Below are 72,089 nucleotides of genomic sequence, written 5' to 3'. Positions count from 1 at the left end.
ATCAGTACATGTTTTGATAAGGACGCCTAATCGGGCTCTAAGTTATGTGACACAGTGGGGAAAAATCCTCACGTTTGTCATCTCTTGTTGTTATTGAACATAACATGTCCAATGATGGGGCACCAAGTACTGAGGCTGCAGGAAGGATTCATTCCAGAACAGCCCATGCAATCCATGGAGTCTTTTCAGGAAACAGAGATTCATTTGGACCTGAAAGGGAGTGTTAAAGCACAATGATATGATAAAAATTATAGTCAACTGCTGTGAGCCTTGAGAAAATGTAAACTAGCATCTTTTCTATAAAACTTTGGTACGATCATGATTAGATCATTTCTGAAAATCAATAAAGATAGGTAGTTCCCTGTCAAATCTAACAAAATTAAAGTCATTTTAGAATCCACAATTTTCCAAATAGCTTTTATTTCCATACCTAAAGGGCATTTCGGACAACCCTCATGAGGAATTTGGCATGCTCTAGTGAGTAGCTGTTTATATGCAATTCTCCCCTACAGCACAGACAGGACTCTGAAGGCGAGGACCGTATTTGTTCTCTTTTGTAACCCCAACACCTTGCAGAGGACTAATTGCTTACTTATCAATTGTTAATAAGCAATTGATTTTTAATTATCTGATAAATGGATAATACATGGAACACAGTACTGGGTCTATGACTAAAATATATGAAGATAACCATGGGAAGAACAGGATGGGGATAAAACCTCGTTTATGGCTTTTTACTTGTGGATGGTATAAAGAGTAGGAGTTGTTCTAGAGATAGCCCAGTGTATAGTAATAAAAACTACATCAAAGATCACAAACCCAAATGGTTTGAGATGAACTATAAGTTTATTGAGAAGGTGTCATACTGCTTATTTTGCTATAAAGAATATTACTTTCTTAAGTCTATTATTTTTCAAAAATATTATATGTGCCAGTGTTTGAGCTCTCATCTGTATACTATTCAAAAAGGCGAATCATTTGAAAATAAGGGTCCACAGTGTCAGGCCCAAGATACAGCAAAAGCATTTCTGAATGGGAAAATTCATAAGCAGCAATTACAGACTCAGAACACTGCGCAAGGACATAACATAGAAAGAATAATCAAGCCCAAAACAGGAAGTTAGCTGAAGACAGAAAGAAGGAACACAATCAAATTGTGTGGTCTTTTCTTCCCATAGAAATGAAGGAAACGATGTTGGATGAGGTCATTGAGGGGAAGTGACAACCGCTGACCTGACAGCCGGACCCAAACACTCAGAGGCTCCCCACCCCTCCTCCGTCCTTCCGCTTGCCTTCCCTGCTCCCAGAGGCTGCTCCAAGGACATAGCCTTGAGACAGTGATGTGGTTCTGAGGCCATCTGGACAATGTAAGTGACTGAAGCCAGTTAAAACCTCTATTAAGGTTTGGTGGCTGGGCAGGTACGGGGATCCATTCGTCCTGCTGCCACCTAAGACAAGACTCATATGTAAGCTTACCTGCTTATTCAACCCACCACCTACAAACCCCGTCTGCCTCTTTCTCCTGCTCTCCCCCTGACCTCCATGTATGAGGGCCAGTTTCAGATGACACCTGCGAAGCTCCCAAAGAGCTTACGAACCAACACACCACGTGATGCACTACGACAGTGATGTCCTAACTTGTGACTCACAAACCTCTTGGGAAATTGTTATATGATCCGTAATGAAGAAATAATTTCAGGTAAAAAAAAAAATTCTTCTATATCAGATAATTGTGACTTACCCTATAAAAAAAATTCTTCTATATCAGGTAATTATGACTTACCCTATACTGGATACAATCTGCTTCAATTATTTCAACTATATGTGAAACTCATCAAACAACACAGTTCAAAAATGACAGCAAATAATGTTTAAGAACCAAATGATCAAAATTAAAAGATGGGATGGATGTATTCATGAGATCAAAAACAAAAAAAAAAAAAGAGCTTATTCTTAAAATCCTATCACTTGTAATTTTTATATTTACTAATTTTCTAAAAAAATCAGGTGGTTTTCATTACAGTAGACTTTCAAAGGGCAGCTGTGGTCTTTGCCATTCACTCCCTCCATCCACAGGTCTTGCAGCTCTATGGCTTTGCATTGCAGGAGGGCATTTAAGGCCAAGGCTGGGGCTCGGACGTGCAAGTAGCCTGGGGATGCCTCAACTCCATCAGCTCCATCTTCTGTCAGATTCCCTTCAACCTCCCGGTCATCTCTCACTTCCTCAGACGTTCTCACCCATTCCTTTTGTGGGTCTTTTAATGTATTTCTTTTATGATATGCAGCTAGACACCACATCCCCTGCCTGTGTTTAGATTTCATGTGTTACCTCCTCAAGGAAACCATTCCTGACCCCCAGGGCTTCTCCCTGGGATTTATAGGCCTATATAACCTTCAGGGCAGTCATCACAGTTTGTAATGATACACTTCTTTGTGTGATTGTCTTCTTAGGTATGTGTCCTCCCCTAGACAGGACACACCTGTTTTTTATCTCCTTACTAGTACCCAGTTGGAACTTAGCAGTTTCTGAAGCATTGTAGGCATTCCTTAAATATTTACTGGTAAATGAATGAGTGAATCAACTGTTAGAATTTGCATGTATACTGAGATCAGGGGTTTGTTTTGTTTAATAGTTACTAAAGAAGATAGTTTTGTGATTGGGGGGGGGAAGGTAAAATAAACAAAACACCAAATCAATTGAATGAAGTGGAATTAAGAATTGGGAGGACTAACCTTGTTAACCACAGTTAACAATTGTAAGGTTTCTTTTTGGAAACCTGTTCTGCAGAGAATGGCAGAGAAAGCATAGGAAGTGAAGTAACATGCAAAATGCAGGGTAGGAAAAAGGTGGGGAAAACATACGAGACTAAGGGATGAAATAAAAGTTGTGGAATGGGTCATGGGTGGATTTTTTTTTTTTTTCATCTTTTTAAGACCTCACCTCTATTTGCTGTACTGGATAAAATATTTGGGTACACTGGGAGAGCTTCACTGCAAGTGATAGACATACAGGAACCTTCCTTTGAGGAGAATGCCCACTCACTTTGTATTATTTCATTCTTTCCCTCTTTTTTCTAAGCATTTTATAGGTAACCTACTTAGAGCTGTTAATTTTGCTTTCAAGGTAGTCCCATTATATTGTGGTACAAAAGAAACTCGCTAATTAAGAGAATTGCCCTCCTCGCCCCTATTTTCATAGACTTGTTAATGGAATAAGGTGGTTTACAACAGCGCACCTGATAAAATCATGTCAAGAGTATAAGGACTCTCGTTAAGGGAAGTAGCAATGGTGTGAAGATAAAATACAGCATTGGAAATAAAAGTACGATCTGAGTGGGAGTTTTAAGATATGAAACTATTACACCTCTGAGGTAAAAAAAAAAGTTAGCCCTATACTATAGAAGTTAAAAAAAAAAAAGTGAGTTTCTAGATGAAATGTTCTTGATTACCTAACTACATCTAGTTAATATATAAAAAACATTCTACTTTGAAAAAATAAGAAAAATACATTTCTTAAAAAAATACTCTACTTGGAGTTATCTTTAAAAGGTTATACTTTAAAAGCATTGGTAATCCATGCAATTTTTTAATTTTCCTGGAATCCTGGGTGAAGGATACAAGGCCAGGCCTGCATTTAACATTTCTTAGAAAAATTCTAGTCAAGATATAATCAAGATAAAAGTTTTATATTCATTTTGTTTCATGTAGATGAATGCCTCACATTTCACCCATTCCCACACAGTGGAAAAGGCTGTTATACCACATGCAGAAAAATGGAGACAAAAAAAAAAAAAAATCCTACAAAAGATTAAAAAAATATATCAACTTCTGAGAAAATAAGTTAAAGATTTTATTTATTTGACAGAGATAGAGACAGCCAGCGAGAGAGGGAACACAAGCAGGGGGAGTGGGAGAGGAAGAAGCAGGCTCATAGCAGAGGAGCCTGATGTGGGGCTCGATCCCATAACACCAGGATCACGCCCTAAGCCGAAGGCAGACGCTTAACCGCTGTGCCACCCAGGCACCCCTCTCACAAGTTGATATTTAGCATGTATATAATGTAGACTTCTTGGGGGCAATCCTTTCTTAAAAGCTCACAGCAGGCAATTCTTTTGCAAAGAAGGTAATGCTTTTGTCGTATTCAAGGGTCTACTCATAATTCTTGAGTTTAAAATGTGAGACTATGTGTAGTTTTGTTGACAGGTCCTTTGTAACTGTTTGCTCTTGATACACACGGAGGTTCTGATTCAATCTGCTCTGATGGGGAGGATCCTGGTGATCCTACTGGGGTCACACATTCTACTTCAGCTCACCTTTATGGCACCTGCTTGGCTAGCAAATTATTTGCTCTTCCCTGTACACATACTGCATAATCCAGTAAGATGTGACTTTTCTTCTACAACTCATGATTAGGGTTAGGCTTAAATGAACTTACACACATGAAGTAGTTGGTACAGAACCTGGTTACATAAGAATTCAGTGTATGTTGGCTGATATCTTTTACCCTGCGGTAAGAATGTTTGAATACTCTGAAGTGTAAGAAATCTAAAATTTCTGCCAAAATACCATCTTTTTCAGTCCATCTCCAACTTTCTGCTTATACCTCACTTAGAAGTATAGTCAATTCTCATTAGTGGATGTGGTATTTTGTAAATGCACCAACTTGTAGAAATTTATTTGAAACCCCAAAATCAGTACTTGTGGTGCTTTAACAGTCATTCAGAGACGTGCAGAGTGGTAAAACATTTGTGTTGCTAGACACATTCATTCCTAGCTGTTGGGGGAGGTCATGGAGAGAACATGGCCACCAGTTGACCCATGAGCTGGACCCTGACAATCAGAGACTGTTCATCCCCTCTGCTGTCCTTGGAATATGGGTTCCACTAGCCTTTCCCCACTCCCAGAGGCTGCCCCAAAGACCCAGCCTTGCAATAGCGATGTGGTATTAAGACTGAAGACTTAATGGGGGTGAGGGGGGATCAACATGTCATGCTACCACCCAAAACAAGCATCATATGTTAAGTTCCCTTTCTTATTAAACCCACCTAACAACCTGCAGTGTCCTCTTTCTCCTGTCCCCCGCTGCCCTCTGAGTTGGGAGGACAGTTTCAAATTACACCTGGGAAGCTCCTGAGCTTTCAAACCAACACCAGTGGAGGTCAAACAAGGTGACACTCTGCCTTCTTGTTTCAGTTTTCATATTGTTCACAAGTGGCCTTTTTCTAGTGACATTTGTAGTGTGCGTTTCTCACTTTTGTGATTTTTGTTGGTGATTTTCCCCATTTAAAATTACTCCCAAACACAGTGCTAAAGGGCTGTCTGGTCTTTCTAAGCACAACAAGACTGATTGTGTTACAGAAAGAATACATTATTAGATAAACTTTGCTCAGGCATGTGTTTTGGTGTTGTTGCTTCTGAATTCAATGTTAATGAATCAACCACATATTACATAAGATGTCTTCAAACAGAAACATGTAAAACAAGGTACATATTAATCAGTTAAAAATAGTGTGACCACGGGCTTGCAGGAGCCCAACCCTGTACTTCCCCTAGGAACAAATGGTACAGTATTTGCTAAGTCAGTACTCACATCAACTTACAGAAAATTACCATAATGAGAATTGACTGCACTAAATAGGGAAGGGTATATTTGAAAATGGTTAAATTATTTCATGTTTCTGAAGAAAAGCAAACAAATTTAGAATGATGGACTGGGGCATGAATGGGAAAGATTTTGTATATTGTACAAAACGCTGGATCTGATTTTTCTTGAGGCAACTGGAAAAGCAATTAAGTCTTCTTGTTTAAAATCATTATCTAGAAACTACCCAAAAAACAAACCAGAATGAAAATGATCTTTCCAGGAATTCATGCAAGGAAAAGATCCTAGGGTTGGCAGAAGTCAGAATTGAGAAGTTGAAAGGCAAACAGATCAGAGACTGAGAAGTGCTGAATTCACCAAGCTACAGAGCTGAATGAGAATCTACAGTGATGGGACACAAATTCTATCAGTTGTAGAGGCAACAAAAATGAAATAAAGGCCATCATGCTGAGGTTCAAATGCCCTGGATCTGAGTTTCCAAATACAAAAGATCTTTATTTTATGAAGAATCATGAATAGCTGCTATGGTGAATGAGCTCCTTCAAGAAAGAAAACTGGGCTGCAAAGTATCATGTTAACTGTATTGTATTTATATCAGAAGATTCCTGAATCCTTGTCCATGAGGTCATAAGATACAGTTCTTTAGCTTGCCATCCAGTTGAAAAGGTTCTTGAGAGCAAAACTCAGTAGTACAACCATTATTTTTGTGGCATATACCCCCAAATTCATGAACTCATGGTTCAGTAACAGTAAGGAAACAGGTTCCTGTTGAATAAATCAATGAGCTTCTTACTAATAGAATCCTCAGAATCAAGTCCCTGTCTCCTCAGTCTCTCCTACTCCCATCTGTTTGTCTCTAACCACCACCACCATTTCTAGCATTTGCATGGGGTTGACATAGTTATACTTCTGTGTTCAGAGGCTCCAGGGAAATAATGAAATCTGTATTATTACTTACATGGGGTCCCTGCACTCACATCACACAGGGAAGAACAAACATTTATGCCTATACGCAAACCAAGTTTTGTACACTGGACATATTAATAACAAAAGTGTTTGGGAGATATTATTCACATAATGATCACAAAACAGGAGCTTTGAGGTCATGGAAAAAGCTACCTATTTTAGTCACACAGTGCAGGTTTCCGATTTATAAAAAAAATATGCTGCAATCAAATAATAAGCCTCATCTTTTCTGCAGAATAAAAACAGACTGTGACCAAGAAACATGGGAAATGTGGTTACTCAACAAATAATGAAAAATATTTATGATAATAATGTCTCTTAAGAAGGCAGCCTAATTCAATCATGAAGGGCTCCTGCAAAAAAACTCTAGATTACACGTTTCAAGAAAATCCTCTATTATCATCAGTTTTTTTTTTATAGCTTGGTCTCCAAATTTCTAATAAAACCTAATCATTGTTATAATTCCATGTGACATTGAAATCACAAAGGAAAATTATAAGCTAAGGTAAATAATATTTAGAAATAGAAATGAAAATATTACTCCAGCTGAAACTAGATCTTTTACAGAAAGTCCCAAAAAGAAAATATTCTATCATTTAATCATTTCAAATTTTTCACTTGTCATTCAGTTCTACCCATACTTATCAATACTTATTTAATTTTGAAATGTACACACGAAGAATTATGACCCAAATCCACTAAAGAAAAGGAAACAGTATTTCTATTAAATCTGATATACCTCTTACAAAGAGGAAAGATGTTCTTAAATGTGTATCAAGATTATTTCTCTAGAGTAGTGTGATCACAAGCGTATTAGCTCCTTCATTACTTTATTCAACGGTTACATACTGGGTTTCTATAAGGCATAGTCAGTTTCCTCAAGGGTCTGTACGTCTAACAGTATCTACACAAAAAATTACAACATCCATCTGGTTATCTGAGAAGGCTGGAGGGGAGTTTACCTGGTGAAAACCAGCACATTCCTAGCAAGAGGAAGTGCATGTACAGAAAGTTTTTATAAAAACACATGTGCCTGGAAATTTGCAGTTTTGAGAGCCTGAGAGCTAAAATGGAAGGCAGATATTGGCAGTAATCTTACAACACAGGGTCAAATTGTGAACACAAGGGTTGAACTTAGATCAAATCATGCTAAGTTTCGAGTTTTTTCTGTAGTCAGTGAGTAACCATCAGAAATTACTGATGGTAGACATCTGTCTTGGTTCTTTCAGGCTGCTGTAAGAAAATACCAGAAACTGGGTAGCTTGTAAGCAACAAATTTATTTCTCCCAGTCCTGGCACCAGGAAGCCGAAGATCGAGATGCTGTTAGATTTGGTATCTGGTGAAAACTAACTTCCTTGTTCAGAAACTGTATCATTCTTCTGTGACCTCACATAATGAAAGAGACAACAAGGGAGCTTTCTCTGACCATTTTTTAGAAGCGCAATGATCTCATTCATGAGGCAGAGCTAATCATCTCACAAAGGTCCCACCTCCTAATACCATCATGCCAGGTTCCTGTGGGGTCAGCATTATTTGGTGAAGCGAGCCCTCCAACCTGTCTAAATTTTCCTCTGTGACCTCTGCTAAGACTTTACTACAACAACTTTTTCCTGGTAACAGGTCATCTGGTTTTCATCTATCACTGATTTAAAACATTTTCAGTGGTTTTCCAACTCTGGTTGTGGCACTTAACACCCAACTTTCCCTATTATAATATGCTAGTCCCTCTTGTCCTAGACAGAGGTTATGTTATTACAACTTACCCCAAATTGTTAATAAGCTTCACAAAAATATTTGAATTATAAGGAGGAATGGAAGAAGAAATCCACCACTCTTTGTTAAAAGAAATACCAAATAATTAGCACAGAAACGTTAAGTGTGAAAGATTCTTGGCTAGAGGCAATCTCAAAACAGCTGAAAACAGAGGACATACTAGTGGACTCCTATGCAGGAAAAGTTACACTCCTTTCGCTATCGAGGTCTTTGCAATTTGATGGCTAGTTCTAGAGCCCTGAGGACTGTCCAAATATAATCCTCTTAGTCTATCTTGAGTTTTAAAAGCCTGTGCACATCAATTCAAGATTTAATAAATTTCAGTTCCTGGTTTGCCAGCTCTCACATGCCCAGGATAAAGAGAATCACCCACAAGTCCCTCTTTGCCAACATAAACAACAGGGGTATTTACACAAATATCCATTTCCATTCTGTAGTAGAAGAACCTCCAAGAATAAAGAGAAAACCTTTTTAATGAAAAATAAATGTAAGTCCTTTAGAACCATTAAGGGATTCAACAAACAGACTATGGAGGCAAGATAGAATGTTCCAGGATCAAAGAAATTTGTAGCAAAAATATATATGTAGTTTAGATTGCTTTCAGGTCAGAAGAGGTCTAGTTTAACTGGAAGAAAAGAGTAGAAGCATATATGGCACCACCGAATTCTCCGAATACGTCTACTGCCGCGGATTGCAACATTATTTGTGGCAAAGCCTAGGACTTGGGCATGAAAACTGATTAGATAATTTTGTTATTACCTGCACTTCACAGTAAGACCTGTTAATGGTATAAGCAGTTTTTAACAATTGTATCCTGTGATATTTTCCTAATGTGTGTATTTATGCGTACGGCTGTGTGAACAGTTACGCTTTAAGCATTTTTAAGGACTCTAACCTGTGATATTTTACTAATGTGTGTATTTATGCATATCACAGGGAGCTGTTAATGTTATAAGCATTTTTAAGGACTTTAAGGATATTTTAAACCAATGTTTATAATTACTCAAAAATCCAAATGTGTCTTTTTAGAAAAATATGGCTTGAAGTCACTTTGTTCACACAAGGCACATGACAGTCTTGTGTGCCTTTCTTGGAGTTAGACCTCCCTGCCCCCCAGAAGTATGTATCTGACTGAGGATCGTCTAAAATAAAGGAGTGAAATATTCAGGGGAAATAAAATTGATAAATCCTTTAACTCTAGATAACCAAAATTTAGAAGAGCTTATTAGACAGCTGTTTTATACAAGATAGTAAGTTAGATAATATACAAAATTTTAAAAATGTCCTTACTCATAAGGAATTCATAATTTAGTAAGAAAGTAGATATACACAAAATTAACTCTAGATGGAAAGAGCCATGCTAGAGATGTAGATCACAATGGGAAAGTAGAGGAGAGAATAATTCTGAAATAATTCATCTCTAAAACACCATACTCTTTGCTGTAATGGTCTTAAAGTTTGTTGTTTCTTCTTCTTGGAATCCACCTCCCTCTTAGTTCACTTATTAAGCTACTACATCCTTCAGTGTTTTCCTTCTAAGCTACTACTCATCCTTCAGTGTTTTCCTTCAACAGTACACAATCTAGAGACACAATGGAAATTTCCCATTCCTTAAACCACTTTAAGATATGACTGACATACTTAGTGTGTATAAACTGATGAATCCGGAGTCCATATACATATACCTGTGAAACCATCCCTACCATGAAGGCCACGAACATCTCCATCACCTCCCCAAATTTCTCCCACCCCCTTCAATATGGGCTGTGTAAGAACACGTAATATTCTTTTCCATGAACATTTGCAAAGTTATGCTACAGCAACAATCCCAAAGTTTTAACAGTTTAATGCACAAACCCTACAAACAAAACCTGCAAATACATTCCAACAAGGATTTTTGCTTTAGGTATTTGGAAACCAGATAGATCATGGCCCCACCAGGTTGCAACCACAACACCTGGCCCTGGTCATCACCACATACAACGTAAAGCTAGAATCATAGAGTTTTCTGTGAGTTGTACCTGGACGGACACCTTTTGCTTTCACTCACAGCAGATAACATTGCTTACTAGCTAGTGGCAGGAAATGGGAATATCTAGAAGCATTCAAATTGTTGGAACTTGAAAATTTGCAAATATCGCAAAGTAGGTTCTTAATTGATGGAATCTAACAACCTTATAGCTGGAAGTCAGGTCACATGGAGAGATGCCAGTTTTAAAGTTATTATACCACAGAACTGATATCAAAGGTGCTAATACTTGGGAAGTTGATTCACGGATGGCATTTAGACCATGGCAACATGACCAATTCAAGGAATTAGACTCTAAGGTGAGCATTCAGAATAGAAATATTTAATGTTGAAATATCTGAACCAAGAAAATCAGGTTCCTTAAAAAAAAAAAAAAAAGTAACCTAAAGTCAAAATTGGCTCCATGAAAAGGGAGGTGAGCAGTAAGGTGTGGAAAAGCTACATGAGAGCCAGGGGCAGGTCAACATGTCTTTACGGTGGGGTCAGGAAAAACACAGGATCTAGGAGTCTAGCCAGCCATTGAACTTTGAACCCAACTTGCTTGCAGGGAGATGCAGTGGAGGCACAGAATTCTGAAAATGACTCACGTCAGCACACTAAATAAAGGCAAAAATGGATCAAGCTAATTTCAAATTGTACTCTTTTTTGGAGTAGTTGGAACTTCTAAATATTCATAGAACATTTTATATAAAGTAGATATACAGTTGACAGAAAATAAAGTTATATAGATAATATATATTTTAGCTCAACTAGTTCTGAGGACATTCCAAAATGTAGATTATTAGATGTAAGATAAACATCAAATGGTATCTGGCTACCAATGTCTCCCTGGATGGAGAGAATAACTTAAGGATCTCCACACAGGCTTCACAAGTCATTCTGTGGATGCTTTATACCCATCACTGATTGATGTGGGTCACCACCAAACTGTGGACATGCATATTGTTTCCTCCATTGGTCCTGCCAGAAAAAGAATGGTAACCATAATACCAACACTTTTACTCAATTTAGTATTATTATATACAGATTATAGATTAATAATTCAGACTGGACTACAATAGTTTTGCTGTTTTTCTATAGTAACATAGTACATTCAAACACCTTTGTGGTATTTTTCCCAAATTAGTAATTATTTTCCATTTCTTTCCCTTCACCTAACCAGAGGCATAGCACTTTTTCAACAATATATTCAATTTTGGTATCTCCTCTTTTGTGTCAACTACCCTCATCTCAAAATAGAGTTATTTAAAGACTGCTAATTTACATAATGAGCCCAGCATTTATGGTCTTCTCCACAACTCCTTTAACAGTTCAGGTTCTCCTCGGTCACAAGGCACTGAGGAAGGTTCTGTGGTCAATTCTTCCATCTGTAAATTCACAATGTGCATGTTTCTACACTGACACCAGAGGTCTTGACACAGTGACAGATGGTTTCCACATCACTAAAGATTCCACACAGCATACTACACTGGTTTACACTCCCTGCAAGAAATGTCGTGTCCTTTCTATTAGTGAAACGGGCAACCCTTGTTGACATTTCAGCAAACACCCAAGACACTTAGAAATAGAGCTAATCATGGTCTCTTAACTAAAAATAGGAATTCCATCTTCTCTCTAATCTATGAACCTGAATGAGCATCTTGAAACTCATGAGATCAAAGGACAGTATTTCTGATCTACACTGTTAGATTAATTGCAAAAACTAATATTGACATTTTCGGGAAAATGGTGTTTAATCTATGGCCATTTTTAACTGTTCTATGGGTACTCAAAATTAACTGAATATACAAATATAAACATTTTCTATGTATTTACATGTATATTATGTCTCTACGTATGGGTATGTATAGAATCACATCCATCCAGGTCACTTATCCCTCACCTGTGGTAGCTTCTTAACTGACTTCTGTTCACGCAGCTTATCCTGTCTCATCCTCATGTCTCCTCTGTATTCTCCTCACAACAGCACCCCTTTTAAAAGTACAAATCAGATTATGTCAATCCTGGGCTTAAAACCCTTTGATGGCTTCCCTGTGCTATCAGGACAAATCCTTACCCGTTCCCTTCTCCAGCGGCTCTGCCACTCCCACTCTATCTCCTGGGACCTCTCACTCCCCTTCTGCTCCATAGCACCGGCCAGGTTTTGACAGTACCCAGTTATGTTTTTTCCTCAGGCAGTAAACACATACTAGTCCCCATTCTTAGGCCATTTCCATCCTCACTGAAAAGACCCTTTGCCCAAAAAACGCCCTGTCAGCCCCACTTTCCTTAGGGAGTGCTTCACTGAAACCATAGAAACCATAGGCTATGTAAGAACCCTCTGTTACACCCCTTGTATTTCTCCGACGAAACACCCATTATACCATACTGTAGTTTTTTTAAGATCAGGAACCATGCACACGGCATTTCCCCCTCACTTAGCACCATGTCTGAATACAGTAGGTACTTGGTAAGGATTTACAGTTGCAGAAGGGATGAAAAAGGGAATTATGGAGAAATATTTAGGAGGCCAAATAAGAATAAGCATAGATGGATAAGTGAATGGATATTAAAGGGGAAAACTTATCTGTATAAAATTAGACCAGAAAAAGGGATTATGAAGTCTATCAATTTGTAACACCTGTGTGTGCGTGTGTATGTAACAGTACTATAATATTTTGTCATTTGTCTATTCTACTTCTTTCTAAACTCTTTATGCTGTAGATACTTTGATTTTATGTAAAATCTTTTTATTTTTATTAAGACCGTTCCACTGTAGTCCATTTCAATGTTTTCATGATTTCTCTCTTATTACCTATCATTAAAAGAACTCAATCTTGGGAAAAAAAATATTGGAGAAGGATAAGAAATAACAGTCAGAAATATAGGCTTCCTGGGGCGCCTGGGTGGCGCAGTCATTAAGCATCTGCCTTTGGCTCAGGGCGTGATCCCGGCGTTCTGGGATCGAGCCCCGCATCAGGCTCCTCTGCTAGGAGCCTGCTTCTTCCTCTCCTACTCCCCCTGCTTGTGTTCCTTCTCTCACTGGCTGTCTCTCTCTGTCAAATAAATAAATAAAATCTTTAAAAAAAATAAAAATAAGAAATATAGGCTTCCAGAAGCCATTTATGGTGAATCATACTTTGCAGTTCTAAGTTACAAACCTCAAGCCACTAATTCATCAAGTAATGTTATTTTATTTTTCTTTAATTGAAGGTGACCTCTAGGGGTTTGAGTGATTTTTTTCAGATTGCCACATACTGGCACTGCAGATACAGACCTTAGTCCTTGTTGGACCACAGTGGTATCTGTTGAGATGTATAGAATTTGTATGAACTTAAGTGTCTATCTCTGGGGTCAAAGAGATCGTCTTACACTCTCAACCTTGTGACCTTTCTAAGTTCTCTATGTTTCAGGCAATCTGGGTTACTTTGGGGATAACAAGAAAAACTCAGGTGCATTTCCATGACATTAAAGCAAACACTGGGAGGTTGTTCCAGGTCCCTTTGCCTCAAAATGACATGCAGCCCCTCCTAGCCTATGCTCATCAGCCTTTCTTGGCAGTGTGGGATCTTCTCATCTTCCAAGACTAACCCAAAACTGGGTCGACAGGTCAACTCTGTTCTCAGATTCCCCAGCATCATATTTCCCTTCAAATACCACCAATGAGACCCGCTAGAATAACCTTGCTTTGAGTTCTGATTCTCCTCATTCCCACCTCAACCTTGCCCAGCAATGTTTTCTGATGAGAGAAAAGGGAACTATCTAATTGTGTATTCCTTCATTATTTTTCTTCTTATAACTGAACCTTTTGACTCAGAAATCCAAATTTTGATTGTATTCTTTTTTATTCTGCTATAGAAAACCTCCCACAAGCTAACAGATGCTCACATGCTGGAGCCCAAATGGGAGAGGTACCAAAATAACAGAAAATATTAGAGAAACCCACTAAAGAGTACCTCCAGATAGTATCCCAATTACATGTTGATAGCAAAATCTTATACTGTAGCTCTTTTCTTTTGCTATTGGAATATCCCATCTTCCAGCAGCACAGCTTCCAGTATTCTAAGTCAAACTGATTCGCAGATACAAATGCAAGGTCCATTCAGTTCAGTTCACAGGAATCAAACAGCCTAATATCCCATACCTGCCCCCTTGGTAAGGCAGTCCATTAAACTCCCACTGTCTTGCCTCCAATAGATTTTCTGAAACAAGGAAACTAACTGTTCATTTAGATTGTCTTTGAGAAGTTTTCCAGTATTTGAGCGATTTCAGAGAAATTTTATAGGAAAACTCTAAGTATTATACTGTTATTAGAATCACAGTCTTTTTTGGAAGACTGAGTTCGGTTTCTGGTCAAGCACAGTTCAACAGAAAATTTCATCTGCCTTTTGACTTGGGTTATTATTTCATGCATCTGGTCCTTCTTATCCATACCAAGACACTGCTAAATTTCTCTAGGTTGTACAAATTTTTTCTAACAAACAGGAGAATGGACTTGTAAGCCTTGAATGAAACACCTTTCTCAACTCATGGGCAAGTGCATATGAAATGATGTTGGGTGCCCTCTGAAGACACTGAAAGAATATAGTGAAACAATTCTCTAATTATGAGAACATAAGTTTAATAGTATATGGTTAATAAAATCAGTGCAAAGAATCAAGTTCCCTGAGTTATAATTTCATGTTTATGTAATACTTTATATTTTACCAAGCATGCTCTTGTATCTTAATTTTTGGCTTACCTATGGTTCTATGTCAAAAATTCTAATTTTTCTATGCAACTGAAAACAATTCATGCCCATAGAAAACAGGCAGCAAACAAAATCATATAAACAGAATAAGAATCACCTATTTTCCTACTAAAGAGACGTCACCGTTGATAATATTTTTGTTGTTCTTCCTTTTTTGTCATTGTTTAGATATTATATTCTATACAAATTTCCATATATTTAAGATTTATAATACTAAAGGCATCTAAAATTGTTCATTATGTTTGGTTAATAATCTATTTATCAGAATTTAATTGTGTTTCTCTTATACATTTTGGTTACTTACAAGTTCATAAAACATGTATATATAAATATCCTTTGCAACAAATCCTAGTCTGCATCTTGTTTTTTTTTCTCTTACATTATACATCCAGAAGTAGAGTTACCTTGCCTTATACTATGAATCACCCCTAAGAACGTGACCCAATGCATAAAATTAAAGATGATTCTAACCTATTCCCAGGGAGTCATGAGGACAGAGGGTCTAGAACTGCTGTCCCTCCCACCCCACCCCAGGTTGTGGAGCTAGATAAAGGCTCTTGATCCTGGGAGCTTATAGTCATGAATGCAGATAGGATTTCCCCTTTTCAGACTGATATTTAATTAGTTAGCATTTTTTCATTTTTGCCATTTCTTTGGCTAAATAGCTGCAACTTTTTGAAGCTCCGTTAAGCATGTATTATTAGTTGATAGATCTTATTCAGGATTGCACTATGTTCATTTGCTGCTTCTAAAAGTTCAAACTTATACTCAAGTATAGATTTATTTAAAAAAAAACTTTTCAACATCCATTTATGATAACAACTCTCAATAGAGTAGGTATAGAGGGAACATACCTCACCATAATAAAGGCCACATAGGATAAGGATGTAGCTACATCATACCTAACAATGAAAAGCTTAGAGCTTCACCCTTAAGACCAGGAACAAGAAAAGGATGCCCATTCTCAACACTTTCATTCAGCAAAGTATTGGAAGTCCTGGGTAGAGCAGTTAGCCAACAAAAATAAAAGGCATCCAAACTGGAAAGAGAAAAGTAAACGGTCACTATTTGCAGATGGCATAATACCATATATGAAAAACCCTAAAATCTCTACCAAATAGCTGTTACAATTAATGAACAAATTACATTACAGGGTACAAAAATCAATATACAAAAATACAGCTGTGTTTCTATATATTAAAAACAAACAATCCAAAAGAGAAATTAAAAAGTCCATTTACAAGAGCATCAAAAACAACATAATACTAGAAATAAACTGAACCAAGAAAGCTAAAGACCTGTACACTGAAAACTATATAACACTCACAAAAGAAATTAAAGATGACACAGATATATAGAAAGGTATTTCATGTTCACAGATCAGAAGAATTAATGTTATTAAAATGTCCATACTACCCAAGGCAATCTGCAGATTCAATGCAATCCCTACCAAAATTCCAAAGGCATTTTTTATAGAACAAAGAGTCCTAAAATTTGCATGGAACCACAGAAAACTTCAACGTGCCAAAGCACTCTTGAAAGAAAAAAGCTGGAGGCATCACACACCCTGGTTTTAAACTATATTACAAAGCTATAATCATGAAAACAGTATGGTATTGGCATGAAAACAGACATATAGATCAATGGAACACAATGGAGAGCCCAGAAATAAACTCACACATATATAGTGAATTTATGACAAAAGAGGCAAGAACATACAATGGGGAAAGGGCAATCCCTTCAATAAATGGTGTTGGGAAATCCAGACAGCCACATGCCAAAGACACAAACTGAACCACCTTCTTACGCCATACACAAAAATTAGCTCAAAACGGACTGAAAACTCGAATTAAGACCTGAAATCTTAGAAAACATACACAGTAAACTCTTTGAAATCAGTCTTAAACAGTAATTTTTTAGACCTAAAACCAAAAGTTTTAAAAAGCAAGAAAAGCAAAAACAAGTGGGACTACATCAAACTAAAAAACTTGCACAGCAAAGGAAATCATCAACAAAAGGCAGCCTACCAAATGGAAGAATATATTTGCAAATCATGAGTTAATATCCAAAATACATAACCCATACAACAAAAAAGGCAGTCCAAATGAAAAATGGGCAAAGGGCATCAGTAGACACTTTCCCAAAGACTACATACAACTGGTCAACAGGTACATCAAAAAATGTTCAACATTATTAATCAGGAAATACAAATCAAAACCACAATCAGCTATCAACCACATATCTGTTAGGATTTCTATTATCAAAAAGACAAGATATAACAAGTGTCGGCGAGGATATGGAAAACAGAGAACTCCTGTCCACTGTTGGGAATGTAAACTGGTACAGCCATAATGGAAAATAATGTGGAGTTTCCTCCAAAAACTAAAGATAGAACTAGCATATGATCCAACAATTCCACTTCTGGATGTTTATATGACAAAAATGAAAACACTAATTTGAACAGATACCTACCATGCTCACTGCAGCATTTTTTATGATAGCCAAGATAAGGAAACATAAAGTGGCCATTGATGGACGGATAAAAGAATTGTGATGCTTATATATGCTTATATACAATTAATATTATTCAGCCATAATAAAGGAAATCCTGCCATTTCTGACAACACGGACAGATCTTGAGGACATCATACTAGGTGAAGTCCAACAGAGAAAGACAAATACTGAATGATCTCATTTATATGTAGAATTAAAAAAAAAAAAAAACCAAGAACTCATTCAGAACAGATTAGTAGTTGTTAGACGCAAGGGTGGGAGGTTGGGCTGATGGGTAAAAGCGATCAAAATATACAAGCTTCTGTTTTAAAATAAATCCTAAGGATGTAAAGTCAAGGATTACTGTAGTTAGTAATACTGAATTCTACATTTGAAAGCTAAGAGAGTAGATATTAAAGTTTTCATCACAAGAAAAAAATATGTAACTGTGTGGTGACAGATCTTAAGCTTTTACTGTAGTGATCATTTTGCAATATATACATATATCAAAGCATTACGCTATACATCTGAAACTAAGATGTCAGTTACATCTCAAAAAAAATAACTTTACAGATGTTGGAAAGAAAAATGTAGCCTTCGCGTAGCATAAAAATGGATTCAATGTTAGTTATATGAACTAAATCTCTTTATGGGTCTTAGTTAGAAATTGTACTTGAATGCGTTAAACAGAAAATTCCAAATACAGCAGATTTAGAATGAGAGCTCTTGGTTATATATTTAAAAAAAAAAAATTGAAGGTATGCAATCCAGTCCCAAATGGCAGTTCGTTGTCATCAGCAACACAAATTTCTTCTTTTTCTCTGGTTATTTTAGTGCCTGGCTTTCTCAAAATTTCTTCCTGATCTAAGGTGGATACAGAATTCCAGCTGCACAGCTGTGTTCCAGATAGCTGAAAGGAAGGAGAGGAATAAAGCAGAAGGGGCACAACTTCTGACTCGGCCAGCTCCATTGATAAATCTTCGCAGAACATTATGTTGAAAGAGATCCAAAATAAGCTTCACACCTCATTGGTCAGAACCTAGCTCTATGTTTATACCAACTGCAAGTCAGGCTGAAAAATAGCGTACTTTGGTCGGCTTTATTGATAACAAAATAATTACATCAACTATCAAATCTATTATCAAAAAAGAAAGGGAAGAGGCACACTGAACAGGCAGCTAACAGGCAATTAGGGATTGTCACAGACAGGGATTGACAAACAGGGATTTCGTTTCCCTTCCATCACTATTTTAACTTTTATTTTCAAATGACAAAGTTAACATTTCCTTACTCTATGTTGTGACATTTTGTTACAAGTTTTCAGATTCATTACCACTCTATCTTCACTGAGATTTACTCCAAACACAGTAAAATAAAACACTCTCAGGCATATAGTACCTTTCCTCCAAAGTCAAATTTGCCTGAAACTACTATCAATCTGGCTTTACTTTTATTCTTTAATAAACTGTTGTCTAATCTCTATTTTGTTTTACAAGTATTTTTGCTTCTGAGGTGTCTGGATTGCATTTTTAACTGAACTTGAATGTCTAGCTTTCAGTACAATAACGAAGTATTAAAATGTGTTCTCAGAAGAGTAGTTGGTTTTCTGGTCCCTGTTTCATGCTTTAGGTGTTTTATGCCTTCTCACTTTGCTCATCCTTTGTTTTATATGCTGTGATCACAATTAATTGTGCTTGGTTTGTGTTGATCATTTCCAGTTATTTTGAGGTATATATCATGCCTTTAATTTTATGAGAACGCTTTACAAACGTGTAAATTTAACATGCATTGTTCTACTCAAATATTTATAATTTTTAATTTTAAAATGAAAATGGGCACATTTTAGATATCTGCTCAAGTATTTCAAAATGTGTTTTAACTAATAAGGTTGTATTTGTTTAAAATACTTATTTTGACAAACTTTATTATCTTATTTCTTTAGTGAAAAACTGGTCTATTTTCTGAGATCCTCCACTTATGAGAATTTTTTATGCTGCTTTCACACATGGATAACAGTTCAGTTATGGCAAATTCTTGCTGCCTTCTCTTTTCCTTTTAAAATACCTATGTATTGTTTCCTGGAATTTTAAGTTACCAAAAAGTAAGCAGGTCTAACATTTGGTTCTCTAATAATTTTGTTAACATAGGCGGTATTCAGTGTATTAAATCTTACCTCAGATTTATTTGAAGAGTAGAGTTAGCATGATTATGCTATACATGTATACATTCTGAAAAGCTTGATTTGCAGTATCAACCCTACATTTCTTTTTATTCTACTATATCATTTCTCATTTCCTCACTGTCTATACAACAGGAAACTAAGTAGACATTCAATTATGTCACAGAAATGTCACTGGTCAACACAAAAAATTTAGATTTTTATTTTAGTAAAATAGAATACGGAGAAGGGGCAGAGGGAGAGGGACAACCAGACTCCATGCTGAACCTGTGGCATGGGGCATAGTGCCCGACTCGTGGCTCGATCTCACAGCCCTGAGATCATGACCTGAGCCGAAACCAAGAGTCAGATACTTAACAGACCAAGCCACCTAGGTGCCCCCAGCCATCCTCTTGTTTGCATGCCCTTTTCATTATCATCGATGGTGTTATTTTGTCATCCTGTTATAAACCTCAAAGCCCAGTCAACCACATCGATGGACACCGGAAGGGCATGGTGGTATGTAACATCATGTGGTATGCTAACACCGCAGGTCAAGTGCTATCCATTGTAGAGATAAGCGCAGCCCTTTGTGGATCATATATTTAACAACTGTGACTTTATATATTTTCTCTATGTCAACTATCCCTTTATTTACATTTCATTAAGAAAAGACAGCTCTTCTCATGTGTTTGTTTTCTTAATGGGATTTGCAAGGCAGTGTTATTTTATTCCCTTGATTAGAGTGTAAGCAACTTGAAGGCAGACACTATGACTGAAGTTTTTATGAAGGTTTAGTGTTACCTGTGACACAGCCTGACACTTCAACGTTTCAATGAATAAAGCATTAGGGTAGTAAGTGCTTAAAAGACAGAATCAGAATCCATTTAACTACTAAAGGGTCTACTTACCCACCTCTTTACCTAAAAGATTTAATCTGAAACTGATAAAACACAGATTAAGGGGAAATAGAATGAACTTGAATAAACTTGCTTAACTTTGGTAGAATCTGAAAGTAAAAATAGCAAACATATGTATGGATTTCATTTCTCTTAAAATACACAAGGATTAAAATTAAAAGGAAAAAAGTGCTTGGCAAATGTTTTTTTAATTCAACAGATGGATGGTTTTTCTACTTTTGCTGATAAAAGAAATTAACATAATGAAGATGTGCATTCTGACTTAATTTTTGCATTTTCTTGCACTTCGGTGAAAGAACTTCAAGTCCCTTCTGGCCTCTTCAGGTGTTTCGACAATAAAGATTTTATTTTAATAGTTTTTTTTTTTCTTGGCAAACAAGGCAATAGAACATATCCAAGTATGTATTTTATTAGATCATAGAGATCTGCTAACTTAAACAGGTTAATGATCATGACATTATAGCACTGACATTTCAACTGACCTATCTATAAGCCCCCAACAAATTACTGATATATACATAGATCATATTTCAAAAGCTACTCAATCATCTTTTATTGACATCATTACATTTCCTATTGGGATTGTGTTAAAATGACAAAATTATTCTGAATTTTCATTATCTGCTCTAAGAATATTATTCTTGATGCTTCTATAGTATTTGTTTATAAAGTAATTAGAACTTTATGAAAATAGAAGCTTTTGAACTAAAAAGGGTTTGTAAATGTTTTAAATTTCTCGAATATCTTATAGGATGTATTTTTCAGCTTAGTTTTCATAGTCTATTTCAAGATAATTATATTTTGTTTTCTAGATTCCCTTTGTCTACCATCAGAATAAGCACACTTCATATAGGACCTAAATATATACAATTTTTTTCTATCAAACCTTAGTAAAGCTGGAAAAGTAAAATAGACTTCCATTAAAAACTTTGACTCCATTTTCAAGTTATGTTGAATTAATCTAGCAATTACTGACCATTGAATAATGTGTGCTCAACTATGAGATATAGCTCACATATACTAATGATATAAACCCATCTTCATTATTCTTTTCAACCCTACATGTTCAAACTTCCTAAAAATTAAAGACAAGTGTTAATAGATACTTTTATGCATACAAAATTGGCAAGGTTTTAAACAAAATGATTATAGTTAACAATGATACATAAAACAAAGAACCATTGATGGTGGGAATTTTCTATAGTGCAATTTATGTTGGAAATCAATTTAGCAACACTTAGTAGCTTAAAACATTTGAGAATTTATTTCTCATTTAAATTTAGTCAATAATTTGGGTAAAAATACATTTAGCATCGATGATAGTGTAAAACACTTGGAATTATTTAAGTGTCCCACATATTACAATGGTTATTTTCCAGTTTAAAACTACAGTTTTATGGCAGTATTGAAAAGTAATGTTTTGTGCATAAGAAGAACATTAAGTGTTTTTTTTATTTTTGAATATTAATCTTGCCAAAAGTTAACCTTAACTATAATGATGTATAGGCAAAGACCTACATACAAGGGCATTATACCATTAGGCAAAATTTCCAAAGGAGATTTTTTAGCTAAATGTATGTGGGCTTCCTAGATAATAGAACCTGGTAATTAAAATCCTGATTTTCAAAATACGTAACACTGGGGAAAAAAAAAAACCTACAGTTTGCAAAAATAAATAAAAAATAAAAAGAAATTCAAGGAGCAAAACAGCATCTGCAATATTATTCAAATCTTGTATATAAGATGAATACATAAATGCTCACAAAAGAGAAATGCAAATAAAAATACTGACTATATATACTAGAAGCCAGGTTTATTTATGGCCTGACTGCATTTTTCTTAATATGTACAGTTTTCAAATTTTTAACGAGTGTTAGTTTTATTGTAAAAGAGTATTATGGCATAAAAAAGCATCTGGATTGATAAGAGCACTATGCACATTCATATATTTGACAAAATTATATGAAATGTATTTCTGCCACATATTAAATTGGATGGAAATTATTAATAGAAGACCTGTTTCCTTCACTGTTTCTACATTTAGTAACTGGAATTCTTCTATAAGAAATGTTTGTCCCTTTTCTCCTGTTTATTCAATTACTATCATCAATATGGACTCATGGGTTTTAAGTCTTATTTGGGGGGTTATAATCTGTTACTGTCACAATTTATTTGAACATGTCCTTTTAAAATGCCCTGATTCTTTGTTTTGCTCTTAGCACTTACTTATTTTCTAGCACTGCAAGATTCTCTAGATTCATTTTTGTGTATTTCCTGCTCTAACCCAAGAATCAGTTATTCCTCCAAAGAACATGGTTCCTTTCATTGTGGAATGGCATCTGAAAACCAAGATCGTGGTTTCTTATCGCTATTAGAGTGCCACTGTTTCTAGGAACACCACAGTTGTAACTTACGCAGGCAAGATAACACTGACAAATGTAGTCAAATATTTAACATACCCCGAAAATATTGCAATAATTTTAACATATGTCCACAAGTCTTTGATACCCCTAGCCTCAAGAGGTGGAGTTTAATCACCACCACCCTCTTGAGTATGGGCTGGATTTAGCTACTTCCTTCTAGTGATTAGAGTATATAAAGGAAAAGACAGTAACTTTACACTGAAGAATCCTGGAAGACACTTTCTTCACTAAATAGTCAAGGTTAACATGATCCAAAGTAAATCATATTAATATCACCCCAATAGGATGAGTTAAGAGTACCTCAATGGTATTCTTCCACAAAATCTATAGCACCAGGTTAATCATGAGAAACATCAGACAAACCCAAGTCAAGGGATGCGGGACAAAAGTATCTAACCATCAGCCTATGAAAGTGTCAAGGTCATGAAAGACAAGGAAAAAAAAAAACTCTCATAGATTAGACTAAGGAGACATGAAGACTCAATGCACTGTAGTATCTTGAATTAGATCTTGGAACAGAAAAAGGAGATTCATAGAAAAACTAGTGTATCCAAGTAACACCAAGTAGTTTTGTTAAAAGTATACCAGTGTGACCATCATAGTTTTGATAAGTGGGCCATGGTTATAGAAGATGAAACCATTAGGGTAAGCTATGTGAGGGGTATGTAGGAATTCTGTACTATCTTTGTGATTCTTCTATAAACCAAACTTTTGAAATCAAGTGTAAACTGCAAAGGGAGGACATGGTTCCATAATGTCTCAGTTTTGGTTAATATGGTGCCATGCAAAGCAAGAATTGCTTTGTTTTATCCCTTATCACAAAGTCTAGGACCAAGTAGATTATGAGTAACTAGTACTACTGATTGATGGTTCCGTTTTAGAATAACAAAATATAATATTAAAAATCTAAGCTGAAGTTTTATTCTATTGAAAGCTGTAACTGGAAAGAGGAATTTGTATATAATGCCATAGGCAGTATGGAAAGATTGAAAACTTGTGAACAGACTGACCATACTTCTGGGTACCCAAATGGGTAATCATGTATCTGATGTTATCCAAAGGAAATGATCTTCAATTTATTTTATGCAGCCCAACTTGGAGGCAAAGAGACTAAATATTGTTTTATAGGAAGAGATGTCTTTCTGCAACACTGAATCATCCATCCTGCAAATCTCTAGGACTAGAGTCATGCCTTAATTTCTCTTTTATCTCTATGATGACTAGTTCAGTACTCTTTACATTGAAGGCTTTCAATAAGTCCTTGCTGACTGAGTGCTCTTCGTGATTTTTAGCCTCCCTCTGATTTATTGCACTCCATTGAGCCAACAATGAATAGATGAAAAATTGGTGCAGCCTTTCTGAGATCTGTTCAGTTAGTTGTTCAACTATATTTTAAAAGGGAATGCGCATCTGTCACAGAATAGAAGAAAGGAGAAAATATTTTTCATTTTAAGACCCTGTGTCCATTTGACGGATTCTAGTCAAATGCAAAAGGTTCAGAATGATTCTGACTTCAAATGTCAGGCCTTCCAAGTATTTCTGTGTAAAGGTATCAAGTGCAAGCATTTCTCCTGCCTCAAAGAATTATGAAATTTTATCAGTGCTCTTAAGAAGCATTCAGTAGTACACACACTGGTTCCATAAACTTAAATATATAGCACTTAAAAAATTGGGACAATGTAAATGTTTCAAGGCTCTCACATAAACAAGAAAGTTCATCTGGTTCTGATAAAATAGGCTTGGAAAACAATACCCATTGAAGCGAAATTAATACTCATGAGTTATTAAAGTTCCACGTTTTGTGTGTCATTGTTAAAGTAAATCTATGGGTTATATGAAGCAACTACTTGAATCTGTGAAGAAATTATTTCGCTTCTAACACTATGTTTAAAATGAAGCTGGAATAACCTGCATATGAGAAAGTTTTTATTAAATTCTTCATTAAGCCAACTGACTCTACTCATTCTTCTAACTCTCCTGCAGGTGAGGCATTGAATATTTTCATGGCTATACAAAATATTTAGCAACGACTAATACATGCTGGCTCCAGAAAAGAAAATAGGGATCTTTAAAATTGACCTTGACACATCAAAAAAAGTATTAAAAACGCAATAGGTGGCTCTGGCTGTTTATAATTAAGGCATGCCTGAAATCCAAATCTAAATGAAAAGAATCCAGAACTTTGGTGCATGTGTACTGAATTGTACACAAAAAAGAAATTTTGTAGAAAAAAAAAAATCTCATGATCTTAAAATATATGATGTGGTTAAGCAGATGTTTGGGAGCTAGTAACTTTCAGAGAGGTACATTTTCTAAGAGGAAAGCAAAACATTAACACATTGGAACAGTTCAATGAAATACATATATTTAAATTGGAAAGATAAGGGATTTCATCCACATTAGAGGCATCAGTGCAGAAAGATGGGCAATTTAGTTCTATTTCCCTAACAGCATTTGAATCTTAGAGGACCAGATTTGTTTATATGGTACATATTTAGATCAGATATCCCACCTCGTCCGTTCTCCACCTTAATTTAGTGCTCCTACACCCACGAAGAAAATCTTTTTGCATTTGGAAAATCCCAGTGTTTTAACCATTTTGATATTCTGCTAAAGGATCTAGTCCAAACATTTTTGCCATGAAGACAATGATGCCTAGAAGAGATGACTGGGCTTTACACTGCTGTCTTCTTTACATGGTGTAAACAATGAAGATGGGACTGGAAAAAAGCTCAAATAATGCAGTGTGCTTGGATATATTCCCTATATGCAAACCCAGGCAGAATCAAAAGGTAGCTTATGTGTCTTCCATTCAGAAACCTCATAGTACTTACACTCAAATAGTGTTATAATTTGGTCCACAAAAAAAGCTTTATCAAAATGTTCATATTGATCAATGGCATATACAGAACCTTTCTGAATTGGTTCATCTGTATTTGTCTAACAACCAGATATAGCAAAAGAATGTGGAAAAAAAAATGAAACCCATTGAGTTTTGGTAGTATAGCCAATCCACTAGTACTGTGTGCTTTGTGCAGCATAATTCAGTAAGGAAATGACTATACAGAGGGAGTAACTCCAGGGTAGCTAAGCAGCTTTGAAGGAGCTAAAGTCAAGTCATGGTAGCAGGGTTGTGTAAATGTTCAATAATTGACATGGGGCATTTTAATGATAAAATTTCAACTTAACAGATAAGGCAACATTTCCCTTGAGTGCTTCAGCTTTTCCAAGTAGCCATACAATAAAAAGAGAGCTTTCACATGTACTATCAAATAGTTGATAGCTACATGGAAGTTGTTTTAAAGATACAGCACCATAATAGCAATAACCATCTTATTTTTAAAAAATACTGGGTAAAATCTTCCATGAACCCATAGAATTTAGCACATCAACTGGTAGCCATGAAGGCCTGATGGGTTTTATTGGTATGGGCCTAGAATCTGGAGCATAGAATACACTTAGTATATACATTCTGAATTCATCATTTTTTCTTGAACTATACCAGACACTGAACCAACCTAACTTCTATGTAAACTGTTTAAATGGCTGATCCTCTCTGGAGGTCTCTAGGATCTTCAATAAGTGAACCCATCGTGGTCCACTCAAGTTGTCATGCTTTCAATATAAGCACATTGCTATCAAACCAAAGCATGGACTTTCAGGACAGAGCATCTACATTTTACCTCATGTCAAAAGCTCACCACAGCTTTGGAACATATATTAATGAGAAGTGCCCTGTCTGCTGGGTGGGAAAAGAGAAATGGTAGAGGTGCTATAAAATATGGTTTTAAAAAATGTTTCATTCCTCAAATTTCCATCACAGCCATTGTTCACAAATACCACTTCTTGTTATGATAGCTCTAGGGATAACAGTAAGATTGGTGGGGGGCATGCTTCAGTCCCTGTTGGTTTAGCAAAAAAGAGGAATTATGTTGAATGCATATTTCTATTAGCTATTCCAAAAAGGAATACATGAGAAACATAGTAGTGGAAAGACATTATGAATTGAAGTTATAGATGTTTTAGTTGGTGAACTATTGTACTTGGAAGAATAGGTTATAAGCCACTTGACAAAAAAGAGCGACTATAAAACTGACTGAGCAAATAAAGTATAAAAGGCCAGAGTGAAATAAGTAATGAAAGGCTTTTAGTACCAAGGCATGGACTGGAGTCCATTAAGAAGTGGAAATGAGATTGGAGGTATATTTGTAGAGCTGGTAGCGTATAGTATTCCAACTCAGTATGTAATTCTACGGTCATGGGAGGGGGGGGGAAGGCAGATGAACACAATTTCAAGAAAAAAATAAATGATCAGCAATGTAGAAATACATAAGAATTAGTGATAATCTTTGCTGAAAATAAGGAACCTTTCAGCTGTAAGTTCTGCCACAGCTGTTGAGTAGTCTAGCTTCACAGATGTGGATTTATATGCATAAAAGTACATATAAAATGTGTTCATGATCAATAAGAAAGATCAGTTTCTATACATGAGTGAAAAACACACAGCTTAATTATGGACAGTATGTGCCTTGTAAAATGTCTATATGACCAGAAGAGTGACAAGTGAAGAAATAAACAGTAAAGCTAAAAATAGTTTTAGAGATTAAAGTAACATAATCCAAAGCCAACATGACAAGCAAGGACAGTCATTTTAATTACCAAACAGCGAAATGTAAGCAATAGCGCTGACTTTCAAGGTTCGGTGTCTGTCTGGCAATGCATAAATCATTCCAAAGTCTGCTTCGATCCGCTGAGATCTACGTGAATAAGGAATACTTCAATTGCTTCACTTTAAGTCCTAAATCTACACAATATGGAGCCAACTGCCAAGACGAGTGGTCACACCAAGAGGTGACTTGATAAGGGAAATTTTAACTTTCATCTATACTCTGCATACCACAAAAATAAAGAACCTAAATACAGCAGTGATAATAGCATGCAAACACAGCATCAAAACAAGTCTTGAAGTTCATGCTTCCATCCATACTGTTGCCTCTAAGTCCATCTTATACTGAAAGCAAAGATCTTTAATCATAATTTCAGTCTAATCAGCCTAACTGCCCAATGTACGGAAGTCTATTGACTGGTTTTTGCATAAGCTCTCATTGGCAGTGCCATCTGACACATGTTCCCTTGTGCATGGTCAATAAAGGATTTCTGGAAGACAAAGCCTGAAGGCAGCCAAGTTCATCAGTTTTCCTAGTGGAACACTATAATCTCAAATACATTTGGAAAAGGAGAGGTAGACTGAATACTCTGTCCACTCTTGGCAAAGTTTACTTTGTATACTGTTGGGTTAGACAAACAAACTAAAGGAGGGATTTGAAGGCCATAAACGTGCATATGATGGAGCCTTAGATTATAGTCATGGAGTCCAAAGAGGTGGTTGTAAGAAACATTACCAACATAAAACTTGCAACTAGCATTTTTTGACTGCTATCCACAGCTCTCATTTACATGTGCAACTATCCCCTATCAGAATAAGCCTGTAGCACTATCGATGACCAACTCTTCCAAGACTTGACTGCATTGAACAGGGAAGGAAACCAATCATTTACAAAGTACCTACTCTGTGGTTGGTGGGCAGGATACAATCTGCTAGGTACACAAAATCTCCTCTCACCTTCTCAGCAGCCATTAAGGTAGACAGTAGCCTATGTTACCAAGACAACGAGCTAGAGAAAACTAAGTTGCCCAGTGCTATATGCCAAGAAATGACCCAGTCAGGTTAAATCCAGTCCTGTTACTCCTAGTCCTGTGTTCCTTATGGTATCTATGCTCACTCAACAAAAGGCTGATTCTCCATCTGAGCTTGTGATCAATCACTCATACACCTCTAACCTTGAAGGCTAGAGACAACGTGAACAATTGCACAGTATTCTTGCAGGAGTAAAGAGAAACATGACCCCAAACCAAATATGGTAATAATGACTGTGATTATTCTTCTTCAACATCCTGGTTGAGTTTATAACTGTCAATTAAGAAATTTGAAAAGGGTCATTTTCTAAAATTTCAAATATAAGGTAAGACAATCAAATGTTAAATCTTCTGTATCCTGAATAGACAGGTCACGAGATCCACACAGAGTACCTCATCACCCAGGCTAAGCCGAATATTATTTTGGAATTTTCAGAATTTAAGAGAAACCACAAAGGAAGTTGGACAACTATTAGCAAAGATACTTAAGAGAGCACTACAGGCAAGAAGATCAGCAAAGAATGGAAGGTACCCCAGTGCAATACACTGCTTAAGAATGAATGTAAGATATAAAGCTGTAGACCCACAGGGATCAGAAAGGCCAGACTTGACACCACAAAAGGACATTGCATTATTATAAAAATGTGTAATTTACAAGGAGATTCTGAACGTAGCTCTATACTTTGGTGATTTCAGTGCCTAGGCTAATAAAACTTACATGTAATATATGTATTTCAGGAAAAAGTAATCATCATAATAACTTCAAAAAATGGCATATAATTTCATGTAAGAAACTGAATTATCAAGCCAGAGGGCTTGGTTTGGAAGTAAAAATTAACATACTAAAAATGATACGTAAACTTACTATGGGTCTTTAATTAAAGGCAACGGCAAGATGGAGGGGGAAGGCAAACAAGATAAGGGGTCTCCAACACCCTCAGAGATTTAGAGCTACTTTGTGAAAATATCCCTGAGCTGCGCACTTAAAGTTGTCCAAATTCAATGACAATACAAAATTACATGAAAAATACAGAGAATAGATTCCTTGCAATTAGTAAGGTTTGAGATAGTAATTTACTTATATAGTTTAATATGCAGCCATATAAAATAATATGATTTCTAAAAATACTTTTCTGGAAAATATACGGTTTATGTTAATTATAGTGTATAGTATAGAATAGCTTGAAAATAAACTTAGTATTTAGAATTCTATTTATCAAAATACAAAAAATATTGTGCATTTTTACTGAGGCGATGGCACTATTAACAACTAGAAATACAACTTCTTGTCTTTTGTTTTTGTTCTCCCACTCATGGTGGTAGTGATGAATTTTCCTAAAACCACTGGGAAGTTCATGTCCTAGATGATTCTACTGCACCTGATAAAGGCAGACCTTAGTCATGGAACAAAGCAAAATGACCAACAATCTTGGTTGCATTAGATCTGTTCTGAAAATAACCTAGTAAAGCAGCTCTGCAGTTGAGGATCTTCATTTTGAGATCCAGAACTTAGCTTAATAGCTGATTTCCTTAGACAAAAATGATTAATTACACAGTTAAAAGTGATTTCACAAATATTATTTCGTAGTCCTCTAAAAGTAAACATGGACATTATATAAATATTTTTGCAGACAACTAAGTTCCTAGATAATTGCAAGTTGTCAAATACAGTTTTATGCCGTGAAAGTTTGTATTTGAAAGGCATACTATTCCCTTTTCTATCTCCAGTAACTCCTTGAGTCTCCAGCCACAAAGACTTGATATATTCAATCTTTCTCCATTAGGGTGACTGGGGCCTTCTGTTGGTCATAGCTCTTTAGAGCTCATCTCACTGGAATGATGTACACTGTACTTATGTACACTGCAGGTGTCTATTTTCTCCGTCCGCAAAAGTAAGAAGGTTGACTACGCAAATACCTACCCCATAGGCTTGATGGAGCTCAAAATTTTATGATTTTAAATCTGTCCCGGTGGTTCCATCTTCAGATCAAGGGGGAAAAATACAGAAACTAAACATATTGAGTGCCTAGAAGAAGTTAAGGGAAAACATCATCCAGGTTGGAATCACTGGATTTGAAGGACCCACTTTATTTTGCAGGTAAACTACCTAGGAAGGCAAATAAATCACTCAGTGTCACACAGCTAATATAAGGTATAGATAAGTGTATGGGTACATATACACACGCACACACACACATACGTACGTGTACACACACACACACACACACACACCTTGACTTCTACTTTTAAACCATAGTTCATTCTGTTATTCTATCTATGAACTGGAAATACCAATGACCTGCTGCCCACTGTGCTATTGATATCAATTACAACCTCCAAATCATTTCCACTGTGTTATTTGTGTAGAAAAAATACCAGTGAGAGGGGTAGTAACATCACCAAAACATTGATGGCTTTCCTGTTCATCCCAATTGAAGACACTCCTTTGGAGCTGGTCTTCCTGATGTAATCAGGGAAGTAAACCCTTTCCCAGTGCGAACTGCAGCCATTTACAAGTAACTATACTCTGGAGCAAAGGAAATACCCAAACCTTTCAGAAGGCTGCAAAATGCAGTGGACAGCAATACTAGATGTGGCAGGCAGAAAATTCTAGGACATCTGAAACTCCTGCCTTATATAATCCCCTGTCCATGAGTGTGGATAGGACTGGAAATATGAATTTCCCTCTCAGAGTGGGGTTATATTATACAAGTTGAAAAAAATCTTAGCTATAATTAAGTTTTCCAAATCAATCACTAGGGTAATTATCTGCAGTGAACCTGTCCTAACCAGGTGAGCCCCTAAAGGACTAGGTCCTTCCTGAAAACAAGATTTGAAAGAAATCAAATTTTGCTAGTTTTGAAGGAATAAATTGCCATTGCATTAGGGCCCACATAAGACATACAACAAAAACCAGAGAGTCCTCCAGGAACAGAGAGCTGTCTCCAGCTCACAGCAAGAACACTAATCTCTGTTGCATAGCCATTAGAATACGGATTCTGTCAATAACAAGTGAGCTTGAAAGACACCACCCCCAACCTCAGAGGAGAGCACAGCCCAAACAATGTTTTGATTTTAGTTTTGTGAAACTCTGAGCAGAGGAAGTAGTCATGCCATGTCTGGATTTCTAACCATGACAGCGATAAGACAGAGTGTTTTTTTAAGCCACTAAATTCATGAAAGTTTGGTACACAGCCATAGAAAACCAGTACAAAACCAAAAAAAGCCATAATGGTGATCTCCTGGTAGAGTGGGGTCTGATGGAGGCCAGATAAATGGAATAGTAGCCCAAGTCTGTCTTGCTGTAGGTTCAATGGGTCCAAATGAACAACATGCCCCGAATGATTAGGATGGATATACATGGCAGTTGTCATAACCCCCAGTTGATACACTGACTTGGATTAAGAGTCAACATGGCAAGAAGGACCCAGTAGAAGCCCTGAAATCTGCCATTCTTCTGTACTGCCTGAGTAGTAAGTCAGGAGAAATGCTTCATCTCAGATGGGTATGAAAAGCTTAGCAACATCCTCAGACTTAAATCATATAAGTACTGTGATTACCAACATATCATTTTTGAATTCACTTTTAAGTTTCCTTCATCAACAAGATGGGCAGTAGAGGATGATAGGGGACTAGAAGAAGCTTAACCAAGTGGAAATCCTTATCACAGCTGCTAAGATGCAAGTGATACATATCCTGAAATCAACTAACACAACCTCAACCTCTGGAACTCAGTATTTGGCTACTGGTCCAATGCATACAGTCTCTCCAATCCTCAAAGAGCAGTTCATGTTTACATGAAAATGGCAGCAGTACACATATAGTCTTGTCTTAGTATTATGTTAACTGTTCTCCAAAAATATAATCTGTGAGGATTTGAAATCTTATTCCAAGTATATGGTAACTAGACCAGAATATAGTGGCAAGTGCTTTAGAAGGTGGAAAAAAACACAGATATTCACAGCCCTTTTATATTGGTGACATTTTGAGGGGTTCAGTGATCCAGGACATTCCAGGAAAGCACTCCCAACACAAAAAGTTAGTACACCTTGAACCCCTTACTACAAAATAAAAGTTCCAGAACTCAATGGGCCCCTTAAGATTTTTAAGGTGACATATGACACTGTTGTAAATACTATGGACTCATTTATGGATTCAAAAGGCTCTTGGTTTCAAGTGGGGCCCAGAGCAAGAGACATGGTAAGGTCCAGACAATGCTGCTAAATCCCTACCACTAGAGCTGCATGACATGGGGAAGTCAACGCTACTGTAAGTATCTACTCTAAGTAGTAGCTCAAGATGCACTGAGAAGTGCCTGGCGAGCTCCCATAGGAGAGTCACAGTACAGACCCCACAGGTCTGGAGCAAAGTCATACAATTTGCAGAGAAATATACCTCTGGTAAACAGTTCCCAATAGGCTACTGGACCCCAATAATTAGTGAGCATCTGACCACAGGACATCAGTAACTACAAAGTCAGAGCTGCCCATCATGAGGTGAATATCCTCAGATCTCCAAGTTGTAAGAGCAGTTAGCACAAATCCTCCATGTAATGGAAATGGTATGTCGGTCATCAAGCCAAGGTGGACCCAAGCATCTCAAGTAAGTTTTGCTGTCTTTATAAAGAGAGTAAATTAGCCTAAAGTAAGGTAATACATGAAGTCCTAGGCAGGGGCAAAGGTCTTGGCTATTTGGTCCTGGTTCTTAAAAATCAAGATTAATATGGTAAACAAGGAGACTTGGGCAACAAATATGTGAATGGGCATTTGAGATTAACTATAAAATGTGAGAATATTTGGGTCTCTGCTCAATGTCCACCAGAAAGGGTCTTCCACAGCAACCTAGTTGACAAGATCATTTGTCTGGCACTTTGAGCCAGACTCTGTCCCCAGCCACTCCAGTACTTGTGCGATGGGCAGAGACTATGTACACACATAATTACACAGGCTCCTTCCCACCAAGGTTGTGCTGGCTTATGCTCACTCCCAAACACTTCGCCTGTCATCAGCACGGATTGTACTGGTGGCAGTAATTGACTTGAGTATCATGAATACCCAGGATTGTTCTTACCTACTGGGACAAGGAGTCTAAAACCTGGGGAGGTCCCTGGGGCATCTCTTGGTATTTCCATGCCTGTTGACACGAGTGAATTGGAGACCATAGCATTTAGGCCCCGACAGAAGATCAAGTCCTCCAGAGATGAAATTCTGTCCCTCAGCTGCCATTAGCAAGCTGACATGTTGGCCAAGAGTGAGGGAAACCTAGCATGGATGATGGAAAAGGGAGGTCAGTATTCATTATTGCCCTTGAACCAGATGCAGTGATGGGGACTCAAATTTGTTCCACTTACTAGCTGTAAGAAATCTTTTAAGGATTTTATTTATTTATTTGACAGAGAGGGGAGAAAGAGGGTATGAGTAGGGGGAGGGGCAGAGGGAGAAGCAGACTCCTCATGGAGCAGGGAGCCCGACAAGGGACTCAATCCCAGGACCCCAGGACCATGACCTGAGCCAAAGGCAGACGCTTAACCAACTGAGCCACCAGGTGCCCCTAAATCTTTTTAAGAAACTCTGGCTGACAATGCCATGCAGAGCTGGTAACCAAAAAGATGGGTCTGAGCAGCACAAAGAGCAGACACGACACAGAATAGAAGATGAGTTTCTTGCCCCTTATTCCCTTGGCTCTCATTTCAGAGATGCCAGATTTGGCAACTTCATGCAAACTGACCCTCAGACTGACAGCATTCCACCTCCACTGCCTTTCCAAATCCCTTAGACTTCTGTCACAAGGTCCTCTTCTGAGTCCAAAGTTCTGATCGACAGGCCCTAGATAAGTGCAGTACAGAAGTTAAGGGTAGTCACCGTACCTCAGCCAATGAAGGACGGGAGCTGGTGCGTGAGGCTGCAGCCTACAGACAAATATGGGAAGCACTGTGTATTTCTCAGATGTCCCTGCAGAATTCAATCCTAGTGCCTGCAGCAATGACACTGATATACTGCTGTCTGTCTGTTCGTCCATTTCTCGTGGCTTCCTCACTCCTACTTGAATTCTCAAGCACGCTGCCCCAATCTCAGACTCACTTTCAGAGATGCAACCGAGATACGTTTCTGTAAATCTCCTGGATATCAAGAATGATTCATACATACTTATTTACAATACTGACATTATTGAACTGGTACTGGATAAGTGTGTACTATGTATGTACATTAGCATATGTAAATAAGATTATTCCTGTATGAGCTGGGGTTTAATTAACAGATTAAATTTTATACTGAAATACATCTGTCCATTAAAAGTCTTAAAGTATACAATTATCCATCTGCTGAGCTGACATTTTTCAGCCTGACATTTAATATTGTCACAAACAGGAAAACAGTTCTACTGAGCCTTGCCTCATGTTTCAAGGGAAGTGTCTCCAGGCAGAAACTTTTTAATTAAAGTTTGATTTAATGAAAATTATGATTTACAAAAACAACTGCTTCAAGCAATATCAAATATCCAGACTGGAAAATAAATCTGTAAAGTTGTAATCTGAGAGCTTTCAATCACCTCTAAGTTTGTGTAACAGCCAAGCAGGAGAGTCAGACCTCTGCCACTATCCATTTTGTTGTGTTTACTACCTTATATCATTTGTAAACAAGCAATTTCCCTTTCTGGAAGTGAGGGGTGCTTTTCATTCTTGCTATATTGTTTTCAGTTGATATTAGTTGATATTTCACATCTGTGTTCCCATATGTAATTTCCATACCATCTCTATGAAATAAAGTTATCATCCCACTTTCTAAATGAAGAAATTTTCATACAGGTATATAAAATAAACTTACCCAATAGCATGCCCAGTAGTAAAAAGGATAAACCACCCAGCAGTCAGACCCCTAACTATTCATTCCTAACAACTAGACAATTATGGCTAAAAAATATTAAGATATTTTAGGGAGGTGATTCTTCAAAACTCAAGATTTTAGAAAGTATAGTTGTATCTATGTATTTTTTTTTACTCTCCCATATTTTTCCTTGCCAAACTAGTTTATAACCTTCATGATTAATATTGGCAGAATTTTTACTTCTAATTTATAAGAACAATTTCTCCATTATATTACCCTGATGTGCCATTGCATACCTTTATGCCTCAAATATTCTTTAAGAATAGGTTTCATTTTCACTCTAAATCAAGAAAGTTATTAAATATATATAGGTCAAAACACCAATCCTCATGACGCCACTCAATAAAATTCCTTACACTGACACCACATTTTAACTGCCAACTCACATTCCATCAAACCTATGCATACTTAAGATCATAAATAATATTGTGGTTTTTAACCAAGTTCTTTTGATAAAAATCATGTTCTTTTGGCTATAGTTAACTAATAGACTATAGGTCTTTGCTATATGTTTAGAGAATATGCCAGAAGGAAATTAGGTTCTCCTGAAATTATAAGAAACAATTAAGGAAAATCATTTGAGGAGTTTAAAAATTACTTGAAGAATGGAGGAACTAATTAATGAGGAAACGTCTTAGAAGCTGGATAAGCAGACATCTGAAGAGAGATAAAAGTAATAATACAGCTGAAAGCTATAAACACCATTAAGAAGAGAACAATTTGTCATCCTTGGCTCTCCTGCTGTATCTAGGAATAGGGCAATACTGCAAAGTGCCAAAAACATTGTCCCCAACTTCTGAGGTTTTATAACCTGCTGACCTAGAAATGCAACCCTGTGACAAAAGGAGCTGACAACCTTGCCATTTATATAATAGGTACCAACTTTCTACGAATACACTTAATTTTATTAAAATTTTTGAGATTCTCTAGGAATCATTCTTACTACTGACTGCAGCTTAGACAGAACTAATTCAGTTAGAATGCTTCGCATAGCAGGAAATAAGTCAGCTTATACTACTGCTAATTTTAATGTGTGACAACACTTTTACCCAATTCCCAGACGGACTTCAGTGCAGCCAAGTCAACTCTCCCCTATAGTCAGTAGGGCTCAGAGATGGGGATGGAACTGTGGGTCAGACAGCAGCAAACAGTGAACAAAACACGCTGTAGAAAATATCATAGCACCCAACTTAGTATCAACAACAAACACCTGAAAATCCAGACACATTTGTCAAACACATGAAAAACCGACAAGGACAAAAATAGAATGAAAACTACAATAAACTGTTACTTGTTTTCCTTAGGGGTAACTAAGACAAAACAAATTGTTTACATTTGTCAAGGAATCCAACGATTCAAAAGAGAAAAATTGAAACACTACATACAAATTAATGAAAGAGAATGAAGATGTATTTAAATGCCCAATACCTTAAAGAGATTCAGTAACAGTTCTACTGAAATCAAGAAACTTAAGCCCAGGCACAGAGTTGGAATAATATCGAGAGAGGGGTGTCTGTGGGAGTCAAGGAAATTTAGGGGAGAAAAAACTAACATTTACAAATTTTTTTTCAAAAATCATCAAGGATGATCACTAATCATTTTGTGTTCTAATCTTTCTTAATTTACCAACCATGTTGAAGTGTATTTACAAATCTGTTTAAGTCATAAATCAAATTTTAACTAATTTCTATTTTAGATAATTACATCAAAAAGAAAGGAGATGGGAGGCATTGCTTGTGGTGTTGGAACTGTTCAGTATCTTCGATGTGGCAGTAGATAACTAACCTACAAAGGTTTTTAAATCACGCATAACACACACGAATGCATACATGTGAGGACAAGTAAACTTGAGTATGGCAGGTAGATTGTATCAATGTCAGGATGCCCTGGTTGTGATACTATATTTTCGCAAATATTGAAGGAAACTTGGAGGAAGCCTGGCAAAGTGTACAAGGGATTATTATTTCTTGCACCTGGATGTGGGATCTACAACTATCTCAACAAAAGTTATAATGAAAGAAGACATACAAGAAGGACCACAAAAAATTTCTTCATAATACATCAAAAACTGGGAATTGATACATAAATTATATATATTCATACAACAGGAGAATATACTAATATGTGTAATGCATGTTTAAATCATGAAACCTCTATATTTAGCAAATAAAGCCAGTCAGAAAAGGGAAACTATTTTATTTCAATGTATATGAATTTCTTTCACAGACAAAACTAATCTACTGTGACAGCATAACAATGGTTGCTTTTTGGAGGAGCAAAGATTGTCTAAAAATGGCAATGCGGAAATTTTCCAGATTGATGGGAATAGTCTATGTTTTGACAAGAATGTGAAATAAACAGGTATACACATTTGACAAAACTCATCTGACCGTGTACGTAAAATATGAAGATTTCAGTGTATGTAAATTATTTCTAGATTTTAAAAACATGTGAAAGTACTTACATAATTCACAATCTGTAAAAAAAATTTTTTTAATGTACTCAGCTGTAAGACAAATGCAAAAATAAATTATTTTTCATTTGAATTGTGACTATTATCTAAAATATCCTACCAACTTGATACCCCACTTTTACTCACAGCATATTTCAGATGCCTTTATGTGGCAAAGAAACTATGGTGACAGGAAGAGACTAAAGCCCCCTTCTTAAGACCAGGACCCAGAAAAAACTCATTTATTAAACCCTTTCTCATATGTAAAACATTTATTTCAGTTTGTCACACTGAACTTCAATTGTCAAGTCCAATCTACAGACAACTCACGAGAACAGATACTGTTCTTGATGTGATCATTATACAAAGGTTTATACGATCACTGAAGAGAAGATCTAAGATATGTTCCTTTGATTCATAATCATTCATCCTTTTTTGGTTTTCCTATATTTTGTTTAACCCTACAAATGTTAAGTGTCATTTTCCTGGGAGGAAGCTGGTGGCAAGGTCATCAGACTGTTGAATGGATTTAATGTGAGCCTCTAGGAAATATGCAAACCTCGCGTGCTTAACAATCTTCACCTTGAACGAACTGCTTGTTACATACAGAAAACTCCAAGTAGAATCTCTGGCTGTTAAATGTATATTATCCCACTGGACTATTTCATAAATTAGGATTCTCTGAGATTAAATTTCAGAAATTTAAATGAATTTTAAATGACAACTCAATGCTTTATAAAAAGCATGTTTGATAAAAATCGAAACATACAAATTCTAGTGCAATTATTCAACGTTAACTATTTACAGAAACAATTATTTGACTTTTTATAATCACGAAGGACAAAGGGAAAACTGTAGATTGTATGTTCCTGAGAAAAATGTCTAGCGAAAATATTACATCAGTAACATCCTCAATGCAAGTGTTTCAGTCACACAAATATACCTGAAAGTGGTTGCCCCATTAAATTTACCACTCTTATTGTATTTGCCGTTTTTTGACACAAAAGTTTCAAAGGTATTTTTTCCTCAAAGGTATTTTTGATCTAGCGTTCACGTCAAATTTGCTGTGGACATACAATTTTCTGCTTGAAAACTTTAGCCATCTTTAAATCCTGTATATAGAGAAGTTGAGCGTGAAAGATTCACTGCAGAAATCACAGGTGTATTGTTATATGCTAGTTATGATGATTTTGAAAATGTCACCATCATTTCTACAGTAAGCATCCTCTTATTTTAGGATGACCGCTTTCCATACAAAGCATGGACCAAGAACTCAATATCTTGAAATAAGAAGGGATATTTTCCTTAAAACTTGCCGAACATCTTAACTCCTTTATAAATTTATATAATTTGTATTAATCTATCTTTAACTTCCTCACCTGCTTATTAACATTTCGGCAAAAGATACTATGAATATGCGTATGTGACACAATACAAACTTGTCTGAGAGGTTTAGAAGCTCTTTGCAGAAGGCAACCCATTAACTGAAGTCATCATCACATAGGTTAGACAGCAGTAGAAAGGATGGCAAACTCATGAAAGCAAACCTCTGAAACAACCTGTCTATAAGCAAAGCATCAACAGCATGCATATGAATTAGCGGCAACACAGTCCACCTTCCTAGAGTAAATCATTTCATCACTTTCCTTCTGTATGTGGCTAGAGAAAGCTTTCTGTTTGACCCTGGGTTAATAGTTCCAGCAGGTGTAGAGTAATACCTGTAAACCTTTGAAAAGAGATCAAGATTGCGAAGGACCCATGTGTGGAAAGTCACTCGAAGCATGATTTAGTTGTTTCTGTAAATGAGGGTCTACACATGCGTGGAAGGGGTTTCCAGTTCCACACAAAGGCAACAGGTAGGGAACAGAGCCTGGGCACCAAGATGAGGAGATGAGCTCCTATCAGGAGTGTGTCACTTCACAGACACACTGAACCCCTCTCCGCCTGTTTTCTATTAGTACAGTGAAGTGAATTCCTGCTAGCCAACCTGGAGGGCTATTGTTGTGTAAGTCCAACAATAGATAAAGAATATTTTCTAGACTGTCAACTTCACAGAAATATTTTAACTGTACTAGGTGATTAAAAACTTCGAATCCACTTCTATTTATTTCACTTTTGTGTCATTCCTCCCATTTTCTCATCTGTGAGGGGAAGTCCACGATCTCCTACAGCTCTGAAGTTTTAGGATATTAAGTGACATGTGCTGGTAAAGAGAGACTTTCAGAGAGGAAGAAGCCTACAATCTCTTCCTTTTTTTATCCAAAAATAGAAGGAACAGGTTGAACAACTTAAGTAGTAATGAAAATGTTTTCTAAATCTTACCCGTATATATTCAGACTGTATTGATATAGTCATTTAAATAAAAGTTACAGCCTAATTTGAGGCTGTAGTGCCCAACTCAGAGTACAATGGTGGTGACCAGGAGCTGGGGATGGGGAATTGGAAAGATATTGTTTAAGGGTACAACTTGCAACCAGTAGACGAGGAAGTTCTGGGGATTTACCATACAACATGGTGCTTATCATCAACAATACTTCATTCCATACCCCGAAGTTGCTAAGAGACTTAACTGTTCTCACTGCAACAAAGAAATAATTATGTGAGGTGATAGAAGTATTAGCTAATGCTATGGTGATATCATATTACAGAGTATGAATATATCAAAATAATGCATTGTACACCTTAAACTTACAGTGTTATATGTCAACTGCATCTCCAAAAACGTGAGGATCAAATGACTTTCATGCCCTAACCCCAAATTCCAACATCCTCCTCTCCAGTGGAAGGTATTCTTGGGAATGCAGGCATAAATTACTTTCAGGATGTTAGAAAAAATAAAGTCATAAAAATCATAACACCTTAAGCAGTGTTGAGATTTCAAAATCTGCTTCAAAGGTATTTCTAATTATCTCTTAAAATAATTATGCTGACTTTTAGGTCACATCCTAAGAGAAAAACATTTCAGGCATATACAATAGCAAAAACACATTTGCACCAAACAGTAGAACACAGCATACAAAATTATATACACAAACACACACATACACAGACTGCCTTTACTTTGCTTGGCTCTAAGTTGCTTGGTTGCAGTTGTAATGGTTTAATTAAATAACACCATCACCCCTGCAATAGTTCAAATATCAGTTACCACATTATATTAATTATGAGTCATTGCACTAATTACCAACTTAGCTGCTAGCTCTTCAGTCTACAAACCCCTATGTAAATAACAGATTCATAATGATGTACATAATAGTTCATCATGATCAGTGCCCTATCACAACTATTTCAAAGTTGGCTGGCAATTCATCACCATGCTTCTGTTACTCAGTTCATGCACAGACAGTAAAGCATGTAGTTGTGTTGCCTCTTTGTCTCCCGGTGACAAACCTAAGTAACATTTTTACAAAAGTGAACAATTCAAGGAGGAATCAGCTGATAAGGAAGTGCAGTAAAGAAACAAGCAATAACCCTAGCAGTTCGAATGAAATGTAAATGGAGACACAGAAGGATTTGGCCGTGAGAAATGGTCATGGCTGCTGGTTCAGAGACTCTGGATATAGGGCCAGAGAAATTTGGTGAAGATGAATTTTGACATAGAGGACAGGACGAAGATGTCCCAAAGGAAGAGAAGTGGATAAAAATCTCACATTCAAGAAACTCAGCAGTGTTCTACAACACTAAAGGCAAAAGGATAAAATATTGAAAACTGATCCAAACTCAGAAATGAGCAGGACAATTAGGCACAGAAGTGATACTTGCTCAGTTCATAAGCTATACAATGAGGAAAACACATGTACTATTCAAAATTATTCTTGGTAGGCCCTTTACAAAGAGTTGGCTGTCCCATTCAACCCTAAATGTAGCAACCAAATATATTCCTCCCATAGCAATCCTGATTCTGAGGCAGGCAGATATAGGATACACAGAAAGTGTATGTAGGACCCAAAAGATTTCATCCACTCCACTGTGTGGAGACATCGAGGGGACCATCAGAATAACGTTCAGTATTCACTGTAGTTTGTTGTTAAAAATGAAAGCAAAAACAAAAACACATTCTCAGTTTTCAATGTGTTAAACTACAGTGAACTAAAAAGATGTTTTACCATTTATCATCTTCCTGTATATTTATAAATAACAGTATGGGAGCATTTCTTATTTAGTCTAAAGTTTGTAAAGGTCATAGAAAAGTCATAACTTTCCCCATTGATTAGTAAGATTACTTTGCAGTTTACACGCTAATTTTCATGGTTCCAGAGTACCATTCAAAGCAATGTACGTATCTGTGCATATATGCATGTGGTTTGGGGGGCAGGCATGTGAGAGGGTGTATTCAAGGATAATCAAAACCTTGAAGGAAGAAGATTGGATCAAGAATTTTTTGACACAAAGAAATATTCGTAACAATTTTGTTCCAATTTACTAATTTCCATAGCACTTGATGCTTTCATGTAGACAAAGTCATAATATGTTTCTATAAAGTTCATGTTTCTGCTATCCTATTCTTCAAGGTGACATCTTCACCACCAAAGATGGGTTTAACAAGAAGCTTATTTTAAGCTCTCCATATGGCTGACTTAATGCTGCTCTAGCTATTACAAGGCACATTAGTTTCTTGCCGGGATGTTTTTATCATGGAAGTAGGCTTGAGGCCTATCACACTCCATGATTTTAATGTTAAATACCTTTCTTTGCCTTTTAAAAAATCTTTTCTTCAGCTTCATTATTTTCTTACTGTCATATCTTTTGCAGTAGAGTGTGTTATTTTTATACCTTCTATTTTCAATCGAAAACATTTCTGGGGTATTTTCCTTTAACACTTATATTCTCTACGATTAATTCTGTGAAATCTGCAAGCCCTAACAATTTTGGCATACCTTGTACATTTAAAATAAGTATTGTATTAATATGTAGAAGTCTATTGTCTTTTGCATTGAGAAATTTTTCCTGTTCATCCCACTGAAAGTTTTCGTGATACAGTTTTTATGGGTTTTGTACTTCCCGTGTTTCTTAAATTTTGTGTCTTTTACCTTTTGTTTACAAAACAATGACGCTTCATTTTATAATCAATTACACATTGTCATTAAAGCATTTATGCTAGATAACCTCCGTTTTTAAAGAAAAAGCTTCTAATGTCATATTTATCTATATATAAATCCTAAAATAGGGAATTTTATAAATCTATTGTTCCTTGCTTGTGCTAGCATTAAAACAAGATAAATGAAAATAAGATACTGCTCAATTATGATTTTATGAACAATCTACAAGGAAACCAAAATTATGATATATAACTCAGTCCAACAAAAGGTGGTCATCTAAATTGTTCTAGGCACATTTCAGGCTGTTTTCAACCTTAGACAGAAACATCAAATCCATCTATAACTCTTTCTGCAACCTATTATCAAATGAGAAAAAAATTCCTAGCAGACTCCCTTATCTTACAACAGGGCTTTGACACTTGAATCAACTAATAACTGTAACTGTTTCACATAAAAGGTCAGTTTTGACAAATGGCCTCCTGCACATGGTAAAAACACTCTTTCACTGTCAGGCTAAGGTTTTATTCAGTAAATGCAGTTATACAATCAAAACCACCTTTGGATGGACCACAGTATATGCACGGGGCATTTAGAGGAGAGCATAAAGCTACATTTTTGTCTTATATTATCTTCCTAAAGACAAAAAGAAACACAACTTAGTATAAGAAGACATGAGTAGAACATAGGCAGCAACCTCTTCGACATCGGCCACAGCAACTTCTTTCATGACACGTCTCCAAAGGCAAGGGAAACAAAAGCAAAAATGAACCTTTGGGACTTCGTCAAGATAAAAGGCTTTTGCACAGCAAAGAAAACAGTCAGCAAAACTAAGAGGCAACCCAGGGAATGGGAGAAGATATTTGCAAATGACATTACAGATAAAGGGTATCCAAGATCTATAAAGAACTTCTCAAACTCAACACCCAAAAAACAAATAATCCAGTCAAAATAATCCAGAAAACACGAAGAGATACTTCTCCAAAGAAGACATATAAATGGCTAACAGACACATGAAAAAATGTTCAACATCATTAGCCATCAGGGAAATTCAAATCAAAACCACATTAAGATACCACTTTACACCAGTTAGAATGGCAAAAATTAACAAGGCAGGAAACAACAAATGTTGGAGAGGATGTGGAGAAAGGGAACCCTCTTACACTGTTGGTAGGAATGCAAGTTGTTACAGCCACTCTGGAAAACAGTTTGGAGGTTCCTCAAAAAGATAGAAATAGAATTAACTTATGACCCAGCAACTGCACTACTGGGTATTTATCCCACAGACAGATGTAGTGAAAAGAAGGGGCACATGCACCCCCAATGTTCACAGCAGCAATGTCCACAATAACCAAACCGTGGAAGGAACTGAGATGCCCTTCAACAGATGAATGGATAGAGACGATGTGGTTCATATATATACAATGGAATATTACTCAGCCATCAGAAAGGATGAATACCCACCATCTGCACTGACATGGATGGAACTAGAGGGGATTATGCTAAGTGAAATAAGTCAAGCAGAAAAAGACAGAGTATGGTTTCGCTCATTTGTGGAACATAAGGAATAGCTGGGAGATCGGTAGGAGAAGGAAGGGAAAAATGAAGGGGGGGTGGAAACAGAGGGGGAGATGAACCATGAGAGACTATGGACTCCAGGAAACAAAGTGAAGGTTTCAAAGGGGGGGGGGGGGGTGAGGCGATGGGTTAGCCCAGTGATGGGTGTTAAGGAGGGGACGTGTTGTAATGAGCACTGAGTGTTATATGCAAATAATGAATCATAGAACACTAAATCAAAAACTAATGATGTACTGTATGATAACTAACATAATAAATTTTTTTTAAAGACGACATAAGTAACAGAGTTATATGAATAAGTCACTGTAGCTATAGAACAATAAGTGCCTGGTACCAAAGGTAGATAAAGGGTGAAAGACCTGGTACAATGGGACAGTGTGTTTATTATATGGTAAATATCAGGTAGTAAAAGTCACAAGCAAATGAAAAGTCTCAAATAGTGACCTTCATGAAAGTTTGGTTCAATGGGCAAGTTCACATGTGTGGATTTTTTCATTTACGGTTGAGAAACAGAATTTGTATGTATTTCTTCTCTAGTCTGAGAATAATTCTAACAATTCATTGTTAATTTTTAGAAAGTTATCCCTGTCATTAGAATTAGTGGAAGTACTTTTAGGAGTTATTATGTAACAACATGGTAACATATCTTAGACAAGATTTTTTGCTGTGTCCCGTACAAGAGGAATAGTCATCATTTAATTTTCTGAGAAGTAGGAGTATGTATTCTATGACCAAGAATCAATCCATCCAATTAAGTGTTTACTTGAATGTCTATTGTTTGCTTCGCATGGTTGCACTGTATGGGGAACAGGAAAGAAAAATAATGCTGTCATGTGCAAGTCAGTAAGATGAAAATGTACTATTACACTAAGGGTTAAATAATTATGCCAAACAATTCAACAATTTAAAGGAGGGGAAGGTGAATAGGGCAGAGGGAGAAGATGGAGTCCACCTAACCGAGGGTATTTTTGCCATCATGATTTACTAGCCCTTGAATAGTTAAGAAGAGTGCTTGCTGAGAACCATGAAAAAGAGAGATAAAATTAAGGACAATGGATAGACTTCTGGAGAGTGAGAGGAAAGAAAAGTGGAGGTAGACAGAAGGAATATGGAGTTGGGGGTGGGAGTGGGGCACAAGCACTTAAGGGGGAAGAGAGAGGAATGGGGAGAAGAATTGATAAGCAAAACGTAAAATAAGATAGGCCTAGAAATCCAGACAAGTACGTAGAAAGAAGAGTAGATATTTCCTGTGTGTGTTACTTTTATCTTAAGAAGGCAGTGATAATATGAAATTTTGTTTGAGGCCTTCTCATCTAGCAACAAAGTGCTGAAACCATTGCTTTATTTTTTTGTCAGACTGTGATTTTAGGTAAGCCTTGGAATGAATAGAATAGATGAACATCCCCACTGAAAGTAAACATTTGACAATCCAAAATATTAGAGCAGATATCTAGGGAGAATTCAAGACTCATGATAAAAAAAAAAGGCATTATGATAGCAACAAGAGCTGTCTGTAGCTATTAAGATAGGTGACCAAGAAGGATTAAAGATAAAATTTCAAGAAATACTGTAGCCGAATCCAGTAAATAAGAGATAAAAGAAATATTAAGACTCGTAGAACAAGCTGCTACAAAAATCAAGGAGGAGACATTGAATCAAATGTCAAAACGAAGTCACGAAGAATGAGGCTAAGTTGATAAAATAAAAATCAGAATTTGAAAGGTACATAGCTAGGAGGGGCAAAAGGCAAAGGGCTTCAGAAGGAAATGCAAGGTGAATTCAAGATTTATCCACAAAGAGGCAGGGAAGGGAGCAGCCATATCAAACAGCAGTTAAAAAGCTGTGGAGTTAGACTGCCTCGGGTCAGGTCCCAAGGTCTGACCTCCCCACTTGCCGCTTATGTAATGTGGACAATTTAGTCAACCAGTCTTCCTCATCTTAGAAGATGAGATAAATATGGCATCTATTTCATGATGCCGTTATGAGAATTAACAGGAAACACACTAAAGCATGTCTTGGCAATTTGTTCTTGTAGCATTGTATTGACAGGTTGGTTATACTGGGAAAAGAGTCAAAATGAAAGAAGAAAATATGGTTAAAAGGGGGGGGGGATATTCTAAGAACAAGGACCTTGATGTTAGCCTGATACTATTGCATCAGACCTCTGGAGTCTTTGGAACAGACCTAATTAAAATTGTCAGTTTTCATAGATTTCTAATTTTATACTTAAATTTTTTCCCATCAATACATAAATCTTGAAGATGCAGGATTTAGGATAAAAAAATTTTAATTTTCCACGGGAGACCTTATCAACTGAGTACATCTGGGACTTGTCAATGGAGAATAAGTTGGCATTATGACAGTTGTTTGATTTCTTGTCATTCATCAAGAGCCCTACAAAATGATTTTATCATATTGCCATTCTTTGCTCTGCAAAAAAGTACTCATTTTTTTGTAACATAAGATAGAACGGGAAAAGATAAAATAGTAAAGATGATTGAAAAGATGACATTTTCTCCTTAAATATCAATAGCAGCTTAAGAGTCTCCAATGGATTTATACACACACACACACACACACACACACTATACATATATATGTTTGTGTATATACATATGTGTGTGTATATATACATAAAGATTATTCTTTAAATATTTGGAAAATGTTTAACTGTAATGCAAAATAACTGAGGAGCTTACAAATACATTGCTTTGCTTTGAGATGTGCAGGCAACAGGACACAATGCTCTCCTACTGGACTGGAATACCCAATTATTACCAATTTACACCAGATGGAAATGCTGCATGTTAAATAACATCCTCCTGATTATTATACTTTCAAGTATGTGAGATTATAAGCCTAACTAATTCAATGAATGCCATCAACAGATTGTACAATGGGTCATTTTCACTGTGGGGTGTAAGAGAATTACTAAGAAAGTTGACAGTCAGAGCATATTAGAAAACAATGTAGTAAATTTGATTAGTGATACTTACAAAATCATATGTATTCAAAAAACAAAAAGTGTTTTCTATGCATACAGTGAAATGGGAAATTTTAGGCCATCCCCTGAGAAAATATACTGAAGATGGCCACCTTAAAAAACAAACTGTGATGCTTTGCAGTAAAAAGACAGTCCTAGGTATTTGAATTAAAACAAAGTTGTCACTGAAAAAGAGACATTTATAATCAAAAGCCAACAATGCTGTGAGCAAGAACATGGGTCCATTATTCCATTGATCCCAGGAGTGAAGCAGGGCTCTTATCTGTCCTTCCGTAGGGGCCCCATAAACACTGGGCAGCCACTATGGGGCACCATTGTCCATTAAAACAAATCTCCCTATAGGGTCTAGACGGAGAGGGAGACTGCAAATCCTTATTCCTGTAACAGTTACCCAATCTTCTTTGAGCCACCCACCTTCCATTGCTAAGCCTTAGCTAAACCAATAGCCATCAGAAGCACTTAGAGACAAGTTTGCCAGAAGCCACAATGATCATTGGTTACAATTAACCAATTTGCTTACACAGTTAGGCCATAGGGTGTTTGATCACAGAATCTGGAAGAGAGAAGGCTTTCTCTCCCTAGTTAAAATTTCATTGTTTCAAGCTCTAGATCAGTCCTCTAAGATACATAATGCATGCTGCAAGCATTGTTTTTAATTTCTAGTAACCACAATAAACAAGAAATAAGCGAAATTTAGTAATATGTTTTCTCAGCCATATATTTTTATCCTTAATATATATAAAATGCATTTTTCCTACCTAGTCTTCAAAAGTCAACAGGTATTTTACATTTAAAGCACACGTGAATTCAAACTAACCACACTCAGAGAAATCAGTTGCAACATATGGCTAATGGCTATCCTTTTGGACAGCACAGATATTTCTGGTACTCTGTATCAAAGTGCCATTATTTATTTTATTATTCATCAAAACCAGAGTAGTCAGTAGGCAAAAGGTTGTGAAGAAATATCCACAGAATAAATTTTCTGAATAAAAGGGAAAATGTAAATATCCACTGAGTGAAACTTTATAGAGATAAACAAAGAAGTTTCTATCAAATTCCAGATGTTTTGCTTAAGCCATAGTGCCAAAATTACATTTAGATGATTGACTGCAAAGTTTACTTTTCATCAGCAATAACAATAAAATGCTACTCTGTAATTTACCTTGTTAATTTAATTAACATAGAAATTATACTGGTTATTTTAGACCCAATCTAATTTTAGACCCGGAATTATATGGACTGAATGTCAATACTGATTTACTTGTATATGATACAATTTCCTTGTGCTTTTTTATGATCAAAATTCTACTTTAATTTCTTTTGATTGTCAAAAATCTATCTCTTCATAGATTCTGTAACTTTGCCTTAATTTTCATTTTTCACAAATCCTATTAAGAGGTCTCAAAAAACTTACTAAAAAAAACACCTCTTTTTGCTATTCTGTATCTTAGAATTTAAAAAATACTTAATTTTATTCTTGCTTTATATATTCAGGGTTCATAGATTTGTAATACCATTTTTTTACATCCTAAGTATTTTTTGTATTTTGTTATAATTTTAAACTAAACTCAAAAGGAAAAGGCCAGAAAAGTGAATAATTCTTTTTATTGATTTGTAAGTAGACTAATGGTTTCTTTCCTCAAGTAGGTCTCTTTCTTTCACAGTCCAACTTGGACTTAGCATCTTTGAATGTTTTATGTACAATGTATGTATTATTTTTAAAAGCCTACATTCTTAACTCCAGCATCAATATGTTAATATGTTCTCAACCTAGTTCCCCACACATTTACAACATGACAATTTATTCCTATTCACTTCCTCCCATTATAATGCATTCATCAGCCTCCAATATTTGATAACATGCTTCCCCATCACTGAATGTTCTTCTTCATTTGACATAATTCATTTCTACCCATTCTTCAAGTCCCATATGAAACATTTCTTCTTTGCAAAAAATAAATTTTTCCCCAAGAGTACTCCAGTTAAGAGCAACATCCCCTTTCTCTGATCTTCTCTAGCACTGATTATGAATAATAAGTTGTTTTAAGTGGGATTTTCAAAAGACGAAAAAAGTCTTAAGAGGCAAGGTATAAAACAAGAAACTGCCTAACTTTGATTGTAGCTATTATTGGAAGGATAGACGATCACTCAGGAAACAAGGCTTAATAACCATACCTGGGCCAGATACGAACATGCGGCTCTCTGTAGCTGGGACCATCATACAAACATATATAGGCATGTCAATAGGATGCATCAATTGTGGACATTTTAATCTTCTCCTAACAATTAAGTCTTAATGTCCCAGGAGAGAAATTTGATTGGCCAAGATCAGCTGCCAGTTATTAAGCTATAGAGGGTGGAGATAAGAAGATCTAGCAGAAGTACCCCAGTGAGTGTAGAATGGAAATGTAAGCATCAAGACATACTACTGCACCAATGCAGAAAAAAGCACCCCTTCTCCAGGAAATGGGGGTGGTGTTATAGAGGACAAGATGATGGGTAGCTAGTAAATATACTGCAATCCAATTATTTTGAACAAACACCAAATCTGTCATTTAAAAATGAGAGATTTTTTTCCCCCAAAGGTAAAGAATAAGAAACAAACCCAGTGTCCATGAATTCCCAACGGCAGTCTTGATTCCAGGATACTTCCGTGTCTCAGACTCAGTTGGCTTCCTGGGAATCCCTGGTGGTATATGGGTTGTGGGCTCCCTTGGGCGGTTTTTCATGGCCCCTCTCCTGGGCTTTATTATGTTGAATTGATATGTATCCTTAGGTGTAAGTCATTTTCTCTATAAAGTCAATTTGTGAAGAATTTTATATTTCTCAGTATCTTCTATAACATCTTTTATATAATAGGAACCTAATTTGGTGTTTTTTTCCATTTATATCTTTTCTGTAAATGTTATCAAGTATTTTCTTTTTATAATAATGTGAACATCTTGCAATGAATCTAAGACTAAGTATGCACATGTTGACTTTTTTTTTTACATTCATTCTTTTACACGTCTCAGTTATGTTCAAACAGATAGTATATATTCTGTGTAGGGAACATGGTAGGCTCTGGGACAGAAAGATATAAATAAGATGTCCCTGCTCTCAAGTCTAGTATTTCTATGTTTTATAGTTTTGGAAAATAATTACTATAATAAGTCACAGTCTAACAGCTTGCATTTTAAAATATCACTGATTTTGTTTCCAGAAGCTTAGAATGTCTATGACTTGAAACAAATTTTTGTTAAACCAAAAAGGAAAAAAAAATTCATGAAAGCAAACATCTAAAGACTTCCTTTAGTTTTCACAGCACAAAGAAATTGGGCATTACCGACTTACTAGTATTAGTTTTATGCACATATTTAGGTATAAATAATCTAACTTCTAATTATATTGCCAGAGATAAAAAGTAAAAATAATGTTCACCGTGTAACATATATACCACTGTCTTTTCTTGATGTCTGATCTATTTAAAGCCAGTTTTGAGAAGTCTATAGAGTAACACTTCGCCCTCTCATTAAAATATATCTCCTCATTTATATACTAATGATTGAGTATCCCCTATTGCAAACTAGAATCATAAGTATTTCTGGAACCAGAAACCTGAGAAATATACATATACTGTGTCTTAGACTATTAACTTTTCAGTGCGGATAATGAGTTGTATCTGCAAATGACAATAATACCAGATGGTATGTGAAAGTTTGCATTGGACAGTTTGAAAAACTTAGGAGTGCATAGGACAGATTTGATAGGACAATTTAAAGTAGAGAAAAAGTTCGGAGTGCAGAGATATGTCTACTAGGCTCAGGGAAATTCTCATAGATGCAATTAAGGGATAAGTTGGATTTAAAGTCTCCATTCTGCCTCTATAGTCTCATGTACTAGTCACCCCTTCACCTCTCCCTCCTCTCCAAGCTAATCACTCTTTAAAAATCATGGTTTGACATGGGAAACAAGAGCAAAAATAAGCTGTTTGGACTTCATCAAAATAAAAGGTTTCTGGGGCACCTGGGTGGTGCAGTCGTTAAGCGTCTGTCTTCAGCTCAGGGCACGATCTCAGCGTCCTGGGATGAAGCCCCACATCAGGCTCCTCCGCTGGGAGCCTGCTTCTTCCTCTCCCACTCCCCCTGCCTGTGTTCCCTCTCTCGCTGGCTGTCTCTGTCAAATAAATAAATAAAATCTTTACAAATAATAAAATGTTTCTGCACAGTAAAGAGAAAAAAAATCAATAAAACTAAAAGACAAACCACGGAAAGGAAGATGATATTTGCAAATGACATATCTGATAAAGGGTTACTATCTTAAATCTATAAAGAAGTTATCAAACTCAACACCCAAAAAACAAATAATCCAGTTTAAAAATGGGCAGAAGACATGAATAGACATTTTTCTAAAGATGACATACAGATGGCCAACAGACACATGAAAAGATGCTCAGCATCACTCACTATCAGGGAAATACAGATCCAAACCACAGTGAGTTACCACCTCACACCAGGCAGAAAGGCTAAAATTAACACCACAGGAAACCACAGATATTGGCAAGTATGTGGAGAATATACATACATACATATTCATACAGAATAGTACTGAGCCATAAAAAAGAATGAAATCTTGTCATTTGCAACGACATGGATGGAGCTATAGTATTATGCTAAGAGAAATTAAGTCAGAGAAAGACAAATCCATTTGATTTCATTCATATGGAACTTATGAAACAAATGAACATGGGAAAAAAGGAGGCAAACCAGGAAACAGATTCTTAACTACAGAAAACAAACTGATAGTTTTTTTTTGGGGGGGGGGGGGTAGGGTTGAATGAGGGGATGGGGTAAATGGGTGATGGGGATTAAGGAGGACACTTACGATGAATACCAGGTGTTGTACGTAAGTGATGAATCACTAAATTCTACCCCTGAAACTAATATCGCTCTGTATGTTAACTCACTGGAATTTAGATAAAAACTTAGAAAAAAATAAAAGCATAAAATTGTGCCTTGAGGTATTTTTGACTCTTTGTTCTTGTTGCTATAAAACTGCCAATGTTGTTCTTATTCAAGGTTCAATTCAAACTAAGTTTGAGTTTCTCAATATTTGCCCAGTCCTATACCAGGGAATGTCATTACCAGAAGACCTAGTCTCTGCCTTCAATGCATTTAGAAACAAATACAGAGGGAATCATCACACAGCTGTGGTATAGGTACACACACAATCCTGTAACATTGGAATTGAGTTACAGCTAGCTTACTAGAAATTGAAAAGGACTTGATGGTGCTAAGACAAGGGAAGACTTCACAGACAAGGTAGAACTGGTTTAAAATTTTCAACACTGAGTATTCCAGGCAAACAGTCATAGTTATGGATAGTGTTATAAAAACAGCTGGAGCAGCATGTGTAAATAGGTTGCACCCTGCCACCATGAGACTCAAAGCAAAATACTCAACCCCAGGGTGCATCCTCATAGGGAGAGAGGGATCACAGGAGATAGGCCAGAGGAGAGCCAAGAGAACTCAACTGTCCAGATCACTGGAAATGACTTTTTAAATAGGGAGAGCAACAAAGACATGTGCAAAATTTTTGTATGGATAGTTGCTTTTTAATTCTGACCATGCTGTATTAGAATAGGTATTATGGGGTGTGCTGCTGAAAGATCTTTAAAGTATAAGCCATCTGGACAGGATAATGAATCCCTATCACTGAAATTTTTAATTTACATAGCACTTCCCATAGTATTACTCTATTGATACTGACAAAAACTCTTGAGGCTAAATATTTCCTTCCAAACTCCAGTTTAAAAATAATGCGGGAGTTTAAATACTTACCTCTATAAGCATACCTGGTTGGAAAGTAAGATCATAAATCACGGTCACTGATAAGACATTACCTATGAATCCCACGTTATTAATGCAAGATTTTTCTCAATTTGTTACCTACATATAAAGGATTAGGGATTTTCTCTAGAGACTGATGCAAAGAATGCAAAGGACAGCAGGAATACTATATTCAGTTGACTGAGAAAAGGGTTATCTTGTTGACTTTTTAATGAAAATTACTTATAGACTTTAGACCCAATGTCCCAGTGCCAACTAGATATGGTTAAATAGTGTGAGCATAGCTTCATTAACTATTCACTGTACTTCAGAAATACACTCATTTTAATTGTCCAAAACATCTTAGAGAAAAAAATATTTGAACAGCTTCAAATAAATACCTATTATAAGCACTAACCTATTACAGGTGGGTGTTTCAAAATCTTAACAAGATGGCAATAATGTTTAAGCCTTGCTAATGCATTCTAATAATGAAATAATAGTTTTACATCATTAAGTTAGAATTTAATAAATTTTAACCATAAGCAATCCAGGTTTTAAAAAAAATCAAATTTTGTCATGCAATTACATAGAGGGGACCCAAGTGTAGCTGGATCTAGCATTTCTCCTTCACCACTGGAGGCACCATGCTTGTAGCAATAGTTGTAGGAATTAGCATCACTCCAGGCACATTTTTTTCCCAGTCCAAACTGTCTTCCTCCCCGACACTGGAGCTAGCATGGACATCAGGGCTCCTAAACCTTGTCACTGAAGCAAGAAGTAGCAAGGGCTGAATTTGTGGGGGTTGGAGGACAAGTGTGGTTGCAGCATGAAGAGCACAGGCACCATCTTCAACTCAAACTCACCACCAGAGTCGCACAGAGGCATCAGTCTACTGCTGTGCAACAAATTACCCCCAAAATTTAGAGGCCATAAACAGTAATTATTATCTCAGTTTCCGTTCACCGTGAGCTCAGAAAAGACCTACAAGACTGTTTAATTGCCATTCCACGGTGTCTGGAACATGGGTGAACGTTCAGATCCAGGCCTAGAAACATTTGGAGGCTGACTCACATATCTTATCATAGGTGCTGATGGTCGGCTAGGGGATTAGCTGGGCCTGTCAGCCTCAATATTACCACAAGTGGTCTTTCCATTCCAAGGGCAAGCCTTCAAGAGAAAAGATATCTAGGTAGAAGCCACATGGCCACTTACTGCCAGGCTGCAGAAACCATGCATCATCACTTTGCTATATTCCATTGGTCAGAGGAGTCACAGAAGTCCACCCACGTTTGAAAGCAGGGAACAATGACTATACCTCTCAGTGGAGGTATGTCAACATTACATCATCAGTTTATACAGTACGTACTATTCACGTGTGGGTCTGTTTTCCTAAAGATGGCTATACACACCTTCTCCAGCAAGAAACACTAGAAGAAACAAGATATTCCACTGATGGCCTTCTTAATTTGAAAATATCTTTCCAAATACCTGGGAAATTAAATGAGTAATTTTAATATCATTTCATTCTCTGTACCAAGCAATTCTAATATCATTTCATTCTCTGTACCAAGCATGATGTCTAAAATATATACAAATACCAATAGGTCACTTATAAGCCTGAGATTGTTTGGAATCATCTGTCATTGATAATGTGTTATGATGAGCATTGGGTGTTATATGCAACTAATGAATTGTTGAACACTACATCAAAAAATAATGATGTACTATATGCTGGTGAACCGAAAATAATAAAAAAAAATCTCTGGCTTTCCATACTTATTAACAAAGTTCAGGAGTACAGTCTGAATTTCTACTTTAATGCAACCTATGAGAACTGTCCTATTTGTCCTTCTCCTTTAACATCCCTACTTCTTCCCTTCTGCCTAACAGAAGCACATTTCTGTGTGGATGAAGGTTTAATGTGATTTGAGCTTGTGACATGTACCAGGAACTCTCTCATATTTCCAAACCATGCATTCCAGCACAACCCTAGGACACTGTTCCTCAGCGTATGATCACAAATAAATAAAAAGAAAAATAAAGATAAAAGTGAGAAAACTGCTGTTAGAAGTATTGAGATCCCAGGGCTACTTATTATTGGAACAGGACAAGTAATCACCACATGTTCTAGAAACTGGACACTCACCTTGGCTACAGCAGCCATTCTCTAGATTAGTGAAACTTCTATCTGGAATAGTATTTATAATAAATGTTGTCAGATCATATTAGGGCATCACAAACAGATAATCACTTGCATATTCCTCAAAAATACTCTATGGTTTTGTGTACTGACACTATTAAGAAGGTATCATATCTTGTCAGAAACATAATTATATGTCTCAGTAACAAGGATTTCACAGCTAGTATCACTTTTCTCTGAAAATGTTCTATGATCTAATTTTTAAGAACTTAATAGGTCTCTAGATATTACAACCAAGTTATGCAATATTTTATGTCTTTAAAAAATCTGTCATTGTAAGAGTGTACATAAGTGATACAAAGTAGTTATAACTACCAGTTGAACCAAAATAGATCCTGTCAGGACATTGTCTACACAATGCAGGCAACTATTAAACTAGCATTCTAAGTTAAATTGTAACATTTATCTTCTTTAGTGACTAATAATTGAGTGAAGTATATGAAAATCACACCATTACACTTAATGTTGTATATCAATAACTTTAACAGTTGCATCTCTTAGATACCCTATGTATAATATGCATAGTCACTTTGGTATAAAATATCAATGTAAAGGTAAAGATACCAAATTTCTCACTGGATTTGCTGATCAGTTTTGTTTTGTTTTTAGCTATAATTTAAATTCTGTTTATCAAATTTGTTACCATCTTTTGACAATGTGTGAAGAGGTTCCTCATATAGTTACAAGGATTGAGAAAGTCCTATTCCTAGAATTCAAAGGTGCAGGCCACATAAAGTGCAGCATATTGTATTAGACAACACTGGGAATATGACCAGCAGGACCAAGGTATTTTTGTATCTGCAGGTGACTTATCTGACTACTTCTCGCTGTGCTGTCAGATCAAAACTTTAATGAGACCAGAAGCCTAAATAGAATCTTAGGAATCTAGAAAACCAATATGGCACAGGCCAACACGTATTGGACTAGAAATCCAAGACAACACAGAAGTGCAATTTAACAAGTATTTATTGAACTAGCTTTACACGGTGCATGTAATAGTATCTTTAAAAGTTGGGAATTTTCCATTACAATTTTACTAAGTCTCCTCCTCAAAAGTGGAAACAGAATTTATAGTCACTCATTAAATATTACAGTTACCTAATAGGTTAGCATTTTACAAAGACAGAAGAAGGAAGCTATGTTTACTTTTATGTTCAGTTTTGTCACATACTGTCAAATTCTCATTTTCCATTTTTAACAAAGTATGGAAATATAAATAGACATTGATCCATGCTGAAGCTGAAGATGGCCAGTCCTAAACTGCACTATTAACTATAAACCCAACCATATCACATTAAATGTAAATGACCAATACTATAATTAAAAGGCAGATATCATTAAAAAGGCAAGTCCCAACCTTATGCTACTTAAAAGAAATGCAGTTTCAGTATTAATAGCTAAGTCGATAAAAAGCAAAAAGATGACCATGATAGACCATTCTAAACTAGTCAACATAAATCCGCTATAACTACATTAATAGTAGGAAAAGTAGATTCCGGAAGTATATAACTAAGAATGAAGGTCTTTTCATAAACAGATCAAGTCATAGAAGGCATAAAAATCCCAAACTTTATGTACTTAACAGATTTTCAAAACACACAAAGGAAAAACAGATAGAATCGCAATGAGAAATACATTTCCACAACTATAGTTGAAGACTGATACTATTCTAACAATTGATAAACACAGAAAATCTGTAATTGTATGGAACACTTCAAAAACACTATCAACCAACTAACAATTTTAAAACATTCTACTCAACAGAATACACAGATTCTTTTCAAGTGCACATGGAACACTTACTGAGATAGACCATACCACAACTCTCAAAAGATTTGTAAGGATTCATTAAAACTATATTCTCTGACCACATGGAATTACAAATCATTAAAGATCTCCGCAAAATCCTTAACTGGAAACAAATTTCTAGATAACACATGGCTCAATGCAAAAATCAAAACAGAAATTGGAAAGTATTTTAAATTTAGACACAAAATAGAAGGATAAATGGACTGCTGCTAAGCCACACAAAGGCAGAAATTCAGAGCACGAAAATGTGTAAGAAAACTCAAATTCATGACCTCATGTTCCACTTTAAGCAATTAGAAAAAAGAGCAAATTAAACCCAAAAAATATAGAGGAAAAACAGTATTAATGATAAGAGTGCATATAAATGAAAGAGAAAATGGAAAGAAAAAAAAAATCTGTGTTTCCCAAAACTGGCCCTTAGAGGGAAAACAAAAAACAAAAAACAACAACAACAAAACAATTAGACTCTAATCAGAATGGCTAGGGGAAAAGAAGGGGAGATAAGATTCAAACTGTATTGAGAATAAGAGAATATAACTACAGACCTTATTCTACAAATACAAAGAGGATTTTGAAAAGATTGTGATCAATTTTATGCCAATATATTCAACAACTCCAATGATAGGACAATGATAGATTCCTTCAAAGACAAAAGGCTTACCTCAAACAGCTCTGTATTTATTATGGAAAATGAGTTTGTAATTTGAAAAACTTTTCCACAAGGAAAGTGTTATGAGTTGCTTCTCAATACATTCTGTGAGGACAAAGCTAAACATTATGAAGAAAGCTGCAGACTAGTAGTCTTTGTAGAACACAGATATAACAATTCTAAAAGAAAAAACGAAAACAGAGAAGTATATTTAAAAATAGACATCATGACCAGGAATATAAGTTTGGTTTTATATTTGAAACTAAATTCAATACTCTTTTTTTAAGGTTTTATTTATTTAGAGAAAGAAAGCATGAGCAGAAGGGGCAGAGAGAAAGAGAGAAAGAGAATCCTCAAGCAGACTCCATGCTGAGCAGGGCCCAATGCAGGGCTCGATCTCATGACCCAGAGATCAGGACCTGAGCCAAAACCCTGAGTGGGATGCTTAACCGACTGTACTACCCAGGTAGCCCAAAGCTAAGTCAATACTCTTAACCATATTAACTAAATAAAATGATGATCTTATTGAACACAGAAAAAGCATTTGAGAAAAGTCAAGATCCATTCCTGATAAAGCTTTGCAGCAAGGTGGAAACAAAACTTGTTCTACATAACCAAGGACATCTACAACTAATATAATAGTGAGATCTTCTAAGATCTGGAAAAAGACAAATTTCTCTTATCCTTTTTTTTTTTAAGATTTTATTTATTTATTTGACAGAGAGAGACAGCCAGAAAGAGAGGGAACACAAGCAGGGGGAGTGGGAGAGGAAGAAGCAGGCTCCCAGCAGAGGAGTCTGATGTGGGGCTCGATCCCAGAACTCCAGGATCACGCCCTGAGCCGAAGGCAGACGCTCAATGACTGCGCCACCCAGGCGCCCCTTCTCTTATCCTTCTATGTAACATTGAACTGGGCTTTTTATCCAGTACAATAAGCCATAGGAAAGGAAGTAGTTTTACTTTTTCTATCTTTATTCATGTGTTTATTATGCATGTGTGTCAAAGCTGAAGATCTGACACAATCTACAAAAAGCTACCAAAAGTACTAAGTGGATTAGTAAGGTTCCAAGACAGGTGATCAATAAAAAGCTGAATTTGCAAATACTAGCAATGAATAATTGGCAACTGAAATTAGGTAATATTTATAATAGCTTCAAAAATATAAAATCCTTAGGATAAATCTGACAGAAGGTGTGTAAGACTTGTGCATGGAGAAGTAAAAACATTTTTAAAATTTAAGAATGCCCAAGGGAAAGCTAGACCATTTTTTATGAGTTAGATGATTCAGTGTTAGTATGTCAATACTCCTCAAGTTCATCCATAGATGCAAAGAAATCCCAATGAAAATTCCAACACAACTTTTGTAAAACAAAAAATTGACGTGGTTTTATAATTCATATAAAAATCCAAAGAAATTCGAATTGTCAAAATTATTCTGAAAGAATTAAATTGGAGAATACTATCTGACTGTAAGATTTCAAAAGTCACATTAATGTAACAAAAATAGTGCGTTACTGGCATCACATAACAAAAGAGTAAATCAGTGTAACGGAATAGGGAATCCAGAAACAGACCCAAACAGATGTACAATTGATTTGACAAAGGTTCAAAAGCAATTCGGTGATCAGAGGATAGTGTTTTCTGCAAATATTGTGAAAAAAGTTACACATCTGTATGTTTAACGATGAAAAGTAAATTTTATTCCCTATCTTGCATAATATAAAAAATTATATCAAAGTGGATCACATACTTAAATGTAGAACCATACAACTATAAAACTTCAAAAAAAAGCATAGGAGAAAAAGATGAAATTGATTTTGCAAATATTTCTTAAATATGACACTTAAAACAGTAATCCATGTAAGAAATAAACTGGTAACACGGTCTTAAACTTTACTTTTTCTGATCTTCATAAGATATAGTTAATTTCAATGAAAAAACCACGGCCTGGGAGAAAATTTTTTCAACTCATGCATCTGATAAAGAGATACTATCCAGAATACATAGGGGATGCTCACACCTCAGTAACGAAAAATAACCTACATAAAGAGGAATGATATTTGAACAGATACTTCACCAAAGAAAAAATATGGATGGCAAGAACACATGAAAGGATACTCAACATCATTAGTTATTAGGCAAATACAAATTAAATTCACAATGACCTACTACAACACACCTTCCAGAATGCCTGACAACACCAAGTGCTGGTGAGGATACGGAGGAACTAGAACTCTCATACCTTGGTGATGGCAATATAAAACACTACAACCACTTAGTGCAACAATTCAAAAGCTTCTTAATAAGTTCAACATACACCTACCATATGATCCAGCCATCTTACTCCTAGATATTTCCCTGAAAGATTATACAACCATGCAAAAAAATGGTACATAAGACTGAATGCAGATTTGTAGTAAACCCTGGGAACAACACATATGTCCACCATCAAGGATTAGATGAACAAATTTTGGTGTATACCTATCTGAAAGGTTACTCAGCAATAAAAAAAAATTAACAATTGATATACACAAGAACATGAATCTGATTTGTTATGCTGAAGAAAAGCCACACTGTAATTTCATTTATGTAGGTTTCTGTAAAATACAAATAACATACACTGACAGAATCAGTTCATTGGTTGCCTAGAGGTGGGAGAAGGGAGAAGGGTATTACCAAGTGGCAGGAGAAATTTGGGGGGGGGGGGAATTGTGGGCACATTCACTCTCTTAATTGTGGTGATGATTATGGACATATACAGATGTCAAATCATTTCATGTAGTCTTTATCACAATCTAAAATTCATAGGCCACTGTCAAAGATGTTAATTAAAATATTGAATGCATTAAAGATGACCAGTATAAAGAAATGGAAATGATAATGGGCATACTAAATAAATAAAGTCATACTAAGTAAAATAAACATGAGTGTTCTGTTTCATTTGGTGCTAAACACCAGACATAAATAGATCTACACATTTGAAGGACACTATGTAAATGTTTGATTCTTATTACTGTTGTGTTTGATCTTCCAAGTAAAATAAAACTGTCTTTGGAAGTATTCAAAAGTGTTCAAATGACCATGAAGAAGATAAAGTGGCAATGCAGTATAATCTGGAGCAAAGGAGAGGTTACTGAGAATGATGTATTTCTAAGGTTTTTAATCATCATGTGAAGGTAAGACAGATTTTGTACTTTACAAAGCTTCCATTTAAGTCATGAATCCTGTCAATAGATACATTATTCAAATTAAGTGAATTTGAAAAAAAAAAAGTTATTTGGGATCTAAGAGAACCTAGAAGGCAGAATTTTAAAATAAGAAGTATGAGTTTCAAAGAAATCAAGCTTACTATACAAAGCTACACTGCTAATAGCTATAGCTAATCAAACTGTAATCCCTTAATCCAAATCCAATTGTTTATAGTATACCATTCGAAATTTATTCACGTTTTGGCAGAAGTTAAAGAATCTGTTGAAAGACCAAAGGTAGAGAAAGGAAGAATTCACGGACCATAAAAATCTCATCAGAACAGGACTATGCAAACTACTCACCAGGTAACACATAAAAGGAGAGATGGGAAGAGTTTACATTTGGACAGTTTTTGTTCCTCATAGATGAATCCATTTCATTTGCTCCTTTCGTAAGTAAGATCCTGCATCCTTTGACAAATCATTTCTTCTCCCTTCACTTCTGGTTAGTTATGTAGTTTGGTTGTACTGACCCACATCCCTGGTACCAAGTACTGGTATGTGGCAAGTTTAATCTGTTTAGCTAATTTTCTTGTTCTTATTCTGGGTAGGACATCTGGCTCAGAGAGGTGTGAGTTGGGGGAGAGAAGGGAGAGAGAAGTGGGGAGAGAGAAGAGGAGACACAGAAAAAAACAGGCAGAGACAGAGGAAGGGAGGCAGAAACTGGGAAAAAAATAAATCCTAGTCTTAAAAGTAATTTTTTCAGTTTGTCACTTAACACACGTAAAAGTGAAAAATAACAACACCTAATACCAACCAACTCAATTAAGAAATTAAACATTACAAATATGGCTGAAACCCATCGCCCTCTACCTTCCAAATCTTATTACATTTCTTGCTTCCCGGAAACATTATGCTCAATTTGTTTTGCAATGCCTAGGTACAACTTTAAATAAAAATATCAAAGTTGTAAAAATTTAAACATTAAATAGCATTGTTTTCTAAAATTTTAAACTATGTGAATGGTATCCCACGTTAGGCTGTGAAAAAGGAAATTTTTTTACTAAATTTGCTAAAATTTTCTGGGGCTCCCAGGGAAACTATACTTTAAACTTTACCAAGGTCAAAATGACTCAGCAAAACAGCATGGGCTCTATTTCTGTCCTTAGCACTTTCTTGTACACCTGCTTCATTAAATAACCAAAAAGGAGCGTTCTGAACACAAAAGATAAGAAAAAGGAAGAAACTTCCCTGGCTCCCTTAAGATTTAAGTCATACAGCCATAACATATACTAGAAGCCTAAGATAAGGTCTGCAACTTCCTGAAATGTTCTTTTTGTCTAAGGATTTATAACTTTTTAGATAGAAAATGTCTATAACTCTGTAGGAAATGCTCCTTTGTGTTCCAACCGGCTGTCCTAAATTGGGCTCAAATAAAACTCTATTCCTTTCTTTTAGAAATTGTAAAAGGTATGTTCATTTTGTGTCAACAATTGCGACCAGCATTTTCAATCAACATATTTGGGGGTGACTTATCTCTGAAAATCCTTCAAGACTTGGGTTGAAGGATGTCCTTTTGAAGAGTATGTGTTTCTTTCTACCAAAAACCACCCTGTTCCAACTTGCAAGGATTAATTTCTTATAAATTTGAGCCCTAGACCTATATGGACACTCTTTAGTTATGAATTCTCAAGGGAACTTTTCCTCTCCTCCAGTTTAGGTAGAACCGAAGTCGCTTTCCCACTACTTTCATTTTGCCAGATCAAAGACTTTTCTTGGTCTACCCTTCAGTAAAGGGTGCAATAGGGCAGAGGTTCCCAATCCGTATGGTGTCATGTTGAATGGGTAGTAGGCCAATACCAACAGCCACATGATTAATGTACGATTTATAAAAATATTTTTAAGCTATAGAATAGAAAAACACTAGAAATCATTGATTTAAATGGGCTTAACTACGTGCAAGAAACTCATTCCCAATTTACTGCTATCTAGAACCAAAGCTTCATCTCTTGTTCCATACGTGGTCATTAAAATGCATGACTCTTGGTTACCAAGATAGGCAGAGGCTCCAGTGCTTCTATAGCTTCAGCTGACAGTTCTGGTTTCTAGTTCCCTCTGTTTTCGACACTGGAAACTTTCTTAAACAGCATTTCTGAGTGTTTGTGTTAGGATGTGAAAGGCCAGCTTGTAGATAGCTTATCTATCACGTTACTCAAAACAACTTTTTTTCTTTACATTTCCTTTGATAATATACTCTTAAATATTTTAAATTAAGTTTTCTGTAGGTTGAATAGGACTGTTTCAAGTGACTATTACTAATAAAAGTTATAGTGTAGAATATAAAACTCAAGAGTGGTTATAGATATTGGTGATTAATGTGTTATGATGTATTTTATTCAGTTCAATAGTATGTAAACTAAGTTCTAGATATAGACAATTATCAAAGAAAACAAAATGAAGTTCTCTGAATATGCTAGAAGAGACCCTGGATATTGGGCTTCTCTCTCCAATTGCCAAAATAAATGTTCTTGACTAACCACTTGGTGATTAATTGATCTCTGTCTGTTGGTGCTAAAAAGCATTTTCCTGAGCAAGTAGAATCTACTCTCGCCTTGAAATATGTTCACCACCACAATGGAAAAAAGATGGACTCATTCACATTTTTTAATGAAGACTATAAAATTTCCACAACGGTTGCTACACACTCAGTCCATACCAAGAATAACATTTCTACCTATGAGCCACCACTGCCAGATGTTCCAAACTAAACTTCCTACAGAGGAAAATTCTGAAAGATCCAATCACACACCTAAATTTTAAGAAAAAAAATATTCTAGAGAACAATTACATTAAGTCAGGAGCTGTTACATAGAAAATGAGGGTCAAGTCAGAAACTCTACATTAGTAGTACACTGGAACTATCGACTGAAAGCAGTGATGGTTGAAGTCAGGGAGGGCACGATCAGCAAGCTCTCAGTGATTCAGCACTGAGTGTCAGTGTGTCATTCTAGAGCTGACGGATGTGGAACTTGGTCAAGCAGCAAACAAGAACCTAGAAAGAGATGTGACCAGAGAAGAAATAATCTCCATAAACCTGGTATCTCTGCCTTAGAGCAGAGGTCTTGTCAAGCACACCTCAAAACCAAGTATTTTATCTGTTGTACTGGCAGTCTTCAGAGATCAATCTTTTGACCTTAATTCGGCATTTAGCAGGTTACGTTTTCACAGGAAACCTACCCATTGAAAAATAGAGGGGTTCACCTAGTCCTAGGCAACAGTACTTCCCCCTGTTTTCTTTAGTGTCCCAATGAGATTCTGCCACTAGCTGAAATCTGCCACTAAAATGTCAGTCAAGCACTGAAAACACCCACTAACTTATGCATAAAAATCTACCAACTGCTATACTCTTGAGACGGAGATTTAAGCCCTCTCCAGCAAGAAGATGAAATAAAGTTCCATGTCTTTCTTCAAAAGGAATGCCCAAGATGTGTGTAGATAAGGAGTAACGCAAGCAATGCTTAAGGGAAATAAAACGTATTAAAGTGTTTTCTTAGTCATTTCTTTTTGGGATACATGCTCACTGTGGATTACTTAAGTGTTGTTTAACCCATGTTTCAAAGTATATTTGAGTTTTTCATAGGATTCATTGTTGTACTTACTAGCTATGATCTAAGTTAGTATTTGCATATGAAGTAAAGGATGGAAGCTCCCCCCCCACCTCCCCCCCCAACCATAGGAAGTCAATTTCCAGGATTTTTTAAGACCCTTCTTTCCCCTTATTTTGTTTGTCAAGTATCAGCTGACCATTTATATGCAGGTTCACTTCTAACCATCCTGTATGGCTTCATCGATCTGTGAGCCCACCCTTAGACAAATACCAAGCTGTTTTAATTACTGCGGGTTTATATCAAGACTAAGTACTGTGTGTCTTCCAACTTTTTTTTTCCCCCAAAATTGTTTTAGCTATTCTAGGCACTTTATGTTACCATATGAATTTTAGAGCCAGTTTGTCAAATTCTACAAAAAAAGACCACTGGGCTATTGGTATGGATTCTATCAAATCTAAAGATCAATTCAGGAAGAACTGATTTTTTAAAAATATTATCTTTTGAGCTATAAATATTTTTTCTACATTTATTTAATTTTTCACAGCAATATTTCAGCGTACAATTCTTGAATGTATTTTAAGTATATCCCATAGCACTTCAGGTCATTTAGATGCTAGTTTTTAATGCCCAATTTTTTGCTGACCGTACACAGAAATATAATTGAGATTTCCTTATTAAACTTACATCCTACAGACTTTGTAGTTTCACTAGCAACTCATATTCTCTAGTATTTTGTGCACGAGATCAAGTCATTTGTAAACGAAGACCTTCTCACTTCTTTTCCAATGTCAATGTGTTTTTCTTTGCTTTGCTTCTGTGATAGTAGCTGGGACCTTTTGGTACAATGTGGAACAGAAGTGGTAAGAGGAGAAATCTTTGCGTTGTTCTTACAAGGAGGGCATTTGGCTGGTCACTGTTAAGTATAATGTAAACTTAGGTTTTTCCAAAGAAGTCCCATATCTCGTTGCAGATTTCTTTTTTTTTTTTTTTAAAGATCTTATTTATTTGACAGAGATAGAGACAGCCAGCGAGAGAGGGAACACCAGCAGGGGGAGTGGGAGAGGAAGAAGCAGGCCCATAGCAGAAGAGCCTGATGTGGGTCTCGATCCCAGATCGCCGGGATCACGCCCTGAGCCGAAGGCAGACGCTTAACCCAGGTGCCCCTGCAGATTTCCTTCTAATGCTAGCTTGTTGAGAATTTAATCAAGAAGGAGAATTGAATTTTTTAAGTTTTTATTTTAGTCATCCAGTGCTCATCACAGCTAATACACTCCTTAATCCCCAACACCTATTTCCTCCAACCCCGCCACCCATCTTCACTCTGGTAACCATCAGTTTGTTCTCTATAGTTAAGAGTGTTTCTTGGCTTACCTCTTTTCTCCCCACCCCCTCTGCTTGTTTTAATACACATAGGAGTGAAATCATATGGTGTTTGTCTTTCTATTTCACTTGACGTAATGTTCTCTAGCTCCACCCATGTTGTTGCAAATGCCAAGGTTTTATCCTTTTTATGGCTGAATAATATTCTATGTTTATATTTATATATGTGTACACACACACACACACACACACACACACAGAGGGAAGTCTGAATTTTGACCAACAGTACATCTACTGAGATGATTTTTTTTCTTCCTTAACCAGCTACTATATAACAATGATTTTCAACTGGTAAGCCAAAGTTTGATTTCTGAGATAAATCCCATTGGTTGTTATCTTTATGGAGCTACATTTGATTTGCCAAAACACTCTTAAAGATTTTCAGGTCTATGCGCTTCAGAGGAATTAGTCTGTAGTCTTCCTTTCTTGTGTGGTCTTATGTGTTGTTTACATAACAGGGTAATGCTGACCTCCTAAAAGGAGTTAGAATGTGTTCTACTCTCTTTGTGTGTATATAATAGATGTTACTGCTTTCACCATAGAATTTATCTGGTTGTTAGTTCTCTTGTTGAGAAGGGTTGTAATAATAAATGCCATCAGATTAATTACTGCATCCTATAGTGCAATATAGTAGCTTAATGGCTTCTGTTTTGTCCATTTTCCTAATTGGAAAAAAATTTGTACATAATGCTCCTTATGAGACAAAGGTATTAGCAAACTTGATACAATGTCAGATATTTTAGGCTTTGTGCACTATACATTCTGTCATAACTGCTCAACTGTTACCGTAGTACCAAAACACTGATAGAAAACATGAAAATGGAGACAGCTGTGTCCCAGTTATACTGTTTAGAAAATAGGCAGCAGGCTGGATTAAGCCCAAAAGCAATGGTTTGCTAAACTTTAAGAATCCATAGTATCTCTGGTGATAGGTTTTATTCCTGATATTGGCAATTGTGCCCATTAAACTTTTCAAAACATTTTTGGTTTCACTACTTTTTGTGGGTGTTTTTGTTTTTGTTTTGTTTTGGGCATTTGTTATTTCCTCCCTTCTGTTCGTCTAATGTTCGGTTTGCACTGCATGCTTTAGTTTGTTATGGTTTTAGTTTGTCATTTACTTGCAATCTTCTTCTAACGTAACCACCTAATGCTATAAACATCCCTGTAAGCACTGATATGCCTGCATCTCAGAAGTGGATATGTGTATTATTTTTTTAACTTCAAAACATTTTTAAAGGCTCTTTTTAATTTCTTTTATGACTAATGAATCTTTTAGAAGTATGCTATGTTGTGATCCACTGTTTGGGGATTAAGTATCTTATTACTGATTTCTAGTTTAATTCCAAAATGGTCAGACAACATACTTTTCCTTTCAAGCCTTTAAAATTGAGACTTATCATCTGCCCCAGAATATAACCCATCCTAAATTTCATTTTGTCTCCCCTATGGTTTTATCAGCTAGACTGTGTTTCATTTTCATTGTTTTCTCTAAATTTAGAATATACATCATCTTCAATAATATACACTTCATGTATAGATTCAAAGCCTTACAACTACATACTTCTGTTTACCCTCCCACACATTAGATTCTGCATATTCTATATCAACGTAAGTTCTACACCCACAATATAGTTACAGAGTTTATTTTAAAGATAGTGGTTAAAGCATTGTGAGGCAGAGCAAGGCAAGGAGGCCCTTCTTTCGCCACTTCATCAACACAGTACTAGAATTCCTAGACAGGGGAGTTAGGCAAGAAATAAAAGGCATCCATATTGCAAAGTAAAAATATCTGTTCAAAGAGGACATAATCACGTATGACAAAGTCCTAAGGATACTAGACACACTCACACACATACACCCGAAACACTTTGAACTAAAAAAACAAAGCTACCGGATAATAAAGTCTACACATAAATTAATGGCATTTCTATAGAATAACAATCTGAAAATTAAGAATTCCATTATAATAGCATAAAAAGAATATTCACAAATAAGTTAAAAAGGCAATAAAACTTGTGTGCTGAAAACTAACACTGCTAAAAGAAATGAAAGAGGACAAACACAAAGACATCATGTTCATAGATTAAGAGACTATTAAGAGGTCAATAAAACCCAAAGTAATCTCCTAGTTTAATTCACCCCCGATCAAAATCCCAATGACTTTGTCAGAAATAGAAATATCCATCCTAGGGGCGCCTGGGTGGCACAGTGGTTAAGCGTCTGCCTTCGGCTCAGGGCGTGATCCCGGAGTTCTCGGATCGAGCCCCACATCAGGCTCCTCCGCTATGAGCCTGCTTCTTCCTCTCCCACTTCCCCTGCTTGTGTTCCCTCTCTCACTGGCTGTCTCTATCTCTGTCAAATAAATAAATAAAATCTTTAAAAAAAAATATCCATCTTAAGGTTCACATGGAATTTCAAGGGACCCTGAATAATTCCAACAATCTTTAAAAGAGAGAGAGAGAGGGAACAGTTGATTCTCTAGCATTTCCTAATTGTTGAACTTGCTACGAAGCTGTAGTAATCACAACACTGTGGCAGGGTCATTAAGACAGATATACAGACTAATGGAATAGGCAGCCTAGAAATAAACTCTCGAATATATAGCCAAGTGATTTTTGATAAGTTTGCCAGGGCCACTCCATGGGGAAAGCACCATCTTTGAATAAATGGGCTGGGAAAACCAGGTATCAACATGGAAGAAAAAAAATAAATTAGGCCAGTAAGTACATGAAAAGATATTCAATATCACTAATAAGGGAAATGCAAAACAAAAGCACATGGACATCAACTTGCACCTAAGGGTGTTGGGAACCCAAACAAAAGTATTGGCAAGTACATGGAAAAACTGGAACCCTTGTGTACTGTTGATGAGAACGTAAAATGGTATGGCTATGGAGGAAGATATGGCAGTTCCTCAAAGAATAGAATTACCATATTACCCAACAATTCAACTTCCGAGTATATACCCAAAAGAACACAAAGCAGAAACTTGAACAAATGTGTATATATCCATGTTCACAGCAGCATTATTTATAGTAGGCAAAAGGCAGAAGGAAACCCAGTATCAAATGAGAGGAGAATGGATTAAAAAATGCAGTGTGCATATTATGGAATGTTACTCAGCCTCAAAAATGGCAATTCTGACACAGGCTACCACACAGTCAAAATGTGAAGACATTATGCTAAGTAAAATAGGCCAGCATCAGAACAATAATTTTTATATGATTCCACTTATGAGGTCCTTCAATTCAAAGAGATAGAAAGCCCAACAGTAGTTTCCAGGGGCTGGGGTGTCAAGGATAAACATAGTCCAACATCAGTCAATGTAGTATTAACAGATTTTGCTCAGCAACGACTGACAGTAGAGAAAAGACCAGAGCTCCATTCCAGTTTGTGCAGAGGTGATGTGGGGGTTATAGTAGAGGGGAGGTGGAGGTGGCAGTACAGGGGGTTCAGGAGAGTGAAAAATGAACAAGTACAAAGGGTCGTTATCAATGGGATTAGGCCAACTCTGTTAACTGGACATTAGACAGAAGCTTCTACAGAGTCTGGGAGACAGGGACCTTCTCCTTCAGGATTACATTTCAAAGAAATGGTTCTGAAGTCTTCGAGAATCTGAGTTGCAAAAGATTTCTACTAAAAATTATAAGGCTTTTTCAGTGAAAGCACTAAGAAAAGAAGGTCATGAGAAATCATGTATTGTCTAGAACAAATCTTAAGTTTTCCTGGCAACATTGAAGCTTCTCAGGGAGACATTTTCGGGGGACGTAGGGTGGGGTCATCCTTGGGACACAGCATGAAGCTGCCAGGAGCCACGATAAAGTTAGATCAGGTCTCTTGGTGCAGGAGTCTAGAGGGAGTTCTACTAAAAGTTCCGCAGTTCTCAGCAGGGAGGAAAGAATGAGGAGTTCATGTTTGTTTGTTTTTTTTTTAAAGATTTTATTTTTTATTTATTTGACAGAGATAGAGACAGCCAGCGAGAGAGGGAACACAAGCAGGGGAGAGGAAGAGGCAGGCTCATAGCGGAGGAGCCTGATGTGGGGCTCGATCCCATGACGCCGGGATCACGCCCTGAGCCGAAGGCAGACGCCCAACTGCTGTGCCACCCAGGCGCCCCGAGGAGTTCATGTTTAATGGGAACAGCTTCAGTTTTGCAAGATGAACCTTTGTGGATCAGTGGTGGTGATGGTTGCACAGTGCAGATGAACTTAAAGACACAAAACTATAGACCTTAAAATGGTTATGTTTTGGTTTGCGTATATTTTACTGCAACAAAAGATTTTAAAGTAAAAATGTCATTTATGTTTACTCACATATTTATGTTCTTTGCTATTCCGTTTTTTTATTTAAGATTTTATTTATTTATTTGACAGAGACCGCCAGCGAGAGAGGGAACACAAGCAGGGGGAGTAGGAGAGGAAGAAGCAGGCTCCCAGAGGAGGAGCCTGATGCAGGGCTCGACCCCAGAATGCCAGGATCACACCCTGAGCCGAAGGCAGATGCTTAAGGACTGAGCCACCCAGGCACCCCACTATTCCGTTTTTTAGATCTTGAGGAGCTCTTTGGGATTTTTTGCCTTTTCTCCTAAAGAGATTAGCATGTCTGATAGTTCAGATCTGCTGGCGATGAATTCTCTCCCCCCCACCCCGAAACAATCATTTCATTTTATCTGAGTCCTAGGTTTCCTTGGTATAGAATTCTAGATTGGCATTTTTTCCAGTAAGATAAAAATGAAATTGCATTATCCTTTCCCTTACATATTTTCTGACAAGAAGTTGGCTATATTCTCATTTTTGCTCCTCTGTCTGTATGTAATACCCCCTTTTCTGGCTGCTTTAAAGAATTTATTACAATCTGTGCCTTGGAGGGGTTCTCTTTATGTTTTACTTAACTTGGTAGGGATTCAATTTTAGGGTCTGGATTTATAGTTATCCTCATATTTGACAGATCCTCAGCCATTAATAATGCAAATATTTTGTCTCTTTCTGAAATAACTAACTTCTCATTATTTTAGAGGACCACTCCAATTCCAAGTGAGAAATCATAGTACCTTGTAGTAAGGTAGCAGAAACAGAGGTGATAAAAAGTGACTTAATGTAAGAGTCTGGATTCCAGGGGGAAATTTTGTCCTGGAGTTAAATATTTAGGGTATCCGGTTTCATACTTGCGCATCACATAGTATGATCACAAAAGATAAGATCACCTGGAATAAGTACAGATAAAAGCCAAGATGACAACGAGGCAAGTTTTTTTTCAAGAAACCCAAAACGGAGTTCAACAAGAGGTAAAACAGGAAAGAGAATGGAGGCTTTTGAAAAAGAGAAAAATACGGTATCTTGCAAAACAAGTAATGTAATAACTTCAAAAAGGAGGCAGGGATTCATTTTTAACTGCTAGTGAAAAGTCAATAGACTCAAGGATTCTAACTCTACCCATGTACTTGACAAGATGAAGGTCAGGGACATTGGCAGAATGGTTTCAACAAATGCAGGAATAAGGCCCTTTAGCATGAACGAAAGGGCGGGGGGGGGGGGGGAGGACAAACATAGTAAGTATAGACAACTAATTCAACAAGTCTGTTACCAAGGCAAGTAGAGAGTTTTACAATATTTAGGGGAAATGTAGGCAGCTAATATGCTTATGCATACATGTAACCATTCATATCTTGTCCTGCTGTATTTATCTAATTGTAATACC

The sequence above is a fragment of the Ursus americanus genome, chromosome 27 (assembly GCF_024610735.1).
Source record: "Ursus americanus isolate L20-20 chromosome 27, mUrsAme1.1.p, whole genome shotgun sequence".
Taxonomy (NCBI): domain Eukaryota; kingdom Metazoa; phylum Chordata; class Mammalia; order Carnivora; family Ursidae; genus Ursus; species Ursus americanus.
The sequence above is the reverse complement of the archived record's forward strand: the minus strand, read 5'-3'. Positions refer to the sequence as shown.